The sequence below is a fragment of the Carassius carassius genome, chromosome 8, assembly GCF_963082965.1.
Source record: "Carassius carassius chromosome 8, fCarCar2.1, whole genome shotgun sequence".
NCBI classification, from domain to species: Eukaryota; Metazoa; Chordata; class Actinopteri; order Cypriniformes; family Cyprinidae; genus Carassius; species Carassius carassius.
The window spans coordinates 25,870,001-25,930,948 of record NC_081762.1 but is presented as its reverse complement, the minus strand read 5'-3'; the positions used below and the strand labels follow the sequence as shown (position 1 = coordinate 25,930,948).

General features: G+C 40.4%; 1 protein-coding gene across 2 annotated transcripts; it reads left to right on the top strand.

The window, feature by feature from the left end:
- The first annotated feature begins 2,121 nt into the window (after positions 1 to 2,121).
- On the top strand, positions 2,122 to 50,931 carry LOC132145648 (tripartite motif-containing protein 16-like). 2 transcript variants are annotated; one of them, XM_059556806.1, is made up of 6 exons: positions 2,122 to 2,705; positions 3,144 to 3,239; positions 49,219 to 49,452; positions 49,583 to 49,733; positions 49,819 to 49,878; positions 50,228 to 50,931. In XM_059556806.1, exons 1-6 carry the CDS (start codon positions 2,340 to 2,342, stop codon positions 50,791 to 50,793), a joined length of 1,473 nt encoding a protein of 490 aa, XP_059412789.1. In that variant the 5' UTR covers positions 2,122 to 2,339; the 3' UTR covers positions 50,794 to 50,931. The 2 variants fall into 2 exon arrangements, with proteins under 2 accessions (XP_059412789.1, XP_059412788.1); XM_059556805.1 differs by lacking the exons at positions 2,122 to 2,705; positions 3,144 to 3,239 and adding exons at positions 47,187 to 47,911; positions 48,993 to 49,088.
- Positions 50,932 to 60,948: the final 10,017 nt, after the last annotated feature.

Below are 60,948 nucleotides of genomic sequence, written 5' to 3'. Positions count from 1 at the left end.
GTGTCCCGGGCACCTATCAGCGTCGCCCTGGCAACGAAGGAGATCCACCTGCGCGCAATCACAACGGGCTGATCGGTCCCAGCTGAAGCCGATGAGGAGAGGACTACAAAAGCTGCACCCGAGAATACACGGGTGAGAAAGATCTCCAGACGACAGCCAGTTAATGTTGTGTCTCTTGTCCCTCCAGAAAGCGACTGACCGACCAGCCCGCCACCTGAGCACCAGACACCGAATCCCCTTGCACTCAGCCGGCCGGCGAACAGGATCACGCAGCACCGAGGATGAGCACCTGACACCTCTGGCACCCTCACGGTTAATTCTGTCAATAAACACACCCTCCGGGGCTTTAACTATCACTGCAGCCTGTCGTGAGATTCTTCAGCCCGCCACAGTATATGCAAGTTATTCACAAGTGTGTATGCATACATTGCTAACATTCTATGTATTGGTATAGATTTCATTTTAGTGTTCACGTGTATTTCATATATGTTTTTTTGAACATCCAGTAGTATGCATGTACATGTGAGTAATTTATAGGTGTATATGCACGTGTTTTATGTATGTATTCCTAAGCGAAGTTTGATTTAAATCTTATGTTGCGCCTCATAACGCCTCATAGTTAGTACTCACATGCTGTGACAGCTGCTTTATGTCCATGTACTTTTGATGTGTGCCCTCAGAAAACCATATATCAGAAGTTTAAAAAAATATGGTTTAAAACACATGGTTTCAACATGATAAACATGATAATCACAACCAAGACAAAACATTTTTAAGCAGGTATGAGCTGTAATGGAGTAGCTCTATTCTGGAAAAGGGGGCGGGGAGCAGCAGCTCATTTGCATTTAAAGAGACAGGCATGAAAAAAGTAATGTGCAGTTTGTGAACAAACATGTGAGAACAATGACCAACAAAACACAGCTGAAACACAGGGTTGTATATATACACAAGCTAACCATGGCTAACAATGGACAGGTGAAGATGATTAGTTGTCATGGTGATTAACAAGGGTAGCTATGGAGACAAGGTAACAAGGCAGACCAAAGCCACCAGAAGGCAACCCTCCAAACTTAAGCCAAAAAAGCAAAAGCTACGGCTAAAGTTAACAGTGCGGTGAAGGGAAGGAGACCAGATCCCGTTTTTTTAATGGATGTCAATGGAGGAGAGGCATCACTGGCTGAATAAACAGCTTTTTGGAGGAACTGGCTTATAATTTAATTGAATCGACAACCTATCGGCTAAACTTCAGCATGTTTTATACAACATATATACTGTATATATATATATATATATATATATATATATATATATATATATATATATATACATTTATATTTCAGTTTTTGAAGCAGTACAGCACAAATTTTAAATAAAACACATAACTTTTAAAATATTGTACTGATGAGCATAGAACCTTTTCATCAAAATTTTATAAAATGTTAAATTAAATACTCTCAACTTAAAACTGAAGAAATCCAAAACTCATTCATCTACAAGATTTTCACTGTTTCACTCCACTATTGATTCTAAAACATTTTTTGTTATTCAGATGTAAATTTACTTTATCAAGGGATTCTTCATAAACAGTTCTTCAGAGCCACAAAGTTGAATTTAAAAAAACTAAAAATTGCATTTCTATCTTATTTGTTAGGGTTATGAAAAGGTCATGATTCTACATTTGAAATGGGTGGAGAAAGAAACAATCAGCAAAAGTTTTGCTCTATGAACGCAATAGTGAGTATTTTCAAAAACTGGGTACAATGAGGTGACATTATTTTACTCACCTTCAACCATGGATCATTAAAAGAAAATTTTAAAGTGTAAAAACATTAACAAATTACTTTCAACATACTGTACAATGAATAAAGTGAGATAATACAATGACCTGTGTCAATATATCAAGAAAAAGGGTCCTCATGACATGACCTCTATAACTTATTACTGCCAACTCTGTGCCCTATCTAGTGGATCTTTGTAGTATGAATGATTGGGCAAGTTTAATGCACTTCAAGGGTGGACTCATTTTGCTCACGTCTCTCAAACACAGAATCAGGAAATTACATCAACTCTTCACTTCGAGGAAACAAAACTTCAGCGCCATTTAGCTGTAGTGTGTCTCTGCATGTAGTGAAATGGCTGAAGCCAGGTTTTCTCATGACCAGTTCAGCTGTTCAGTGTGTCTGGATCTACTGAAGGATCCAGTGACTATTCCCTGTGGACACAGTTACTGTATGAGCTGAATAACAGACTGCTGGGATCAAGAGGATCCGAAGAGAGTCTACAGTTGCCCTCAGTGCAGACAGACATTCAGACCAAGACCTGCTTTAAAGAAAAGCACCATGCTGGCTGAAGTGGTGGAGCAACTGAAGAAGACTGAACTCCAAACTGCTGTTCCTGCTGGATCTGGAGATGTGGAGTGTGACGTCTGTACTGGAAGAAAACACAAAGCCATCAAATCCTGTCTGGTGTGTCTGACCTCTTTCTGTCAAAATCACCTTGAACAGCATGAGAATCTCTTCAAAGGAAAAAGACACGATTTAATGGGCGCCACTAGATACATTCAGAAGATGATCTGCAGTAAACATAAAAAACTGCTGGACATTTTCTGCTGCTCTGAGCAGCGTTGTACATGTATGCTCTGCATGGTGGACAAACACAAAAATCATGATACTGTATCAACTGCAGCAGAGAGGAAAGAGAAACAGGTAAAGACTGAAAGACACTGATGTGCTTAATTTAAGCAATTTTGTGAAAACGATTAAAATCCTTAAACAGTAACTTAAACAGCTGTACTGAACTAGCATGATGGTTAATAAAAGCAAGGACGTCTTTGTTGCAGATTGCAACCGTAGCAAAAGCTATGCATTTTAAAATGAAAACGTACTAGTGTAAACTTAACCTCAGTAGCACCTCTTGATATAGCCAAGCATTCACTGCAAAAAAATGTATATATTAAATAAAGGACTTAATACCATTAGCTGAGTAAGTGTTTAACATGTGTAATCAAAGACATTAGCCAGATTAACATGTAATCAAAGTCATTCTGTGAGATGAATAAACAATGGCAGAAGTCCTCAAAACATTTATTACTTTAAACATCACTCATATTTCTGTGATGTAACATTATTTGTTTTGTCCTATAGAAGCATTTGGGTGATACACAGAGAAAATACCAGCAGCAAATTAAGAAGAGAAATAAAAAATGTAGGGAGCTGAAAGAGGCTGTGGAGATTCACAAGGTGAGTTTTGAGAGAAAGAAGAACTGCTGGTTTCAGACTCTTCAGTTGGTTATTGAGGGTAATTTTCAGCCCCACTGATGCACAGTAGACTGTGTGAGCAGCAGTAAGAGCTGATTGTATTGTGTGTCTTACAGCAATCTGCACAGAGAGCAGTGGATGACAGTGAGAGGATCTTTGATAAGCTCATCAGCTCCATTGAGAAAAAACGCTCTGAGGTCACACAGATGATCAGAGATCAAGAAAAGACTGTAGTGAGTCGAGCTGAAGCACTTATGAAGCAACTGGAGAAGGAGATTGACCAAATGAGGTCCATAGATGACGAGCTGGAGCAGCTTTCACAAACACATAATGACATCCATTTCCTTCAGGTTGAACCATGATCTTTAGGCTCTTCTTTATTATTGATTTTATTATTTTTAATGATGCCTGGGTAGTATTTATTTTATTATTTTATTAAAATATTTTTTCTGTCTGTGTAGAGTTACCTGTCTCTCCCTGTTCCTCCTGGTTCTCCGGATGTTCCCAAAATCAATGAGAGGTCTTTTGATAAAGTAGGAAAATCAGTGTCTCAGCTGAGACAGGAATTGGAGGATTTCTGCACAGAGGAGATTGAAAAGCTATCTGGTCGAGGTAAAGTACCAGCAGAGTCCAAAAAAAAATATGCACACTGGTGTGAAAAAGTGTTGGCCCCCTTCCTGATTTCTTAATTATAATTTTTTTGCATGTTTTTCACACTTTAATGTTTTTAGATCAAACAAATTAAAATATTAGTCAAAGATAACACAAGTAAACATAACATGCAGTTTTTAAATGAAGGTTTTTATTATTAAGGGAAAACAAAATCCAAAACTACACGTTCCTGTGTGAAGAGGTGTTTGCCCCCCTGTTAAAACTTGAGTTCAGTTTCTCTAGCCACTCCTAGGCCTGATTACTGCCATAACTGTTCACAATCAAGAAATCTCTTGGACCCACTTTATATTAAGTGGCCTTAACTACTATGTACTTACATTTTAATAAATAATTTAGTACAATGTACTTATTGTGTACATACATGTTTTTACATTGTACTTATATATTTTTTTAAACTACATGTAATTACATCTGTATTTAATTTCTGTAATTACATTTATAATTACACTGTTGACCCATACTTTACACCTTAACCCACCCTTAAACTTACCCATGCCTCCAACCCTCTCCCTAACCTTACCCCTATCCCACCTCAATAGCAGCAAAAGTGTTTTACAATACAATATGAACACAATAAGTACATTGTACTTATTTTTTTATGTAAGTACATAGTAGTTAAGGCCACCTAATATAAAGTGGGACCAATCTCTTAAATAGGACCTGCCTGACAAAGTGAAGTAGACCAAAAGATCCTTAAAAGCTAGACATCATGCTGAGATCCAAAGAAATTCAGAAACAATTGAGAAAGTAATTGAAATATATCAGTCTGGAAAAGGTTATAAAGCCATTTCTAAAGCTTTGGGACTCCAGCGAGCCACAGTGAGAGCCATTATTCACAAATTGCAAAAACATGGAACAGTGGAGAACCTTTCCAATAGTGGCCAGCCGAAAAAAATTAACAGCGACGACTCATCCAAGAGGTCACAAGACACCCCAACAATATCCAAAGAATTGCATGCCTCACTTGCCTCAGTTAAGATCAGTGTTCATGACTCCACCATAAGAAAGAGTCTGAGCAAAATTGGTTCAAAGATGAAAACTGCTGCTGAGCAAAAAGAACATAAAGGCTCATCTCAGTTTTGCCCGAAAACATATTGATGATCCCCAAGACTTTTGGGAAAGTAGTCTGTGGACTGAGGAGACAAAAGTTGAACTTTTTGGAAGCTGTCCAATTACGTCTGTCATAAAAGTAACACCACATTTCAGAAAAAGAACATCATCCCAACAGTAAAATATGGTGGTGGTCAGGCACGTGCACACATAGACATGAAACGGGGCTTGAGCACCTGCCCATTTTATTCCTGGAGAGAAAGTGCCCTTTTTCTGGGATGCTTTTTTTTTATTTTTGACAAATAATATATATTTCTGTTTGCACACAGCTTCCCTGTCAAACAAATATATTTATTGAAATATAGTATCTAAATATCAGGTCAGGAGTTCTGAAGCGCTCCCTCTCCCTCTCCACCGATTGTTAAACCCGATTGTATTGCTTCCGCTAAAGAAAATAGTCCGCTCCGTCTCTACGGTTAGAATCCTGTGAGTCCATAGCAACGCTCTGTTTTTCATGGCAACGGTCTGTTATACTCCGCACAGCGGTCTGTTGATTATTACAGACCGCAATCTACATTGGAATTCAACCAAGCAGACATCCCAACCTGCAAAAAGTCATTTCAGGGAGACTTTTCTGAATGGGAGAACTGAGATATATTGGAGCAGCCTTCCCTGCGCTTAGCCTCCCTAACATGTTGTGGTCCCTAACAGATATAAAAGCATAAAATATCATTTCTATAAGCTATAGGCCTATGTAATTATTCGTTAATTATGTTTAAATATGTAGATTACTTTTACTATTTATATAATCTGCTTATACAATTTATGTAAACTGCTTTTATTTATTTTCCATTGCAACTTTAAACAGGTCTAAGGAGTTTGTTGTTTTCATGTAGCCTTGGCAACTAACCTGAATAATATGCAGATGAAATGAAACCTGTCAACTCACCTCAACATGCCTTTTGCAATCATATAACCCGCCATGGGCAATGCTTGAGCAAGACTGTCATTATGTTTGACACCTATAAGACAGGGGTACACTTTCGTGTAGTCTGCCGTAAAATGTGTCTTGTACTTTTTTTGTTTTGTGGCACTCTCAGATAGATGCTCCTGTTTCTAGATAGACATAACTGATAAATTTTGTTCGGGAGAAGAGATAAAAGCCCGCCCACACTGACAATTGATTGGTTGATTTGCAGAAACAGGCCAATCAGGATGCTCTCTGTCTTATATGCGCTTCGCACACACGCACATTAGCACACACACGCAAGGTCTCTCGCTCGAGTCGCTCCCTCTCCCTCTCCCTCTCTGCCGTGCGTGCGCTACACGGTTTGAAACACAGTATCTGTTTCGCATGCGCGGTTTTGCTCGCTCGGTCTAGATTCCGGGAGATTTTGACTAATTTGCGGGTCTCAGGGAGCCGCTTTCAATAAGCGGGAGACTCCCGGAACTTCCGGGAGACTTGGGATGTCTGACCAAGCCATGTAATAAAATAAGTTAATAAAATAAGCATATATCACCACCAGGTGACATGCTTTAGTTATTTTGTTTATCCTATTTACCTGCATTTCCCTGTCAATTAGATGCAAATGTGCGCATTTTAACTATTTGACGCCTAATTTGCATACAGAACGTCCCCAGTTATTGACTTACATCAAGAGTCTTTCCCCCTGAAATGAAGAAATCTAAATTGGTGAATTTAGAAGAAATCTACAGATGAAAACAGATGGAGGATACACTCTAAAAAATTTAGTAAATCTGAGTAACTGCATCTGGTACATTAATAAATAAAACTGAGTAGAAATAAGTTAACATTAAACTTTAAAAATAACAATATTTATAAATTAACTATTTAAGTAATTTAACTTTTTTTATTTCCTCGAAACCTTTATAAAATAGTATTCCATACCACCACAAATACATACATGACATTGGCTTTTATTGAATTTTTACTCAATTATTTTGGTAAGTTTAATTTTAAAGTGTTATGTATTCTGATAACACCAAAATAATTAAAACGATGTAGTGCCTTGTGCAAAAATAAACAAATTATTAGTAAAACACGCCCCTCTGTTTGATGCAGTTATTTAGGTTATTCTAAATATGAAGAGTTCAGATGAAAAATCCTCTAAGTGCCATCTGAAATTTCCTTCAATAATGATCATTTTTATCAAGCTTGTATGTTTATGTTCACTTATTTCACATTACTGGCAATGAAAATTACCTATTAATTGTCATTTAAGTTAAATTACTGAACTTAAATACGAGCTTGAAAAAAAAAGCTCATAAGAAAATTTCAGATGGCACTTAGAGGCTTTTGCATCTGAACTCTTCATATATACTTGAAACTAGTAGCATAGAAAATGTTTTCAAAACATGCACATTGTGGAATGGTTTCCTTTGCTGCTCTATAAACCTAGTGAATACTAAGGAGACAAAGGTTTCTGTGAACTGATTATTTTGTACACATCTTTTGAAAATGAAACAATTGCGTGAGTTTGAGGAAGATAAAACTAATTAACTTTTTAAATTATTTTTTTTAAAGGAAGTCAGAGTTGCATTAATAAATATATATATATATATATATATATATATATATATATACTTTTTTGTTTAAAAAAAAAAAAAACTAATTATGAGAAGTGCCCTTTATTTCACTTGAGCCCCTGCCCCTCAAAATGTCTGTGCACGTCCCTGGTGGTGGTAGTGTGATGGTCTGCTTCAAGTCCTGAAAGACTTGCTGTGATAAATGGAACCATGAATTCTGCTGTTTACCAAAAAATCCTGAAGGAGAATGTCCGGCCATCGGTTCGTGACTTTAAGCTGAATCAAACTTGGGTTCTGCAGCAGGACAATGATCCAAAACACACCAGCAAGTCCACCTCTGAATGGCTGAAGAAAAACAAAATGAAGACTTTGGAGTGTGCTTGTCAAAGTCCTGACCTGAATCCTATTGAGATGCTGTGGCATGACCTTAAAAAGGCGGTTCATGCTCGAAAACCCTTTAATGTGGCTGAATTACAAAAATTCTGCATAGATGAGTGGACCAAAATTCCTCCACAGCGTTGTAACAGACTCATTGCAAGTTATCGCAAATGCTTGAATGCAGTTGTTGCTGCAATGGGTGGCCCAAATAGTCATTAGGTTTAGGGGGCAAACACTTCTTCAAACAGGGCAGTGTAGTTTTGGATTTTGTTTTCCCTTAATAAAAAGTATCCTTTAAAAACTACATGTTGTGTTCTCTTTTTTACTAATGATCCGAAACATTAAAGTGCAACAAACATGCAAAAAAAAAAGAGAAATCAAGAAGGGGGGCCAACACTTTTTCACACCATATTTAAAAAATATATCTGAATTTATATACATTTATTTATTTTTTTATATTGAAAATGTCTGTTGGTTTCCACAGTGAGATGCATCCAGATAATTCCTCCCCCAGGACATGTGATCAAAAAAAAGCTTTTTTTAGTCACAATAAAACAACAAATCCTTGAGGAAGAACAGTCAAATTTTTAACTGAATAAAAAATTCGCTCTCCTGCCCCTAGCTCTCGTTTTTGTGCAGTGCTTTGAAACCGAACTAAACAAAGCCCCAGTAAAGCCCTGTAAGGGAATTTTTATTATTATTGGTATTAGTATTTGCTTTACTCTACTTGGAGTTTTGTTAAATTGTCTGAATGCTTCATCAATATGCATGAGTTATTTGATGTGGAACCAACAGTAAATGTATGTGTGTGTGTGTGCAAGACGAAAATGTTATTTTGGCTTCTTAGACATATAAGCTTCTTCTATAATTTCCATTAAATACCTAGAAATACATCTAGGGGACATGGTTGGTTACCTGAAATGGAAACATGTTAAATATGCATTATAATTTTTTCTATCAACTTTCAGTCCTGTCTACTATTTTCCTTCTTTTTGTGCACTCTATCCACATGTCCTCAGTTATGGACCAAGCAGTCACAAATAAAACTCTGATGGACACGCTCCAGCAAATTAAAAATGATATGCTGGCCCATTTTGATGCTTAGTGGACCAAGATGTTATTTCTTTTTTATTATTTTTATTATTTATATAATTTGTATAATCCTGTCTGTTGGGTTAGTTTACTCGTTGGTCAATGCTATCCCTGTACTTAATTAATCTCCTTAACTTTGATGTTGCAAGGTTAATTTATGTTGTTAATTTTCTTATTGCTGACTGAGTTCTGTTTTATCTCTGTTGTTGTTTCTCTCCTATGGTTCTGTTTGAAATATTAGTATTGTGTTATGTACGTGTGTGTGTGTGTGTGTGTGTGTGTGTGTGTGTGTGTGTGTGTGGATGTATTTTGTGTTTGTATGTTCTCATGCTGTCTGCCTCTCATCATTCATATTATACTGTATTATACCCTATTTTTTCTAATTCTGCTTCTTTCACTATTTTTCTCTTCTTAAAGGATGGTTAATGGTCTTAAAATAATTAATGTAATTGAGGAGCCTATTGACCGAAACTTGATCAACTAAAAGCATGGCTTGTCTACAATAAACCTAGGGTTATTACAATATCTGAAACCTGGTTATCTTCCACTATTACTGATAATGATATTAGTTTAGATGATTACATGCTGTACAGAACAGATAGAGGCTCCAGAGGAGGTGGAGTAGCCACATGTGTATCATTAAGATTACTGTCACAGGTGATTGTTCCAAAGGAGAATTCAGTACACTTTGAAGGCTTGTTTGTTAAGGTAATTCTTCATTAAAATACTCATTTAATAATTTGAAATATTAACAGATTTCCTAATTCTCCCTCAGAATCTATAAAGAATTTGTTTCCTCCTTAGGCACTAGTGAAATTATTCTGTTAGGTGATTTTAACATTAACTGGCAAGATCCTGCTTCAGCTAATGTGCGCCATCTAATTAATGGTATGAACTTATCTCAACTTATTAATGAGTCCACAAGAGTCAATCTTAATTCAAGAACTCTTTTGGACTGGATCTTAGTTATACATGTGCTTCTCATAAATTAGAATGTCGAGGAAAAGTCCATTTCAGCAATTCAACTCACATTGTGAAACTTGTGTATTAAATTCAGTGCACACAGACTGTCTTTGGTTCTTTTAATTGTGATGTTTTTGGCTCACATTTAACAAAAGCCCACCAATTCACGATCTCAACAAATTAGAATATGGTGACATGCCAATCAGCTAATCAACTCAAAACACCTACAGAGGTTTCCTGAGCTTTCGAAAGGGTAGGCTAGCCAATCATTCACCTTTGGTTAGTGGGGAATTGGTTACTCTCTATAAAACCGAGAGATAGGGCCTGGGAAAGGAACGTCTTACACAAGATATAGCTGACTGGGAGTCTTACAAGCTCCTAAGAAATGCCTGTACTACTCAAACTAGGAACGCTAAATCAAACTACTATAAACATAGTTTATCAAATAATTTTAATAACCCTGACAATTCGGGAAGCAAATGAACAATTTATTAGGTAAGCCTGATGGTGCACCAATTAATATTTCAATCAATTAATCTCCTTAAACGGTGATGCTGCCCTTATGAAAAATAAGTTTATTCAAGTGTGCTAGTAGTATACATTTAAACTAAAAAACAGGAAAGTATACTTTTAGTTTTGCTTTATGTACTCCTCAGAAATATACTTAAAATTACATTTAAGTATCCTTAACTTACACTTACAGAAATTCTAAATATATTTGAGCTATACTTGTGCTCCTTGAATCCCTGTTATTACTATTATACGATAGAGGGCGCTAGTACACATTTTCTGCACAGAATTTCCAAAAATCACAAGTGAAGACGAAAAAGAAACACCAGATACGAACACATGTAACACAATCATCTGACATGAAACAGCATAAAAACTGTAACATTATGGAATTTTGATTATCTTTCTGAATCTAATTCATAGTCTTTTTTCAGCCTTTTGTTCAACATGTTTTTTTCTTTATCTTTTATGAAACACATAAAAGTGTTTATAAAAAATACTGCAAGAAGCTAGAATAAAATGTTTTTGTTTACAAGTGACATGACATACAGCCAAGTATGGTGACCCATACTCAGAATTAGTACTCTGCATTTAAACCATCCTAAGTACACACACACAGTGAACACACACACCATGAACACACACCCGGAGCAGTGGGCAGCCATTTATGCTGCGGCGCCCGAGGAGCAGTTGGGGGATTGGTGCCTTGCTCAAGGGCACCTAAGTCATGGTATTGCTGGCCCGAAACTCGAACCTACGACCCTTGGGTTAGGAGTCAAACTCTCTAACACTAGGCCACAACTTCCCCCAAGCAGATACCCTGTTCTTTCTTTGGATGTTTTGTATGTTTTAATATTCATACAACAAAATACACATTAAAACCTAAATAGGGACATAGTAGTATAATTATGATGTGAAGTTCACTTAAAGAAAACGTATGGGTATACTTGCAGTATAAAACTACTAAACTAGTAGTTTACTGAAACTATACTTCAAAGTGTACAAAGTATTTAATTAGTAAAATATCAGTAAACCTAGAAGTTCACTTTTAGTATAATTGCAGTACAAACTACAAACATAGAGGTAAACTAGTTGTGTACTCAAAGTTTGCTACTGTTATACTTAAAGTATACTTAAAAGTATACTTTTATATACAAGAAGGTGGGCCATTTAGTCCCAGGGAGTATTAAAACAGTACACTTACAAGTATACTACTAGAACACTGATATTTGTATACTTGCTACATAAAGTATACTTAAAAAATATAATTTAACTTTATTTAAGTATACTTAATAAAATAAACTTGAAGTATACTACTTTTTCGAAAGGGTGGTCTAGATGGCATTAAAGCTAAATTCATTAAGATGGCATCCCATGTCCTTTCTTCTCCTCTGTCTTATCTCTTTAACTTACCTTTTACTACTTGTGAGGTGCCTTTTGCCTGGAAATTTGTCAGAGTCATTCCATTGCATAAAGGGGGTGATTCTAACTTAAACAATTATAGACCAATCTCAATTATTCATTCTATATGTAAAGTTTTGGAGAAATTAATTTTTAATCAACTATCCAAATATTTATCCGACAATAATCTCTTATCCCCATGTCAATCAGGTTTCAGAAAATATTTTTCAACAACTTCTGCATTATTAAAATTTACTAATGACATTTTTACTAATAATATGCTTACTGGTGCTATATTTATTGACCTTACTAAAGCTTTTGATATGGTCGACCATTAACTTCTTCTGGACAAATTATTCTCTATTGGTCTTGACAGGCCTCCCTTCTCTGGTTCAACTCCTACCTTCATCACCGTCAACAATTTTCTTTAGAGGCAGTCATTCAGATTCTAGAACTATAGAGAGAGGTGTACCACAAGGTTCTTCTCTTGGGCCTCATTTGTTTTAAATTTTCATTAATGATTAAGTGGTTTATCATTAATTTCATTAATATGGTTCCTCCTTCATGGTAGGAGAGATAGAGAATTATGCTGAAACCATACACCAGGTTCCGGTAGCCACAGAACGTGACCTACCTAAGTCACCAGCATGTCCTGTTGTGGTGGTCTCTACGCTCACAAGCCACACAGACTCAAAGCACAGCACCTTCAGTCTTTGAGATAGACAATGTACCCTGTCCTACCAGTTATGGCTACAGCCACACTGTGTGTTTAGGCCGTACACACCACCATAATTTTCCCAGAGGTTGCAGCTTCCACTGCAGAACTTCCCGAGGTGGTGGCATCCACTCTAGTCCCCGAATCAGTTAGTCCCAGAGTCGACTCCAGCTCACGAGTCCACTCTAGTCTCAGAATCCATTCTCGAGTCTGTTCCTGAATCCACTCCTGAGCTTACTTCAGACCCCAAGTCCGCTCCAGCTTCTGCATAATGGCAACTTTCACTGCAGAAACTCCAGAAGTGGTGGCATTCACTGCAGAACCTCCTGAAGAGGCGGCGCCCGCTTCAGCTCATCTCGAAGTGGTGGCTTGTGCTTGTGCTCTCAGACTGTCCTATCATGGCCAAGGATGCCATGTCTGAACTCTCAGCCTGTCCCGTCACGGCCAAGGAGACCGTCTCTGAACTCTCAGCCTGTCCCGTCACGGCCAAGGAGACCGTCTCTGAACTGTCAGCCTGTCCTGTCACAGACAAGGAGGCCATTTTTGAACTCTCTGCCTGCAACAAAGTTTGTCCATTTTCCTTACTCCCTATGAGCCAGTGCTCACAGACCTGTGATGAAGGAAATACTCTGTCAGCTGAAACAAGCACTGTCAGCTGAAACAAGAAAGATAAACAACACTTTACTGAGATAAAAGAGCAAAAAGGACTGACACATAATTATATAATAAAAACGTGAGCTTTCTTATCAACAGAAACTTTGAGAACCATTATGTTAGGCAGCAGTTCAGAAACTTTTGAAACTGTTTGTGATACAGTACCTTGTACAGTGACAGCTGTGCCATTCACAAGGTACATATGCTCACGGTCTGTAGCAATGCAGTAATACATCCCAGAATCCTTGTAGATGGAAGCCTGACACACTGTGGTTTACACCTGCTCTTTAGTCTGACGAGGGAGGTTTGAGTCCTGTAGAATGTCAGTTGTACTCAAGGGGTGTACTCTGACCCAGGCCACTGTTTGACAGAATGACTGCACCTCACTCAGCTGGCAGTGCATGGTCACTCTTTCACCCGATCTCACCTTCACTGATGGGGGAAACCGATCATCTGTTGCTGACATCACTGCAAATCCTCAAAATGTCAATAATTCACCAGTCTCCTAAATGCTACATTGCTAGTCTTATAAATTACACAATATTTAGGTACAAACTGATATGCATGAATACTGTAAGCTTACCTTTCGCCAAAATTAAATCAAACAAGAGAAAAAAAGGAGGTCATACATGATGTCTGAAGACTTTACAGTTCAAAGAATCTGAGCGAAATTTGCTGAGTATGATAAATAACACACCTTTTCCTGCATATCCATGTTTGTTTCTTCAGCTTGTTATTAAAACAGTTAGATTCTGAACTGAGAAACGTTTGACATATTATATAACTCACCATTACAAAATTTCACATTGAACAAAAAAAATTATTTTACTTCAGTTATTGTTTTTTAGGCAGCACAATAAAACAGAAATTATATATTGATACTGAAATTAATACAGTATAATATTTACAGTAAACAAAATACAGCAAAATATGGTAACAACATTTAAGGTATTTCAGGAATTCACTTAATTTTACAGATGTCATTAATATACCAAATTACTAAAGTATTTTTATTTTTTTTACTTTACAATGTACTGACCTGAAAAACACTGGTAGTAAAGAGAAACTGACTCACACATTTAAGTAATTTTGGTGTGTTGTATTAATTTCAATGTGTTGCAGCTTGTTTATATTGTGTTGTAGAGATTTGTTTGTGTTGTGCACTACTGGGTCACCATACTTTTTCATAAGTTGAGCTAAATATGAATATATAGAAGGTTCAGTGTCATTCACACAAACACACATTACACTAAAATAATGCTAAAACCATTAATTTAACAAAAATAAGATAAAACCTAACCCTAACCTTAAACCCTAATTTAATAACTGAAAACAGTTACCAACTGTATATAATAATACAGTTAAATATGATATTTCAGTAAATTTGGAAAATATAATCTTATTTACAAGAGTGCTGATATACAGTTGAGCAGCACAGTTGAGAATTTATAAACCATTGCTATATAAATGATAACTTTGTCTAGTGCTCTTATGAATGTTGTTAGAATGACTTTGAAAGAATGTAACTACAATACTTAAAACTCAATAAAATAGCACTGACTTCTTCATGGCTTGTGTTTGCGATTTTCTTTTTCATTCTGTAACCTTGTTCTGTCACGATCGGTGTTACAGAGAACACAGGAGAGAGAACCAAGTGCGGGTATGATATTTATTCAAAGGGTAATCCAGAGGGGTAAACAGTCCAGGCAGGGTCAAAACCAGAATATCCAAACATACAAGACACGAAGACAAGGCAAGGCAAGGCAAGGCAAGGTGACGGACATGAAATAACCTCAACATTAAACAAGGACTCCGTGACTAAGACTCAGACAGACCAGATATAAATACACAAAAGGATGATGGGGAAACAGGAGACAGGTGGGGAACAATCAATTAACTAAACAAGGAGGAAGGTGACCAAATAAGGAGACAGGAAGTGATAAATGATAAACACTGTGGGAACTGAGGACACCTAGTGGAAACCCAGGGAACACAACCCAGACACTGTGACAGTACCCCCTTACTAAGGAGCGGCTCCCAGACGCTCCAAGACAGACACAAAACAGAGACCAGGAGGGAGGCGGACAGGTGGAGGCTCAAGGCTCCCCCAGGGCGGAGCGGAAGAACACCACACCCTTGTGGTCAAGGCCAGAGTCCTCCAGGGTGGAGCAGATGACCACCACGCCCCTGTGGTCGATGCCGGAGTCCAACAGGGCGGAGCAGCAGACCACCCAGTGACTTGACTTAACTCTGAAAGTTCAACGGTGACTGGCCCTGACTCTGGAGAGGTCACTGGCACCTGACTCGACTCTGGAGAGTTCACTGGCCCCTGACTCGCCTCTGGAGGGTCAACTGGAACCTGACTCGACTCTGGACTGCCTGTGGAGACTTGAGACGCCTCGGCTTCGGGCACCGCCTCTGGAACGGACTCGGGCACTGCCTCGGGAGCGGCCTCGGGAGCGGCCTCGGACACCGCATCGGGACCCGCCTCGGCCTCCGGAACAGCATCGGGGTACTGTCACAGTGTCTGGGTTGTGTTCCCTGGGTTTCCACAAGGTGTCCTCAGTTCCCACAGTGTTTATCATTTATCACTTCCTGTCTCCTTATTTGGTCACCTTCCTCCTTGTTTAGTTAATTGATTGTTCCCCACCTGTCTCCTGTTTCCCCATCATCCTTTTGTGTATTTATACCTGGTCTGTCTGAGTCTTAGTCACGGAGTCCTTGTTTAGTGTTAAACGTTAATTCATGTCCGTCAATGCCTTGTCTTGCCTTGCCTTGCCTCGTTTATGTTATGTTTGGATTTACCGGTTTTGACCCAGCCTGGACTGTGTATTCTCTTTGGATTACCCCTTATTAAAGACATACTCGCAATTGGTTCTCTCTCCTGTGTTTTCCATAACACCGAACGTGACAGAAGGACTCCGACACTACAAGAGCCAGCGGTATGTCGGCTTATGTCTCCTCCCCAGCCACAGTGCGGGAGAGGAGTGGATTTGAAGGAACTCGCCTGGTGGTTTTCCGGGGGACCAGAGGAGGTCGCCGAGGAGGGAGTGGTCGAGAGGATACTCAGCACCGCTCTCAACCAGGGCCGCCCTTCGACCCGGGGCTCGTGTGGGATGGATTAGAGCCACCGTCTCACCATGGCGGACGGAGAGGAGAGAGGAAGCGCACGTCCGCCACAGTGGCGTCACTGCCCATGATGGCCGCTAGTCCAGCGCCACGAGGCAGGATGGACGCCAACACAGCACCACAACCCAAGGCGATCACGAGTCCAGCGCCACGGTGCAAGATGGCCACCAGCTCAGCGCCAACGCCCAAGAGGGCCGCTGACTCATTCTTGGACTATTTCGCTACGCTGTCCAAGATCCTAGAGATTCCCAAGACGGTTGACGTCATGGCTGCTGAGCCAGCGCCACAGCACAAGATGGCCGCCAGCCCAGAGCCACAGCACAAGATGGCCGCCAGCCCAGAGCCACAGCACAAGATGGCCGCCAGCCCAGAGCCACAGCACAAGATGGCCGCCAGCCCAGCGCCACAGCACAAGATGGCCGCCAGCCCAGCGCCACAGCACAAGATGGCCGCCAGCCCAGCGCCACAGCACAAGATGGCCGCCAGCTTGCAACCACAGCACAAGATGGCCGACTCAACGCCTGAGTCTCCAGACAAGGTGTCACCGACTCGCCAAAATAGAGGGCGGAGGAGGAGGAGACAGGCGTCTACCGTTCCTCAAAGCCCAGAGGACGTTCCCGAGGCGGTGCCCGATGCGGTTACGGAGACCGAGGCGGTGCCCGATGCTGTTCCAGAGATCGAGGCGGTGCCCGATGCTGTTCCGGAGGCCGAGGCGGTGCCCGATGCTGTTCCGGCGGCCGAGGCGGTGCCCGATGCTGTTCCGGAGGCCGAGGCGGTGCCCGATGCTGTTCCGGAGGCCGAGGCGGTGCCCGATGCGGTTCCGGAGGCCGAGGCGGTGCCCGATGCCGAGGCGGTGCCCGATGCTGTTCCGGAGGCCGAGGCGGTGCACGATGCTGTTCCGGAGGCCGAGGCGGTGCACGATGCTGTTCCGGAGGCCGAGGCGGTGCACGATGCTGTTCCGGAGGCCGAGGCGGTGCACGATGCTGTTCCGGAGGCCGGGGCGGTGCACGATGCTGTTCCGGAGGCCGAGGCGGTGCCCGATGCCGAGGCGGTGCCCGATGCTGTTCCGGAGGCCGAGGCGGTGCCCGATGCTGTTCCGGAGGCCGAGGCGGTGCCCGATGTTGTTCCGGAGGCCGAGGCGGTGCCCGATGTTGTTCCGGAGGCCGAGGCGGTGCCCGATGCTGTTCCGGAGGCCGAGGCGGTGCCCGATGATGTTCCGGAGGCCGAGGCGGTGCCCGATGCCGAGGCAACGAGTCACCGTTGAACTTTCAGAGTTAAGTCAAGTCACTGGGTGGTCTTGCTGCTCCGCCCTGTTGGACTCCGGCATCGACCACAGGGGCGTGGTGGTCATCTGCTCCACCCTGGAGGACTCTGGCCTTGACCACAAGGGTGTGGTGGTCTTCCGCTCCGCCCTGGGGGGCTTCCGCTCTGACCACACGGACGTGGTGGTCTTCCGTTCCGCCCTGGGGGGCGTTTGCCCTGACTACACGGTTGTGGTGGTCTTCCGCTCCGCCCTGGAGGACTCTGGCCTTGACCACAAGGGTGTGGTGGTCTTCTGCTCCGCCCTGGGGGGCTTCATGTTGTTGTTTTTTTCTCCTTTTGTTTTTGTGTTAATGTCGGTCCCTGTTCCTTTCTGTTAGTCTGGCCCTCCGTCCCTCCCCCTGAGCCTCCACCTGTCCGCCTCCCTCCTGGTCTCTGTTTTGTGTCTGTCTTGGAGCGTCTGGGAGCCGCTCCTTAGTAAGGGGGTACTGTCACAGTGTCTGGGTTGTGTTCCCTGGGTTTCCACTAGGTGTCCTCAGTTCCCACAGTGTTTATCATTTATCACTTCCTGTCTCCTTATTTGGTCACCTTCCTCCTTGTTTAGTTAATTGATTGTTCCCCACCTGTCTCCTGTTTCCCCATCATCCTTTTGTGTATTTATACCTGGTCTGTCTGAGTCTTAGTCACGGAGTCCTTGTTTAGTGTTAAACGTTAATTCATGTCCGTCAATGCCTTGTCTTGCCTTGCCTTGCCTCGTTTATGTTATGTTTGGATTTACCGGTTTTGACCCAGCCTGGACTGTGTATTCTCTTTGGATTACCCCTTATTAAAGACATACTCGCAATTGGTTCTCTCTCCTGTGTTTTCCATAACACCGAACGTGACATGTTCTACAGATCTCTATTTAATTGTGCGATTATGAGATCTAAGAAAGCTATTTTGTGTAGCTTCGTCCTTCGAAGGCCACATTCAAAGGCTGGTTGCGTCACCACAGCATGACAAAAACGGCCATAATTTGAAAGCGACTTCAAACGATCCCTCCGATTCGAAGGCAATTCACAACTGATGGATCCTTTGCGGTCTAACCTACACCAGAATTCATAGCATGCCAGTCTGAGGTCAGACCTGGTCTGAGGGAAAAGTTGTTGTATGTATTAAATTGAGGACTGAATATCATTATTCCTTTACTGGGGACCAAGACACTGCCAGTGTGGCTTGGAGGTAACGTTAAGGTATTGCCCGTTTGTAATATCCTCACAAAGGACCTAGGTCCTCACAAAACAATTAGCCCTCACCCTTTACAAAGACCACAACAATAAGACTTATAAGAAGTAGATAAGGTTTTAATGTGTATTTCTATTTTTTTATTTATTTGTAGTGCTGTCATACAAGATATGTCCACAAATGTTTTAAGAAAACTTGATGATCCAGAAATATGATTTCTGAAGTATTTTGTATGCATGTACTGCTGTGACACATTTTCTTACCACTGCAGCCCTGTATTCATAATTTTCATAAGTTTTCCCCTTTTGTCTTATTTTAGGACCGTTTTGGAGAAAATGGTGATGCTGGAAATAAATAAAAAAATAAAGTAGTTCCCATACATTATTTTAGTAATTTAAGTTATTCTTAAACAGTCTCGGGCAAGTTACTCTGAAAATCTAATCAAATTACTGATTACCGACTACTTATAAAAGTAATCGCGTTACTGTTTTGATTACTTTATTTCAAAAGTAATTAGTTACATTACTAGTTACATTACTTTTTTTGAAAAATATTTGTTATTAAAGCTTCAACATGCACAGAAAACTGTTATTTTTAACTGAAGCAAGTGGCTGCTGTGTTCATGGTTTGGAGGAATGCTGCATTTATAATCCCTTAAAGACCTCTCAATTCATCGCAATCTCGCAAATCTATGTTGTAACACAATAAATATATGCATAATTAATATTTCATAATGTCTACAATTCGTGTGTTATAATGAGAGGAAACGTGAGCACTGCAAACACGTGTTATAGCTAGGGTTGGGTATCGATAGGGTTTTTTACAATACCGGTGCCATATTGATACTTTTAAAAAGGTACCAGTGCCTGAACGGTGCCTGAACCAATACTTAAAAAAGAGAGCCACTAAAAACTATGGATAACATTAAAGAACATGAAAAATATTTAAAATCAATCCATAGCATTCATAAGCTCCTTGGATGCTCTCATTTCACAAGTTGTGCTTCCCTTACTCTAAGGCTAATAAATGTATTTCATGATCTAGGTCATTGTTCAATACAAAACCACACATAATGTTTCTACTGTATCTCTGTCAATCACTCTGATATTTAGTTAAGATGAGTGCTCTCTGTCACTGTCTTTAATCAGTTCTGTGAATTACTGTATGGTCATTCTTTATAAAGTAGCAACAATGTCGTTTGTAAAGTACAGTCTTAGGCACATTAGTATTTTAAACCCAAAAAAGGGTTTTAAGATTCGATGGAAATGTAAACTGATATTTCCTACTGACATACTACAGCAAAAGATTTAAATAACTGGCTGAACACCATTCTTTGTGGTGAAAATACTAACGTGCCTAAGACTTTTGCATAGAAGTGTATAAAGTACGTATAATTATGTATATTGAAATAAGTGTAATTAAAGTATGTGTTCATATATGTTAAGTGGTTGATTTTCGCTGAAGGATACAGCTGTGGTGTGATGAGTGGTGAACAGTGAAAATTTTACAGTAGATGAGAAACCGATTGCACCCTCGTGACCTTTTGTAAACTATATTTATGACAAAGAACTGCACAGATACAGATATTCTCGTCAAGTCTGTGATTAAGGACAGGAGGCAAATACGAGTACTGGATATTTATTAGGATGAGTAATGGTGAGGAGATGATGGTGGGTGACGCAGGGACCTCGACGGCAGCACAGACAGGTGAGGAGGAGTTTGAGTGTGCTGGTGGAGGTGGTGGTGGTGGTTAATCCGTGATCATGACTGGTAATCCAGGGTTGACCGAACTGGAACAAGACACGATGAAGCGGAACAGGAGGAAGAACAGACATGAAGCATGGAGGACCTCAAACAACGATCTGACAAACAAGAGACGAAAGACAGGGCATTAAGTAGGCTAGGTGGAATGATCAGATGATCAGCGGTAACCAGTGGTGGACAGTAACGAAGTAGCTTTACTTCGTTACTGTACTTAAGTAAATTTTTCAAGTATCTGTACTTTACTGGAGTAGTTTTATTTTGAGTAACTTTTACTTTTACTTCACTACATTCCAAAGCATAAAATCGTACTTTTAACTTCACTACATTTCATAAAACATATCGCTATAATATATCACGTGCTCCGACACGCAGAAGTGGTGTTTGATTCATCATGAACGAACTGAGTCTTTTCAAAATAAACTTAAATCGGATCGCAAATCGCACCAAACGATTCGTTTGCGAATTAGAATGATCCGATTGCAGCGTACTGTCTATGGATTGCAGCTGTTCTGGAGTCGACCACTCACTGATTCAAATGAACCGTTTAGTGCGAGTCTACAAAAGTAAGAACCGGGAGATCTTGTGAGCGCGCGTGCATCTGATGTTGCTAAAAGTTACTAATGTCGAAATTTTGGATTAATTATTGTAACTGAAAATCATATTTAGGTCAAAATTGTCAGCTGTTTGGGAACTAAATCTGCTGTAAAGAGTGATCTATTTAAGCCCACTGAAATGCTCGAGTGCAGACACATAAATTTTAGGAAGAAAAAAAAACAACAAAATAAATAAAAAAACAAACATTAAAATTACACAGATTAAATACAATAACTCGTGCATGTTCAAATTCCCCGCTGCCGTATAATGTTAACAGTTTTATTAAAATGCAGTGTTGTGCCTGAACGCGTTCATTGAACGATAGTTCATGAACTCGTTCATATTTTGGGCGAACGTGAACTGAACGTGCTGTATTAATGCCTGATGAACGTTAATGTGAACTCGTTCATTCTGGTGTCTGTGAACGGCACGCTCTCTCAGGTTAACTTCGTTCAATAGGGTGCCAGATTTCTATAGAGCCCTCCAGGCGAAAATCCGGCTAAAACACACCGTAAACGGGTCTTAATATGTAGCGGAAAAACACCCAATCTGGCAACACCAGCCACCAGTGTCGCACCGCCGTCCGCCGCATGCGTGACGCGTCATCAAAAAAAAAACAGCAAACGACAGCAGCATGTAGCAAGAAGGCGTATGATCATTTAAAAGAATTTTATGATGTTTATGACAATGTCGGTGAGAATGGGAGACAAAGCATTAAAGCAACAATGGGGAAATGCTGTCCCCTCAATGCTAATGTAAACCCTGGTTGGATAAGGATTCAAAATTGGATATGAAGATGAAATCTGACGTATAGCTTCATTGTTAAAACTGATAAAATAATTGCTGTCTGTGATTCTATATGGGCTGTGGCAATAATTTTGAAAAATAATAGCTCGCAGCAACGTATGGAAAAAAGAACTATGAACTAGTTCATTTTTGGAACTGTGAACTTTAGTTCAAAATTTTGTAGTTTGAACTATGAACTGAACTAGTTCATTTTAAAATTTGTGAATTGAACTTTGAACTAGTTCATGTAGAAAGTGAACTTTCCCAACACTGTTAAAATGCTACCATCCATGTCCTATGTGACGTCTGTTTTTATATTGTTTATCAACAGTAACGTTTGGATTAACTAGACGAGTAGACAGACATGAATGTTTATTCATAACCGTACTGAAAATAAGTAAATATTGTTAGCTGATGCTAACTGTCTAGCTAACAAGCTTGCTGGTGCTAAGTTGAGGTAATTTTTATAAATAATGTCCAAATATTTTTATTCAACCACCTATATATATATATATATATATATATATATATATATATATATATATAGATTACATCTGGGGAGAAAAGAAAGGATGTGATGTTCAGAACATGGTAACTACAGTAATTATCAAAGTGGGAAGAGATGCACTCTGTTTGGCCAGGGGTGTTTTTACACCACAGACAAGGTTTGAGAAGGAAAAAATCCAGGGGCGTAGCCATCTTTTCAGAAGTGAGGGGGACAGAAATTATATATTTATATATATATATATATATATATATATATATATATATATAAATATATAGGCTATATATGTAGGCTATATAACATTTCTTTAATCTATATAGCTTGACAATCAACAGTTTTTGAACAGTAATATTTTTTATGTTTTTAAAGAAGTCAAGTCAAGTCACCTTTATTTATATAGCGCTTTAAACAAAATACATTGCATCAAAGCAACTGAACAACATTCATTAGGAAAACAGTGTGTCAATAATGCAAAATGATAGTTAAAGGCAGTTCATCATTGAATTCAGTGGTGTCATCTCTGTTCAGTTAAATAGTGTCTGTGCATTTATTTGCAATCAAGTCAACGATATCGCTGTAGATGAAGTGTCCCCAACTAAGCAAGCCAGAGGCGACAGCAGCAAGGAACCGAAACTCCATCGGTGACAGAATGGAGAAAAAAACATTGGGAGAAACCAGGCTCAGTTGGGGGCCAGTTCTCCTCTGACCAGACGAAACCAGTAGTTCAATTCAACTGCAGCAAGTATCTTCTGCTCACCAAGCCTGCATTTATTTGATCCAAAGTACAGCAAAAAACAGTAATATTGTGAAATATTTTTATATTTAATATAACTTTTTTCCCTATTTGAATGTATTTTAAATTGTAATTTATTCCTGTGATCAAAGCTGTATTTTCAGCATCATTACTCCAGTCTTTAGTGTCACATCCTTCAGAAATCATTCTAATATGCTGATTTGCTGATTATCAATATTTAAAACATGAGTATTTTTTTCAGTATTCTTTGATGAATATAAGGATCCAAAAATTAGCATTTATGTGAAATAAAAAGCTTTTGCAACATTGGACACTATATATCATTCAAAAGCTTACAGTCAATATAATTTTTGTTTTTTGGAAAATAAATTATAGAAATGAGCACTTCTACTTAGCAAGGACTCTTTTGTGGAGTCTCAGGTCGGCAACACCATGACTAAGGTTCTCTTGAGCAAGACACCGAACCCCCAGGCACCGCAGCATAAATGATGCCCACTGCTCCGGGTGTGTTCTCGGTGTGTGTGTGCACTTTGGATGGGGTTAAATACAGAGCACGAATTCTGAGTATGGGTCACCATACTTGGCTGTATGTCACGTCACTTCACTTTAAATTTATTTTAAATTTATTTAAATTCACTTTATAAAACTGGAGCAACGACAGTGAAGGACGAGAGAGGACCAGCCCTGGGCGTTAGCTTATGTTTTGGTTTTATTTTGTGCGCATCAGTCGTCCGTGAGGGGCTGGTGCGCTGTTTTGTGTTTATTTTTGTAATTAAAGTTTCATTTTGATTGTCCTCCGGTTCCCGTCTCCTTCTTGCCGAAGATTATGGAGATTTACTTCATTACAGTGGTGCCGAAGCCCAGGAGAAGGAGGGACGCGCTGCTGAAGATCCCTCGCCGCTGTGGTGAATCCGCGGTGCCATCGAGCTGGCGAGGAGTGTGCCACCATGGACGCTCGAGGCGGTGGACTGGAGCGAGTTGCCGGGGACGGGCGAGCTCGTTGCCGACCGCCCACGATATGGAGGGGCGGCTGCTGTCCGTGAGGGAGCGGAGGAGTCGGCGCCGTTCGCCAGGGGGCCGGAGCCTGCTGCCATCCGCCGGAACGGGGAGGAGGAGGGAACGGGGAACTCCTGCCGGCTGCCCAAAACAGGAGGAGCCGTCACTATCCACTATCCGTCGTGCCGTCCGCCGAGGGCCGTCCAGTGCCACCGCCAGGCACCGCGGAGGAGATCACCCAGCTGGTGGAGGGCCGAGCAGCAGTGCGTCTGGGAACCGTTATTTTTTTATTTATTTTTTTTTCTCTCTCCCCTCTCTCGTCTCTGTCGCTCCTCCTTCCATCTCCTTTTCTCTCGCCTCGTCTGTCCTACCCCCAGGTTCCCGCAGGTCTCTGTGAGCGGCCCCCCCGGAGGGAGGGGGAGGTAGAGCGCAGTCTCAGGAGTACCCCCCGGCCTGCGAGGGACGATGGGGGTATGTGACGAGTGGGGCGGGGCCGAGGGACGTGGGAGCGAGGCCGGTGGAGTGATTGGAGATGAGCTACACCTGTTCGACCCGCCAGTCTCGAGGCCCACGGAGGAGATGGAAGGATATAAAACTGGAGCGACGACAGTGAAGGACGAGAGAGGACCAGGCCTGGGCGTTATTTTATGTTTTGGTTTTATTTTGTGCGCATCAGTCGTCCGTGAGGGGCTGGTGCGCTGTTTTGTGTTTATTTTTGTTATTAAAGTTTCATTTTGATTGTCCACCGGTTCCCGCCTCCTTCTTGCCGAAGATTATGGAGATTTACTTCATTACAATAGGTTATTAAAAAAATAAAATTTCTAACTTTTAATTGGCTTAGAAATCTATAACTGCTGGACAATAACAAATAATAATGATTTGTTTATATACTACAAAATGTTTTTGTCAATTAGCACTGCATTGTTCATACTTTATTTATTACCTGCTGAAGATGACTTGAAAAACCATATATTGTTGCAATTGTATGTTTAATGTCTTCGTGTTTCCAAAAGTTTCTGGCCTTTTTTTCTGTGTAAAAACTGCTTTCATACAGCAATAGCTGGACGCTTTTGCCCATATTAGGAATTTCCTGATATGACTTTCTGCACGAGAAAATATGAAAATATAATTATATTTTCCTTTAAAATGTTCTTCCTAACTTCTGGTCTTATTATCATGTCATATATTGAAGAAGCAAGAGTACTGAATGTGAGATTCATTGAGGAGCTGGACAAGTACCAATGAATCATGATCATGTAACTTAGTAAGGGGTTCAATATGTATCAATATGTGTGACTTATTTGAATTATAATGGCTATGGACTCTTTTGAAGAGCTTGACTGTTTAAACTTAACAACAGGTGAAAATGAGAGTGACAATGATGACAATGAAGATTGGAACTTAAAAACTTTCAAATTCACTGATCATAATCTACATAGTTTTGAACAAGATCTTGACCCAGAAAACAATTTTCTTAACAACATAAACAACAACTGTTGTTATTACTCTGATGATCAATTCAACAAGATTATAAAATCTGATTATGGATTGTCATTTGTTCATTTTAATAGCAGAAGCTTATATGGAAATTTTCTTTACATCAAAGAATACTTAAGTCATTTAAAAAACCCATTCCAGGTGATAGCCATATCTGAGACCTGGCTTAATTCTGAGAAGGGTGTTGATCATGAGTTGGATGGATATGATTTGAATTATGTTAATAGAGAGAATAAAAAAGGAGGTGGAGTAGCATTATATGTAGATAGAAGATTAAAATATAAAATTGTGAAAAATATGTCAACTAACATTGATGATGTGATGGAGATAATAACGGTCGAAATTAATTTGGAAAAAAAGAAAAATGTAATTGTAAGCTGTGTATACAGAGCCCCTGGTTCAAATATCGAAATGTTCATGAACAGTATGGAAAGTCTATTTACTAAGAATGAGCAAAAAACGGTGTTCATTTGTGGGGATTTTAATATAGATCTCTTAAATCCCAGTAAGCATAAACTGACAGATGAATTTATCGATTTAATGTTTAGCATGAGTCTTTTCCCACTTATAACAAAACCAAGCAGAATATCTTCACACTGTGCAACTCTAATAGATAATATATTCACAAACCGAATGGACAATAGTCTAATGAGTGGGTTGTTACTAAATGACATAAGTGATCATTTGCCAGTTTTTGTGATGTGTGTTTGTGATCATGTGAAGTATAAGGAAGTTAAGGTGATTAGTTACAGGAGAATCAGTTGAATCAATAAATACACTCAGAAGAGAATTACTTGCATATAATTGGAAAAAATTGTATGATGAGACTGATACCAATAATGCATACGCAACATTTCTGTCTACTTTTAAATCATTATATGATGAACACTGTCCGATAAATCAATTTACCATAAAGCACAAATTTAAAGAGAGACCATGGATGACAAAGGGATTAAAAAATGCTTGCAAAAAAAAGAACACCTTGTACAAAGAATTTATAAAACACAGAACCAAAGAAGCTGAGTATAAATACAAAAGATATAAAAATAAATTGACCAGTATCATGAGGATAAGTAAGAAAGATTATTATAATAAAATATTAAATGATAATAAAAATGATATCAAGGGTATATGGAAAGTGCTAAATAATATCATAAGGAATGGACCAATGAATAATAAATACCCTCTGTATTTTATAGATAATGAGAGGACTTTAAACAATATGAAAGATGCGGCCAATGGGTTTAACAATTTCTTTGTAAGTGTGGGAGCAAAACTGGCTGATGTAATAAAAAATCCACTGACTGAAGGTGAGGTGAAGGCAGTGGATTATTTAGACAGTAACCCTTACTCTATGTTTTTGAAACCAGCTGAGGAAATTGAGATTATTGATATTGTAAATAATTGTAAGAATAAAAAGTCAACAGACGTGAATGATATTGATATGGTTTTAATTAAGGAAATCATTGGTGCAATTGTTAAACCGTTAACTCATATTTATAATTTGTCTTTCAAAACAGGTGTATTCCCAAGCAAAATGAAAATTGCTAAAATCATTCCACTATATAAATCTGGATTGAAAAATAAATTCACAAATTATAGGCCATTGTCTTTACTCTCTCAGTTCTCCAAAATATTAGAAAAATTGTATGTAATCAGATTGGATAATTTTATTGAGAAGCATGAATTATTGGTTGATAGTCAATATGGATTCAGGTCAAACAGATCTACATCAATGGCAATTATGGAGTTAATTGAAGACATTACCAGTGCTATAGATAACAAACAATATGCAGTGGGAGTATTTATTGATTTAAAAAAAGCTTTCGATACAATTGATCATAGTTTGTTAATCAATAAACTGGAAAAGTATGGTATCAGAGGAATTGCATTAGATTGGATGAAAAGTTACATAAGTAACAGACTACAATTTGTTCAAATGGGGGAGTTCAGATCAGATTGTTTGGGTATCACCTGTGGAGTACCACAGGGGTCAATATTGGGTCCAAAATTATTTATAATGTACATAAATGACATATGTAGTGTGACTAACCGTCTAAAATTTGTGATTTTTGCTGATGATACTAATATTTTCTGTTCAGGGGAAAATCTGAAGCAGCTGTTGGAAGGGGTCACATCAGAAATTAATAAATTAAAAATATGGTTTGACTTAAATAAATTATCGTTAAATCTAGATAAAACCAAATTTATGCTTTTTGGTAATCGTAAAACTGACACGCAAGTAAAAGTTATGATTAATAATGTTAAAATAGAAAGAGTCTATGAAAACAAATTTTTGGGTGTGATTCTTGATCATAAAATTTGTTGGAAACCACACATCAAATACGTTAGAACAAAAGTAGCGCAGAGTATTGGAGTAATGGGGAAAGCAAGGCATGTATTGAGTAAAAAAGCACTTTTTATTTTGTATTGTTCACTTGTGTTGCCTTATTTAAATTATTGTGTTGAAGTATGGGGTAACACCTACAAAACCACCTTACAAACATTAAGTACATTACAAAAAAGAGCTATTAGAATAGTAAACAAGGTAGGTTATCTTGAGCATACTAATTTACTATATTTAAAATTGCACACTTTGAAGTTTAAAGATCTCGTTAAACTTAAGACTGCTCAATTAATCTATAAAGCAATAAATAAACAGTTGCCTAAAAACATACAACAGTTATTTACAGATAGGGTTGGGGGTTATAACTTGAGAGGGGATTTAAATTTAAATTTGAGTCAACATAGGACTCGGACAAAACTCAAAAGTATGTGTGTTTCGATTTGTGGGGTGCTTCTGTGGAATGGTCTGAGCAGTTCAATCAAACAAAGTGTTAATATGTTGCAATTTAGAAAAAGGTACAAAAGTTTTATGCTTGATAAGTATAGAAATGGAGAGGGTGAATGATAATTCATTATGGTGGGAATGCATGCTTGATAATGGTTTTTGTATATGCTTTTTTCTTCATCTTAATATTAAGATAACGCTTTACTTAATTTAGTATTTTTTTTTTGTTGTTGTATTATTTAAAATGTTATGTTAATTTTTCTTGTTAGATTGTGAATTGGTTTGGGTAGTTACTGGGGGTAGTTTTTGATAAGCCTAGGGCTTCTAACTATCCCTTTTCGAACAGGTTGAATATTATATTATTATGTTATACATGTTTGTTTATTTATATGGATATTTCTTATGAATTGCTGTCATTTTTATTTTTAATTTTTTTATGAATTGTTCGAAATAAAGATTAATTCAATTCAATTCAATATATAGGCCTAACTGTGATGTTCTGTAAAACAACAAACTTTAAAATACTTTGTTCTTACTGGTGAAAATCAGATGGTCATCTCTGTTTTCTCTCATGTACATCACAGTGTAAGCTTTCACAGTGAACATCACTCTCATCAGCGTAGTCCATATCAACAACACAAATATATCTTGACTCCATATAGTGGTTATTTTGGAAAAAAATCCCAGGTATTTTGAGCAGTAGGATTATTAAAAATATGTGCGAATATAAAATTTAATTAAGTAGCTTATATATAAAATTTCAGTACTTTTTTACTTAAGTACATATAAAATCGAGTACTTTTGTACTTTCACTTGAGTAAAATTGAAAAAGGAGTACTTTTACTCTTACTGGAGTAATATTTTATTATATGTATCTATACTTTTACTCAAGTACTTGATTTGTGTACTTCGTCCACCACTGGCGGTAACACCCACATGAAACAATCAACATAACGTAACAAGAGACGAGCAGGAGACGGTGCATTCAAGAAATTGACAATTCTAACATTCTATCGATAAACACACACCATGTGTACTCTGTTTTAGTTTTAATCCTCTCGCGCTGCGCCGCAGTCTGCGGATTGAAGAGCGCGCTAAAAGACGAAGAGGAGACAGGTCTGCTGCTGTTTTTATATTAAATTTAAAATTTAATATTCAAAACTCTAATAATAAAATATTCAATTTAATATTCCACTACCTGGTTTTCTTGCCGAGCCCATACATAGCGGGAATACCTTAAATCCTACAAAGGTTTGAAGGCCTACTGTATAACCAGATGGTGTATGGATGAGTGAGGGAGATGCAGTATAAGACTCCAATAAGACTTAATGACTGTAAATTAACAATCATTTATAGATCATTTTAGGCAATATAGACAAGTCCAGACATGGATTAATTTATATTTTTATTGGCAAAGTGCATATAAAAATATACTTTAGTCAAAATCAACTACTGATGGACAATAGTTCACCAGAGCACAACAGACAAGTCCAATCTTATCTATGGTACAATACCCATCACTTTCTTTGCACATCAAGAAATCAATTGGCAATATTCTGCCCAAAATGGTCTATTTCTGGCACACACAACCAATCACATGCTCAACATCAATCCTGACGTGGGCAGTTTTCCTTGTGGTTTCCAAGTCAACAGGAGCTAACTGTGACTTTCCACAAGTGAAGGCTGGAATTTGTACATGAGCCATTCTACAGCCTAAAGTGGCCTGAATATTAAAGCCATGGTCAGCATGAACTACTGTAGATCACCAGGAAGTATGTTGTCCAAAAAGCCACAGTTTTCAGTTATGTATTTGTCACTTACTCTCCCTCCCCATGCATTTAAAATGTAGGAGACTGTGCCCTGGGGTGTAAAACCAATCAAGAATTCAACTGTGCTATAGTGCTTGTAGGACGACCATGTTTCTGCTCTGGCTATAATGTTTGATGGATGTTCTATAAAAACCTTAAAACAGTCAATAATAACAGCACATTTTTCCAAAAATGTTTCCTGAATTGCATTTGCATGGTTTTTTGCAATTTATCTCTATCTGGCCATATGATAAGTGGCTTCATGCGAATAAACATGACATCAGTGACTATCCTTGAAGCAGTGGCTATTGACACGTTGAATGCATATGACAGGAAGGTTGTGGAAACATTAAGCCTAAGACGCATCAATATCAGCATCAACTGCTTAAACTTATTATGTGACTTCCTCACAGGGAGGTGGGGACTAAGAAATGTAAAGAGTACTAACAGTATCTGGTATGTAGGTAGGCCAGTGAAAAATAAAACCTTTTCATACTTATCAACAAAGGCACTTTGGTCATAGGAAGTGGACACATGTGCAACATCAGAGCTCAACTGAATGTTTTCAGCTCTAAGGCTTTAAACTTTAGTGGTCATAGCCTCAATGACATCACTAGTCAATTCAGTTTGAGTCCCTGTGCAGCAAAAATTATTGCTGACATAATAACATGTGGTGGGGCCATCATCAGTCTCGGCAGCAGCAGCTTCAGCCTTCAGTCTCTGCTGGGTTCGGTTCATGCGACGCTTGTAGCGTGAGTTCCCTGTTTCTTTGGTTGACTGAGGTGAACCTCCTTGCTGACCTGTCAGTCCAACAGATGGCACCCAATCTGGGTCATCCTTTTGGTAAAGTTCAGACTTTTCACCTGGAAAATAATGAGAAATACAGCACATTTAAGCTCTACATTTTAAGAACGATAATTATAACATATTAAGTCATTAATGCCACATGCAATAGCTTGATATGAATTATATTAAGTCAATGTCAGCTTTATTTATATAGCAAATTTAAAATAGCCAGTGTCCGACCAAAGTGCTTTAAAGTAAAATAAGCACACAGTAAAAACAATAAAAGCAATAATTGTTTTTACTATTTATGATTAAAAATATTATTATCATTACAATAGAAAATGTGTTATGAGCCGCTGCAGTCAACATTTCCCTCGTAGATCTTGGTTGAGCTTTGCCAACCACAAGCGCCTCCTTTCCTCTGATAATCTCTGGCATTCCTCTCCCTGGTTTTTAATAACTTTTGGAAGTATTTGGCAATATTTAAACCTCATCTTTTTATTAAAAAAGATGAATAACAATTTATTTGTTTTAGATATTTTATGTTTTTATATTTCTATTTTACTGGAGTCCTGTGAATAATATTTTTCTTCTGAATCCGAGTCTCTGCACTCGCCTATCAAGTCTTGTCCTGCCCCACTCTCTGTTGCGTCGGGTCTCGTGGGAGCAGGACTCTAATCCACGGGCACTTAACTTGACGTGTGCTACATCCTTTTTACAATCTCTAGATTATGAAACAGTGCATTCTGTTAGCAATGTAATGTGGCAGTAACGTATAGAGACCTTGGCTTGTAACTGTACTCTTATTAATATATTGAAAATTATAACGTGTTAGATTACCCTAGTTGCTAAAAAAAAAAAATCTAATTATAGTAACGCTTTACTGCCCAACACTGTTCTTAAATAAAGCAAGTTAATATGTGCATTATTTTTTTTTGTATTGTAAATTGAAACTTGTAAATAAAAGACAAGAAGTAGTTCTGGAAATTGTTTGTTTTTGCTAAGCAAAACAAACTCTTCAATACATTTTACTGTGTCTAAATTAACATTTGTAAATTAAAGTAAATTGTTCTATACTAAAAGTACTTTCTGTAACCACCTTGTAATGATCACATTAAACAGCTCGCACGCCTATTGGTCGCTCTCTAGGAATTGCTGTGTAGCCGCACTGGGTTGTACATTATAATTAAATCAAATGATATATAGGGAATTTTAATAATTAATCAGGAATATGATTAATATATATATCTCATATGACAGTTACATTAAGATTATTGAAGATAAAAAAATAGGTCAACTGTATACATCAATAACTCATTACAAGGCACTGTAATTTACTCATTAATATGTCAATATTCCATTCTTCATATCAATTATAGTGATATCTCTTGCTGTGAATTACCGCAAATCAAACAGTGGTTTGTCCAGCAAACGGCCGTAAGATTAACTTATCAACTTTCAATACTTTTCAAGTTATCACTTATAATTCAAGGAAAAATATTTTCTGTCCATGAAAATATTCTCCTATCCTTATGAAATTTCGGTCACTGAAAAGTAACGAGCTTGTAGCTAAGATCAGACATTTCATTGACTCGTGATGTGAGCGTTTTAGACAGAAGCAATCATGAATATATATTGGTTTTTAATAATTGAACTAATAATAACAAATCACACAGAGTAAATACACGTACGAAAATACAGACAGTAAACTTTGTACAAGACATTACGGAATCCAAATGAGGGAGAGAGAGAGAGATAGAATGAGTGTGAGGGGATGAGAGAGAGAGGTGAGAGAATAGGCGCGATCACAGAATTACACGCTCAAACTCACAGACAGTAACCCTTGAAAGACAACAACGAATCAAATCACCTTGAAAAGGTAATAGACAAACTTTAAGCAGCATTTAAATCTCCATAGAGAATGATACTTGCATGTGGTCTCTTTGTGATTGGGTGTGTTCTCTCGTGTCTTCCGGGGCTGCTGCGGAATCTCGCAATATTTGAAAGGTCCAACAAAGTAATGTTTCTGAGTTCGTCTTCCTCGTGTGGAGAGGTGAATAGGAGAATAAACTTAGAAAGGAAAAGAAACGAAACACAACGGAGATGAAAGCTCCCGAAGGAGCCATGCTGAGATCAGAGACGATAGAAGAGGACCAAAAAGCAAGAGGGATCTGACTTCCAGTTCTACTTATGGAGTGACTGGTTCACGCCTCTGTTTGCGCGAACAACCAATGAATGTCCGCGATCTGAAGCGGGAAAATAGTTTCTTTGTCTCTGGGGAAACACCCACTCTAATAAGTTATGGCTTATCAGATTTCAGCAGTGATATACTAGCAAGTTCGTAATTCCAGATTAATACATTTTACATTAATTTCCTTTATATAAGTGAGTCCGTCAAAGCATGAAGATTAAACAGATACCAAAAATAACATGTAAAGCTAGAGGAAACATCAAGTTTCATTCATATGCAGAAATACACACATTTAAAGTTTGATTAACACACGATAAACATTATACTCCAATTTGATTATAGAAAACATCTAATGCACCAAAAAGGCAACACAGTCAATATGTTTAGAAATACGTTTTAAAAAGGTACCAGTGATCTGGCTTTGCTGTTCTGTCAGTTAGGTCATAAAGTTTTACGACCTGGTCAGGGGGGTAGGGTTACAACTCATGATTCTATTTGAGAACATTCAATTAGGAGAAACATTTCCAATTTACAAGTCAGCAATTTATAATCCTCGCATAACAGGATTAACCATTTTATGCAACACACAAACCTATAAAAATACATCTTATTAAGGACTTACATAAAGAGCGTAAAGAAAAGTTTGTGTGTGTGTTTAGGAATGTGGGTGTTTTGTTTCTCCTTTGAGGCTGCTCACGTGACTGTGGAATTTATCATCCAGAGTGTCGTAAATAATTAATATCCAGCCAGGCTGGCGCCAGGCCAGGCATTTAATTTAGAGAGAGTTGGGTTGATATAACTGAATTCAAAATCTACAAGCTTTGGGTTTGCATTGTTTTAGATTCAACGAACCTTGATTCATTAGTTCAAAACCAATGAATCGATGAATGCTCATCCGTTACAGCTGTAACCTATCGAAGGACTGCTCGAAAATGGGCGTGGCTTATGTCTATATAAGCTGGGTCCAGATAGGTTAGTAACCGAGAGCGTTCTCTTACGAGAGTCCTCTCGTGTTGCATAAGCTAGCTTATGATACGGGAACCCAATGTAAAACGTTGTGCGTGCGTAGTAACATCCAAACATATATTCCCCAGGGCATGAGCCTGAGGTATACAAAATAGTGGGTACCTGTATATCCAGACCAACAACGTGGGTCCGAGAATATAATATGACCATCTAAGGGCACATAGCACGGCCACCAAAAGAAACAAAGAGTTGTTCTGCTTGTCTGAAAACAGCAGGTCATTCAACATATATCCTCAGCACCCTGACTGGGTAGAGGAGGTTCGCATCGTCCTCACTATCAGATCTTGGAAGAGCTGACAGTGAAATGACTTTTGCCCTGAACGGAGTGGAAGGCACTTTGGGGACAATTATATTCCTTCTTAGAGAAAACAATTATATTCCTTCTTAGAGAAAAATTGTATATGTGAGGATTTCCAGTCAGGACTTAGACCGTATCATAGTACTGAGACTGCTCTGATTAGAGTTACAAATGATCTGCTCTTATCATCTGATCGTGGGTGTATCTCTCTGTTAGTTTTATTGGATCTTAGTGCTGCATTTGACACAATTGACCACAACATTCTTTTGCATAGACTTGAACACTTTGTTGGCATCAATGGAAGTGCATTAGCATGGTTTAAATCGTACTTATATGACCGCCATCAGTTCGTAGCAGTGAATGAAGATGTATCATATCGATCACAAGTGCAGTATGGAGTACCTCAAGGCTCAGTACTAGGGCCGCTACTCTTCACGCTTTATATATTACCCTTGGGAGATATCATCAGGAAACATGCTGTTAGCTTTCACTGTTATGCTGATGATACTCAGCTCTATATTTCTTCATGGCCCGGTGAAACACACCAATTTGAAAAACTAATGGAATGCATAGTCGATATAAAAAACTGGATGACGAGTAATTTCTTACTGCTAAATTCTGAAAAAAGAGAGGTGTTAATTATAGGACCTAAAAACTCTGCTTGTAATAACCTAGAACACTGTCTAAGACTTGATGGTTGCTCTGTCAATTCTTTGTCATCAATTAGGAACCTAGGTGTGCTATTTGATCGCAATCTTTCCTTAGAAAGCCACGTTTCTAGCATTTGTAAAACTGCATTTTTCCATCTCAAAAATATATCTAAATTACGGTATATGCTCTCAATGTCAAATGCAGAAATGTTAATCCATACATTTATGACCTCAAGGTTAGATTATTGTAATGCTTTATTGGATGGTTGTTCTGCATGCTTAGTAATCAAACTACAGCTAGTCCAAAATGCAGCAGCAAGAGTTCTTACTAGAACCAGGAAGTATGACCATATAAGCCCTGTCCTGTCAACACTGCACTGGCTCCCTATCAAACATCGTATAGATTTTAAAATATTGCTTATTACTTATAAAGCCCTGAATGGTATTGCACCTCAGTATTTGAATGAGCTCCTTTTACATTATAATCCTCTACGTCCGCTACGTTCTCAAAACTCAATTGTTGCAATTTGATAATACCTAGAATATCAAAACCAACTGCGGGTGGCAGATCCTTTTCCTATTTGGCGCCTAAACTCTGGAATAACCTACCTAAGGGCAGACACACTCTTGCAGTTTAAATCTAGATTATAGACCCATCTCTTTAACCTGGCTTACACATAACATACTAATATGCTTTTAATATCCAAATCCGTTAAAGGATTTCTAGGCTGCATTAATTAGGTAAACCGGAACCGGGAACACTTCACATAACACCCTATGTACTTGCTACATCATTAGAAGAATGGCATCTACGCTAATATTTGTCTGTTTCTCTCTTATTCCGAGGTCACCGTTGCCACCAGATCCAGTCTGTATCCAGATCAGAGGGTCACTGCAGTCACCCGGATCCAGTACGTATCCAGACCTGATGGTGGATCAGCACCTAGAAAGGACCTCTACTGCCCTGAAAGACAGCCGAGACCAGGACAACTAGAGCCCCAGATACAGATCCCATGTAAAGACCTTGTCTCAGAGGACCACCAGGACAAGATCACAGGAAACAGATGATTCTTCTGCACAATCTGACTTTGCTGCAGTCTGGAATTGAACTACTGGTTTAGTCTGGTCAGAGGAGAACTGGCCCCCCAACTGAGCCTGGTTTCTCCCAAGGTTTTTGTCTCCATTCTGTCATCAATGGAGTTTCGGTTTCTTGCCGCTGTCGCCTCTGGCTTTCTTAGTTGGGGTCACTTCATCTACAGCGATATCATTGACTTGATTGCAAATAAATGCACATACATTATTTAACTGAACAGAGATGACATCACTGAATTCAATGATGAACTGCCTTTAACTATCATTTTGCATTATTGACACACTGTTTTCCTAATGAATGTTGTTCAGTTGCTTTGACTCAATGTATTTTGTTTAAAGCGCTATATAAATAAAGGTGACTTGACTTGACATAACCGTGTCTCGGTTTGAGAATGACTTTAGAGTCATTAGGTCCAAACTCGATACACGCTGCACTCAGATCCGGATTAAATAAATGGACTACACTAGGCAGGCTGCATTTTTTGGGCCCCCCTCCATCGATGTTATTTATGAATTGAAATCTGAAACTTACCAAAGTTATTAGTAAAAGTTCATTCACATTTTAAATAGCCTAGTCTTTGGTTACAAATTGGTTGTGTTGTATATTAAACAGTCTATCAGACTATTTTTGTTACGGATCACTCAGAGACAGAGGAGTAACAGATGAAAGATGTTATTTATTGAATGGACACAAGCAGAGGAGCGGGAAGTGAGGAGTGGATGGGTGTTGGGATCCGTGCCGGGAAGGAGGGGAACACACACACGCACCGTGGGGTTTTAGGAGGATCTTGGAGGTAATCCTTGGAGAGAAGATGGAAGAAGAGTCTTCGGAGGTTATCCTTGGAGAGAAGGTAAAGAGGAGTTAGTCCTAATAGTTGGCGCAGGAATGATCTTGTCGCGAACGTGACCGGACAATGACTGGGTGCGTGTGTGTGTGGCTTTTGTGGTGCTGTGGTGGATGATAGGTGATGCGGATCAGGTGGTGATGATTAGTATTCAGGTGAGGGTGTGCGCCGTGATTGTGTTGAGGTGGAACCTGGCGTGTTTGTGACAATTTTTTGATATTCATTATTTATACATCATTACACGGCTCTATTAAATGCTATTAAATTATCCTCATCCATTGGGAGTGTCATTGTTAAGGCAGTAGTACCAGTAAATAACCAATAGGTGTCAGTAAACTATGTAAACAGAGCAATAAGTTTATCTTATTTGCTCTGTTTACATTTAATCAACACATTTAATTAAGATTTTCTGAAAAATGCAATAGCTTACAACATTTATAAATGTTGTAATTAAGATTTTCTGCAAAATACAATAGCTTACAACATTTATAAATGTTGTAATTAAGATTTTCTGCAAAATGCAATAGCTTACAACATTTATAAATGTTGTAATTAAGAACAAGAAGGCAAACATGACCCCTTCACATTCATCAAGACCATTTAGAAACTGTCTAACAATAAATAATGATAAATATAAGGATGGAGGATTTAAACTATGGAAAACTAAAGGTATTCAGACTATAAAAGACTTGTATATGGATGGAATACTTCTTACATTTCAAGAATTGTGATAAACACCAGATTCCCTCAAAACATTTTTTTTTTTTATATTCACAGCTTAAAAGTTTTATGTCTTCCAGGTCTACAGATATTATGTACATTCCCAAACTGTCATTAATTGAGGAAATAATAAAAAAAGAGGTGAAAAGGGCAAATTGTCAAAATATTATAATTTAATAATGTCTAACTCTAAAGAGTCTGCTGTAGACAAATTAAACGCATGGAGGAAAGACATTCAAGAAGAAAGGAATGATATGCGCTGAAGAGGAATTTGAATGGACTGAAGCATGTTTAAAGGCGCAAAAACAAATCATAAACACGCGGCTTAAATTATTACAGTATAAATGGTTGACAAGGGTTTATATAACACCTGAAAAACTCAATCATATTTCTAGCAATATTCCTGATATATGTACAAAATGCCAAAATTATAAAGAAACTCTAATTCACTGTCTATTCACTGCCGCATTTCCCGCCGCATCTTCCACCGCGTCTTCGGGCCGTGTCTCCGGGGCTGGCTCGGCCTCTAGCTTTGTTGTCCCGCTCTGACCTCTAACCGCCGCTGACGTCTCCTCGTACTTAACTGGCTGGCGCCTCCATATAAATACAGTCATGCGCTGGCGTTAATGTGACGTAATGTAACAGTCTATGGTTAAGATAAACATTGTCGCTATTTTTAGTTAATTAATAAATATTGAAATAAATTGTAGGTAGGACATTTGTACATTTTATTTTATTTTATTTTAATTTTATTTTTATTATTTATTTATTTTTTTTGTGCCTCCGTCTGGGCCCCATCCTGCCAATCGGGCCCTAGGCACGTGCCTAGTTTGCCTTTGCGTTAATCCGGCTCTGGCTGCACTCACAGAGAGTGCATGCAGGTTGCCCACCCACTTGACCAAGTCTAGAGCCACAAGGAAAGATGTCTTAAATGAAAGATACCACAGATCTACGGACTGCAGCGGTTCGAAAAGGGGTGCCCTTCATAGTGTCCAGGACCATGGAGAGGTCCCAGACTGTAACCAGAGGGGGCCGGGGAGGGTTTAATCTCCTAGCACCTCTCAGGAAACTATTGATGAGATCGTTCCTTCCCAGTGACTGGCCAAGCATAGGTTAGGCAAACGCTGCTATGGCAGCCACGTACACTTTGAGCATGGAAAGGGACCTGCCCTTCTCCAACAGCTCCTGAAGGAAGGAGAGGATCTCCACAACATAAACCAGTCTCTCGGACGAATCTACACGAGAATCTGTCTGGTCGTAAGCATTCTGTCTGGCTTTTTTCACCACCCTTTTTTGGGACGAGGAAATATCTGCTGAAGATACCGGCATCGCTCTGAATCGGCGGAAAGGTTTCTTTTTAGAGCGACCCGTCGTGGAACTAGAACGCCTCAGCAAGAAGTGTCAAATGGCCTGCGAAGTCTTCTGCACCTCTGTGTACCTCTCCGCAAAGCCATTGACCACCGGACCGAAAAGACCGGCAGTAGACACCGGCACGTTGAGGAATGTGGCTCTGTCAGACTGCTTCATGTTGGACAGCGTCAACCACAAATGTTTCTCAGTCACTGTAAGGGACGCCATACTCCTGCCAATAGCCTGAGCGGTGGACTTGGCCTGTAGAGCTAACTCTGTAGTGCTCCTGGGGTCCGTAAAACGTACTCGGTTACTAATGTAACCTCGGTTCTCTCTAGAAGAGGGAACGAGTACTGCATCTTAGCTAAGACACTATGGGAAAAGTCCCCTTTCACGATACACTGAAGCAAAAAATTATCCTTAATTTTGAATTATTGTAAAGCGCATTTGCAGCAGCACACAGCCATAGGCGAGACGGATCGCTCGCTCATTGGCTGCTCTGCGGCAACTGCACAAGCCTATCGAGCGCAGGCTGATGCAACATCAGACCACTTCGCGCCCTCCATGCCACTTCCCGCCGAAACGGGTGTGGCCTAGCCCTATAAAGGGAGCTCGAAAAGGCTGACTCACCTGATTTATTTCATCGCCGAAGCGAACCAGAGTGAATCGTACGCACGGCAGAGAACGCAGTACTCGTTCCCTCTTCTAGAGAGAACAGAGGTTACGTTAGTAACCGAGTACATTCTCTTACGAGAGTTCTCTCATACTGCGTCTTAGCTAAGACGCTACGGGAACCCAATGTAAAGCGCCGTGCGTGCAGAGATCACACACCAATAAACCTGGAAGCGATGCCCAGGATTTACAGTGCACAATCACCAGAGGGACTCACAGAGAGTCCTAGAACAAGAGGGGGGAGACCCTCCATCCCATATCTAGCAGCGTCCGTAGACGCGGCAATATGACATCACATAATCAAGGCAAGGCCTGACCAATGTGGTAATGTGGGTCTTACGCAATACTGCCCATATAACAGTCGGCAGCGCATAGCGCTTGCGATCTCAGAGTTCCAATCAGGACCCTTATTCAACTATACCGACAACAGCTTTGCTTGCAGGGCGGGAACCTCTAGGTTATAGAACCTGATAAATGTAGACGGCGAGGCTCATCCTGCCGCCATACATATATCCTTTAAGGAAATCCCACTAGACCACACCCACGACGAGGCGACGCCTCTTGTGGAGTGTGCTCTGACGCCCAGTGGGCACTGAAGGCCCCTGGAAGCGTAAGCTAACGCTATAGCGTCAACAATCCATCTGGATAGGCTCTGTCTCGAAACAGCCATTCCCTTGGAACGTCCACTGAACGAGACAAATAGCTGCTCAGTCTGTCTGAAGACAGCAGAGCGAGACACATAAGTTCTTAAAACCCTAACGGGGCAAAGAAGACTCGAGTCTCCATCCTCTTCTGACACCGACAGGGCAGACAGGGAAATAACCTGAGCCCGAAACGGTGCGTTGAGGGATTTCGGCACATAACCGTGCCTAGGTTTGAGTATGACCCTTGAGTCATTAGGCCCAAACTCCAAGCACGTCGGGCTCACTGAGAGCGCGTGCAGGTCACCCACACGCTTCACTGAAGCGAGAGCCAACAAGAACACTGTCTTGAATGACAGATGTTTGAGGCTAATCGTTTGGATAGGCTCGAAAGGGGAACCTTTCATGGCCTCCAAAACCGTTGAGAGGTCCCATACAGGGACTGACGGAGGTCTGGGAGGATTCAGCCTCCTAGCTCCTCTAAGGAAGCGAATGACCAAATCGTTCCTTCCTATTGACTGACCGAGCGTTGTCTCAGAAACGCTGCGATAGCCGCCACGTAAACTTTGAGCATGGAGGGGGCTCTGCCCTTATCCAACAGCTCCTGTAGAAGGGGAGAGAACCTCCGTAACCTCACAACTAAGGGGTGAACGTCCCAGAGCTGTGCACCAGCTGGAGAATACTGACCACTTCGAGGCATATAGCCGTCGAGTCGACGGAGCTCTAGCCTGAGTGATAGTATTTAGCACTCCCACTGAGAGATCAGCGGGTAACCGTTGAGCGCCCACACATGGAGGGACCACAACTCCGGTTGAGGGTGCCAAATCGAGCCCTTGGCCTGCGAGAGGAGGTCCCTCCTCAACGGCACTGGCCACGGGGCAGTGTCTGCTAACTGCATCAAATCTGGAAACCATGGTTGGTTCCTCCAATGTGGTGCTACAAGCAGTACTGAGCATCTTGTTTCCCTCACCCGTTCTATCACCTGCGGAAGGAGGGAGACGGGGGGAAAAGCATAAAGCGGGCAGCACGGCCACCTTTGTGACAGAGCGCTTTCGTTCTTGGAAAAGAACGCGGGGCAGTGAGCGTTTTCGTGGGACGCGAAGAGGTCCACTTCCGCCCTGCCAAATCTCTCCCACAGCAGCTGGACTGTCTGTGGGTGTAGGGACCATTCGCCCGTGGGAATGTTGTTTCTGGACAGTCTGTCTGGACCCAGATTCTGTAGCCCAGGCACATTAACTGCTCTCAATGAGCGCAAGTTGCGCTGAGCCCAAACCAGGAGGCGTTCTGCCAACCTGTACAGGTTTCGGGACCTGAGACCGCCCTGGCGATTTATGTAGGACACCACAGACATGTTGTCCAAACGGACTAAGACGTGGTGGCCCTTGATTCGGGGACAAAAGCGCGTCAGCGCGTTCTCTACTGCCAGCATTTCCAGACAGTTGATATGTTGGAGCTTTTCCCGTTCTGACCACAGGCCAAAGAACGGTCTGCCCTCGAGCAGCGCTCCCCATCCCGAAGTGGAGGCGTCCGTCGACACCATTTTCACTTTCGAGGAAGTCCCCAGGCTTACACCTGATTGGTCCCAGTCGTTCGCTGTCCAGGGTTTCAAGACTGTAACACAGCTCTGATTGACCTTGAGTCGCAACTGACCGGATATCCACGCTCTGCGCGGTACTCGCGCTTTCAGCCAGAACTGCAAGGGGCGCATGCGGAGCAGGCCCAACTGAAGAACTGGTGATGCTGAGGCCATGAGACCTAGCATCTTCTGAAATTCTCTGAGCGAGAAGCGGAGCGGAGAGAGCTCGCTGCGCGCAGAATGCCCAACGCGCGCTGTGGCGACAGCCGCGCCCTCATGGAGCATGAGTCCAGAGCTATACCCAAAAACAGTATCGTCTGACTGGGGTTCAGCGAACTCCTCGTCCAGTTGACACTGAGACCGAGTTTCTCGAGGTGATCGAGTAAAATGGCCCTGTGTTCCACGAGCTCTGATCGTGATTGAGCCAGAATCAGCCAGTCGTCCAAATAGTTCAGCACTCGCATGCCTCTGAGTCTGAGAGGAGCGAGCGCTGCGTCCATGCACCTCGTAAATGTATGAGGAGCCATGGACAAGCCGAACGGCAGGACTGTATACTGGTATGTCTGGCCCTCAAAGGTGAATCTCAAGTATTGCCTGTGACGTGACGCTATCTGTATTTGAAAATACGCGTCCTTCAGATCTATCGACATGAACCAGTCTCCTCTGCGAATATGCGCGAGGAGTCTCCTGGTTGTAAGCATTTTGAAACTGCGTTTCGCCAATGCATGTTCAGCTGTCTTAGATCCAGTATGGGTCTGAGACCCCCGTCTTTCTTGGGCACTAGAAAGTATCTGCTGTACAGCCCCCCTTCGCTTTGAGCTTGAGATACAGGCTCCACAGCCCCTTTGCTCAACAGTTTTGATATTTTGGCTCGAAGTAGGTGTGCTACTTCTGTTTTGACTGTAGTATCGACGCGCGCTAAAAAGCGCGGAGGGCGTCGAAAAAACTGTAGCGAGTAGCCTCTCTTTATAATGTCTAGCACCCAATCCGAAACCCCTGGAAGCGCTGACCATGCGTCTGCATGAATGGCTAAGGGTTGGATGCGAAGCGTGCTCTGTTGGCTGGGCAACGGCAGCGCTTCGATGTGCTGTAACATGGGCGTTATGCCTGTGACATTTGAGGCAGGGAGCGCGCTGATCACAGCGGGCAGATCGCTCGTCCTCGACACCGCCACGGTGCTTAACCGAGTGAGGGAGGGCTGAGCGGGTCCCGTGGGACTCGTGCTGTCTGTGAGTAATTGTGGGCTGTAAGCGTGCACATTTACTGCTTTTGACTCGCTGTCTGCCTGGGCAGAACGAATGTGCACGGGCTTCGTTTTTACAGAAACCACATGACGTGTGTGACATAGTGTTTGTGGGCACTGAGGAGTGGGCACGTTTACTATGTAGTGCGCGCGATCGACCTGAGTCGCTTTTATGGGCGCGAGCCCTGTGTGAAGGGCTGTGCTTATATGTGGAGATGGGCACTGAGCAGTGGGCATCGTCACTACATTTATTGCACTATCGGCCGTGGCCGATGTATGGAGCGTTCCAAGCTTTCGCCACCTCTTCATGAAGCTCAGGAAGAAACGGGGCGGGCTTTGAGCTAGGAGAAGTACGCTCATCCGGAAGAAAGCTACCATCCAGCCGGGAACGAGAGGGGGGCGCTGGTGCAGACCACTCGAGGCCGAGGCTCGTCGCGGCCAGCGGGAGCACTTGCATCAACTCCTTCTCGATATCAGCCCGTCTGCTGGGCTTCTGAGCAGAAGGCGCGAGATCCCCGGAGCTCGCCCAACCTTCACTGCCCTAAGCTAGCAGAGAGCACGTGTCCTCTTCCCCCGACGCGGCCCTGAGTTCCACTTCCTCGGAAGACGCGGCAGCAGACAGCGGTCGCTGACCATCGGGAAGCGATGCAGGGGAGGCCGGTGAAGCAGGGCGAACCGGCGAGCTCGGTTGAGCTGGAGACGGTTCCGGAATCCGCTGGGAGCGGCGCTTTTTACGGCGCTGCAGCGCAGCGGGAAATGCAGGCTCAGAGAAAAATGCCAAGCGAGTCCTCAGAGTCACCATTGGCAACAGCTCGCAGTGAGGGCATCCGCCGTCAGCGAGCGCGAGCGCTGCATGATCTTCACCCAGGCAGGAGACACAGATAACGTGACTGTCTCCCTCGCTGAGTGGGGCTCTGCATGAGCCGCAAGAAGGCATCTTAAAAAAGACGCAAGCTCTTTTACGAGTGTGTGTCGCAGGGCGAACACACACACACGCATAAAGAACAGTTGGATATAATAGAATTGAAAAGGATATGGGCGCCGGAACGCGCAGCAGGAACGGCAGTGGAGGGCGGCGTTGGCCAGCGGCTTCAGAAATAGCTCGTCCCGCTGAGATGCTATCTGACGACGCTTGCTTCTTCTCGTGATCCAACGGTGCGTGAGCTTCGCTGAAGAGATGAAAAATCAGGTGAGTCAGCCTTTTCTAGCTCCCTTTACAGGGCTAGGCCACACCCGTTTTGGCGGGAAGTGGCATGGAGGGCGCGTAGCAGGAATGGAGAGGTAGCCTTTCTCTTTCGTGCCGTACACGTGGGAGAGCATCAAAGAGACAGTAGGGCGCAGCCTAGCAGAAAATGGCGCCTTCCAGCTTTTAGTCAGCTCCTCATGGAGTTCCAGCAGAAAGGAAGCGGGCCTCATATGAGGCATCGAGCGTCGCCCGGGCAGGAAACAGCCATCCAGCCTTCTGGGCATGGGTTCCTCAGGCAGAGACCAATCGAGGCCGAGAAAGGATATAGGTGCCAGATAGCGCAGCAGGAACGGCGGCTGAAACGGCGAGGAGAAGGCCGGCTTCTGTCAGATGGCTCGTCCCGCTGAGGAGGCTTTTCCGATGGCACAGACTTCTCCAGAGAACAGCGATGTGAAGTGAACACCGCTGAATAGATGAAAAATCTCTATCTAGTAACCATTGGTGCCTATGTCATGAGCAGTCCTTCGATAGGTTACAGTAGTTGCTGCAGAGCGACCAATAGGCGCGCGAGCTGTCTCGCCTAGGTCTGCTTGAGCAGCAATGCACTTTAAATTAATGCAAAATTAAGGATAATTTTTTGGCTTCAGTATTCTCTGAAAAATTTAATTTCCCCGATGCGTAAACTAGCTTAGGCAACACAAGAGGACTCTCGTAAGAGAACTCTATTATAAATAAAATCATTGCAATAAATAGAGCGGTAAATCATGTCTCTTTTGTGACAGTGTCACAACCTTATTGTTGATTGTAGTGTTACTAAGAAATTTTGGAGCACTTCATGCTTCCTTCTGCTGACCAGCTTTTTGAAGATGCTGATTTCATTTTCCAGCAGGATTTTGCACCTGCCCACACTGCCAAAGGACCAAAAATGTGTTAAATTACCATGGTGTTGGTGTGCTTGACTGGCCAGCAAACTCACCAAACCTGAACCCCAGAGAGAATCTATGGGCTATTGTCAAGAGGCAAATGAGAAACAAGAGACCAAACAAAGCAGATGAGCTGAAGGCCACTGTAAAAGAAACCTGGGCTTCCAGACCACCTCAGCAGTGCCACAAACTGATCACCTCCATGCCACACCGAATTGAGGCAGTAATTAAAGCAAAAGGAGCCTCTACCAAGTACTGAGTACATGTACAGTAAATAAACATACTTTCCAGAAGGACAACAATTCACAAAAAAATATAAATTTATTATTATGAAGTATTTTAATTTGTTGAGAATTGATGGGTTTTTGTTAAATGTGAGTCAAAATCATCACAATTAAAAGAACCGAAGACTTAAAATACTTCAGTCTGTGTGCATTGAATTTATTTAACCCTTTAACTGTCACCCCGTCCTGTATACGGGACGCCTTCCTTTACTTCACTATATTACAATGAAATCTAATCTAAACTTGACAAACTATATGTCGTTGGAAAGGTCTAAGACTCCCAAATATATATTTTACCAATGTTTTTTGTTACAAATTTTGTAGGAAAAGTAATAGATTAATTTATGACAAAAGTGCACCCTCAAAAATCTAAATTATAACAGGAGTTTTGACCTTTGTTAAAAAAAAAGCATTTTTCATTGCCTTTTTCTCTATCACATTTTAGAAATCATCAGAAGTTATATATCGACTGAAAACTTAAAATTTCAAAATTCATCCTTTAAAACCCATTTTAAAATCAGACATTGCATTACCATGTAAATGGCACATCAATATCATGTTACAAAATATTTTCATTCATGAATTATAAAAATTTAAGTTTGGAACGTGCACTATAAAGTCTATGTTCAAAACTGTGAGTGATAGTTAAGGGGTTTTACTACATGAGTTACACAATTTGAGTTGAATTACTGAAATAAATTATCTTTTCCACCACATTCCAATTTATTGAGATGCACCTGCACACAAAGAACAAGTCAGGATATGAAACTCACAGTTTAAACATACATCACACGAACATACATGAAACAATTTGCATTGAATCATACCACAATAGCTGGTTATCAGACTTGCCGTACAAAAAGCTAATCTCCCTCTAATCTGCCCAGATATACCTAGGCAGATAACCCCGCCCCCATGACCTACTTTCTTACATGCTTCACAAGTGCAAGCACAAAAGTTTACAAACACAAATACAGATTATCCAAGCCAAAAGCCAAGCTGCAATCCACATAGGGGAATCAGGAACATAAGCCACTCAGAGTAAGCCAGCTAGAGCATCAACTGGGAAAACGCATACAGGAAACAACGAACGGAACACAATAAATCAAGCACAGACATTGTAAACACACAGACTTTAACAAGCTAATGGTACGCAGGCAGAAGTGATCACAGAAAAATGACTCTGGGCAAAGGTTAATGGCAAATGTAGTTTTTGTTGAAATGGTAAAGATGTAGTAAGGAGTGCCCCTGGGGGAGCTTATGGGCACTCTGGCTGGTGATTGTAAGACTTTATTTGTGTCTGTACTGTATGTAACTGAAATATGTTAGATGGTTGCATTATCAGTGATTAAGCCTTTTGTAAACAAGCCTTTTGCATGTCACAGGCATACCGGATTTGCCACGTCTCTCACACAGAGAACCAGGAAATGATTCTAGTTCTCTCCAGTGAGGGGGAAAATCACTTGCTGTTTAGCTGTGTAGTGTCTCTGTCTGTGAGTGCATGTAGTTAAATGGCTGAAGCAAGTGTTTCAGCAGAGCAGTTCAGCTGTTCAGTGTGTCTGGATCTACTGAAGGATCCAGTAGCCATTCCCTGTGGACACAGTTACTGTATGAGCTGCATTACAGGCCACTGGAATCAAGAGGATGAGAAGAGAGTCTACAGCTGCCCTCAGTGCAGACAGACCTTCAGACCAAGACCTACTTTAGGTAAAAACACCATGCTGGCTGAAGTAGTGGAGAAACTAAAGAAAACTGAACTCCAAACTGTCCCTGCTGGGCCTGGAGATGTGGAGTGTGACGTCTGCATCGGAAGAAAACTCAAAGCTGTAAAGTCCTGTATGGTGTGTCTGAACTCTTATTGTCAAAACCACCTTGAACAACATGAGAATCTCTTCAGAGGAAAGAAACATAATCTCATGGACGCCACTGGACGACTGCAGAAGATGATCTGCCAGAAACATGAAAAACTCCTGGACATTTACTGCCGTACTGACAAGTGTTGCATTTGTGTGCTTTGTGTGGTGGATGAACACAAAAACCACAAAACTGTCTCAAGTGCGGTGGAGAGGACCGAGAAACAGGTACGGCATTGTATTCTGATTCTGTCTGTTGTGACCAGTGTTAGGCAAGTTACACTAAAAATGTAATCAAATGATTGATTACTGATTACTCCTTTTAAAAGTAATCACGTAAATAAAGCAAGCTGCTGCTGCGTGCATTGGTTTGGCAAAGAGCGCTGCATTTATATTCTCTAAAAGACATCTCTGTTCATCGTAATCTCACAAATCTATGTTATAACTCAAGAGATATATGCATAATAAATCTTTATCTACAATTTGTGCATTTTAATGAGAGGATTTGTTTGCATGCAAATTTCAACACTGCATTGCTCAATGCTACAAGCACTTGTTATAGCCTAAATAGAAACTACGCATACAATTGCACCTGTTAATCGTTTATATTTTATATTAGTTCATGGTGCTTTTGTGCAATAACAATTTATGTGTTTTAGATATTTTATGTTTAGATATTTCTATTTTGCGTAAAAAAAAGCGTACCACTTCCCGCACACACGGGTCTTGTCCGACGCGGTGTACTCTGTTGTGTCGGGTCTCGCGGGACAAGGTCTCTGATCCACTGGCACTTGACTCGTCAGTGCGTGTGCTACATCCTTTTTACAATCTCTAGATTATAAAACACTGCATTCTGTCAGCAATGTAACATGGCAGCAACGTATAGAGACCTCGGCTTGTAACTATACTCTAAATACTATTTTGAAAACTATAATGCGTTAAATTACTCCGTTACTAAAAAAAGTAATCAAATTACAGTAACTCGTTACTAAGTAATGTGTTACTGCCCAACACCGGTTGCAACAACAACACATCACATTTCACATGATCTGAAAATTGTATCATTAACAGCGGTAATATATTTACATTTTTAAAAGACGACGATAGACAAATAAGAGTGACATTAGAGAAAAAAAGTCAGCTAGACTTCCAGACTATAGCAGGAAGTCATTCATTTATGAGCTTTCTCATGGTTGAGAATGTCATTCATCCAGTTCTGTGAGATAAAAACAAAAAAGTGGTACAAAAACAATTTGAACTTTTGTTTTCAGTCAGTATATTTCTGTGACTTGCTGCTTTTGTCCTACAGAAACACTTGGTTCAGACACAGAGAAAATTCCAGCAGCAAATCCTGGAGCGAGAGAAGAAGCTTCAGGAGCTGAAAGAGGCTGTGAAGACTCATAAGGTGAGTCTTTTGAGGGAAAAGCAGCAGCGCTGGTTTAGTTAAGACTCTTCTTCAGATGGTTTCAGTCCCACTGATGCACAGCAGACTGTGTGAGCAGCAGTAAGAGCTGATTGTAATGTGTGTCTTACAGCGCTCTGCACAGAGAGCAGTGGAGGACAGTGAGAGGATCTTTACTGAACTCATCCTCTCCATTGAGAGAAGACGCTATGAGGTCACACAGAAGATCAGAGATCGAGAAAAGATTGTAGTGAGTCGAGCTGAAGCACTTATAGAGCGAATAAAGCAGGAAATTGCTCAACTACGGAGAAGAGATGCTGAACTACAACAGCTTTCACAGACACATAATCACACCTATTTCCTCCAGGTAACACATTGACCCTCAGTCTTTTCATTACTGTGAGCTTTTACAGATTTTATTGACACTTGAGGGCGATTTACTCTCTATGAAATATGTCTGTCTTAAATATATTCTCTGGTTGTTTGTGTCTGTGTAGAGTATCCCGTCTCTCCCTGTTCCTCCTGGATCTCCAGATGTTCCCAGCATCACTGACAGTACTTTGGATGTTGTAGGAAAATCAGTCTCTAAAATGAGACAGAAACTGGAGGATTTCTGCAGAGAAGAGACTGAAAAACTCTCTGGAAGAGGTAAAATATGGGAGAATCATTATTCTATTAATCTATCTAGTTCCTTTACACTAAAACTGTATTTCATGTGGGTTGTTTTCTACAGTGACATGCATTCAGATCATTCCCACCCCAGAATATGAGAGCAGGAAAGACTTCCTGCAATGTAAGTTACTAGGAAAATATGAAAATAGGATTGTTGTCATTAAAAAATTCTATAACATTAGAATATACTGTATAACATTATTGTATTTTTTTAATGAATTTTTCAGATATATAGGGAAACATGAAGATAGGACATGCACATTTGGCAAAACCTTTTATCAGAATGCACTACATCAATGTTTTAAAATAAAAGTAAAATATATGAAAGTTGTAGTTATCAGAATTCATATCAACATGCATATCATCCATAACAACATCCATCACATTTATGAAAACTAACAGATGCATTTAATGTTTTAATAATTGAAACTACAGATTTTGGTGCACATCATGTTTTTTGTCTCCATCAGATTTCTGTAGATTTTCTCTGGATCCAAACACCGTGCATAAACACCTCCATCTGCAGGAGGGGAACAGAGTTGTGACTTACACTGGAACACACCAAGAGTGTCCCGATCACCCAGACAGATTTAGTTTTTGGCATCAGGTGTTGTGTATTGAGAGAGTGCGTGAACGCTGCTATTGGGAGGTTGAATGGAGTGGGGATTATTGTGTGTGTGTATCAGTGTCTTATCAGAGTATAAGCAGAAAGGCATGGGGTGATAAGAGCCAATTTGGAAGTAATGATCAGTCCTGGAGTTTAATCTGCTCTCCTTCCAGTTACACATTCTGTGAAAATAACAAACAGACTGAACTCCCTGCAGTGTCCAACTCCAATAGGAGTAAAATAGGAGTGTATGTGGATCCCAATATTGGAATTCTGTCCTTCTACAGCATCTCTGACACAATGACCCTCATCCACAGAGTTCAGACCGCATTCACTCAGCCGCTCTATCCTGGGTTTAGGTTTATTTTTCCATTTATGTACAGATTATTTGGGTCACTGAATATCCAACAGCGAAACTGTGTGACATAAAATAGATGGTCCATGGATTCTGCACATGCTGATTTGCCTAAAATAGTTAATGGGATTTGACAGATGTTGCTGCTTAGTAACAATACACACTGTAACAGATTTGATTAGATATAAAGCAGATAAGAGTAAAGAGCTTCAGATTTTATGCCTGTACACGTGTTTAAATTTCTGAAATATAATTTCTGTTGTATTACATGGTTGATGTTATTTGGGATGTCTATGGAAGTAACGTATAGTATCTCATTTTGAAGAAAGTACCCAGCAATATTTACTTCTCCATACTTGTTCAGTCGTTATACAAGTGGGATGACTGTAGTATTTGTCTTCCTCCATTAATTGGACGACATAAAAGTGACAATGATGAGCGCTACGATTTGCCAAAAGTTGAACAGTTTTCAACTCTCAGCTAAAAAAAAAAACAATGGCAACAAACTTGTGAAATATTATGGTAGTGCATCAAAATGCAGTATCATCAGTTTGCCAATAAATATTATATGTTATGCTATTTTTGTCTTCATTTCTATATATTTGTATTTATCAGTATATATTGCCATATATGGTCAATGCACATGCTAAAGTATATATAAAAATATCAGCACTAGTTTCCCTTATATGGAAATGTATTATATAATATATACTGTAGCCAGTGTTGGGTAGTAACTAGTTACATGTTACATAATAACATAATTTAATTATGAAATTAAAGTAATTGCAATCAGCAACAGTTACTGAGAAAAAAAATGTGTAATAAAATTACAGCTACTTATGCAAATGTTAAGGATTACAAAGGGGGTTACATATGCTTTATTTCACACACACTCCCACATACAGGTTTAAACATTTGAACATTTTCAATTGATTTATTTCATAAATTGCTGGGACTGCTCAAAAATATGAAGCACCAATGTTTCAGGAGTTTAGAACATGCTTATTCGATAACTCTTTTATTTCTTATACGGGTTTATGTATGCTTCTTTTTTAAAAGATTAATAGTCCCTCCCCCCCAAGGCATTGTCATAGCTATGTAAAGATTTGATTTAAAAAACGGTATCACAGCTAATAAAATATTTCTTGTTATGATTTTAAATATGGATTTAATCTTAGAAAGATCTAAAAGCAAGTCTGATTTTGTGGTGGCTGTACTTCAAAGGGGACATTGATCTTCCGTAAGTTGGTATGATTCTTAAAGGTCTTCATGAACGTTCTGCAACATACTTTGGTTAAAATTCCTCAGTGGTTGTGTAAAACAACCAAGCGGCCACCTTCTGGTCTCTCTCGTGAAAACAACACGGAAATTATTAAAACTGCAATTCATCGACTGGCTCCAAAAGGGAGTCAATACCATAGACTCCCCATGTTAAAATGCCCAATTTTACAGCAAAAAACAAAATAAACAAAAAACATTTACAGCCTGGTACAAAAAGTGGTTTTGGTCTATATAGCAAATTTTAGCCTTCATGACAACTGTGAGGGGGGTGAATTTATTTTATAACTTATCCATTTAAATTATATTAAAGCATAAAGTTCTGCATAATTCAGGGCGCGGCAGCTTGAGTGACTGTCATCGCCATCGAGCTGGGTGAGCAAGGTTTCAGCAACCAGCTTCCACCTCTTTGCCCATATTCAATTATCCAGTAGTGACGCGTGCTGACGTCCATGTTTTTATACAGTCTATAAAAACAACACCCTTTTTACCTGCCACTGTTCACAGCGAATGGTTTTTTTTTTTTATCGTCTTTTTAAATGCTAATGAGCTCTGCTCACCTGCCCCTTTCTTCCATGGAAGTGCAAAGGGAATTTGCAAACAATCACAAAAAATATAAAGTGCCTCAGTGGCTCTAATGTTAGGAGAAATTTAAGATTGTTATGTTCTTCTACATCACAAAACTGCAATACACTTTGCTTACACATTGCTTACAAGACATTGTCACTACAGCTGCTGGAGTGTGGAGAAAATGATGGATTTAGTAAAACTGGATGAGGGCAAAAATATGCTAATATTGCACAGTACTTCTTCAGTTGTGGATGGGGCCTGAACAATATGACATCATACTGCTCAGAAAATCAAAACGGCTTGATAATTGAGGCTGTTTAGGATTTTCGGGGATCAAAAATGGAGTGAATGGATTTTTATCATTGTAGGTTGGTTTTGTCCACACACCGCTAAGATGCATTTATATGCAAACACCATGTAAAGGTGAATTTTGCATCCAATGTCTACTTTAAAACTGAAATATAATCTTAATTCAAGTGAAGGATTTCGAAAGCCTGACCAGTAATGAGTTTTGAGCACTACTATAAGGTTTACCTTGTCTCGTTTACATGTTTGAAAATGATAAACAGTAACAAACATTAGAAATTTTGAAAAGTAATCAAAAAGTAATCAAATGTAATCAGTTAACTTTAATAAAGTAATTGAAAAGTTATACTACTTATTGAATTATAAGTAGGGTAACTTGTAATCTGTAACATACTACATTTCCAAAGTAACATTTCCAACACTATATATAGCATTATATTTTGAAGTTCCATATATTTTTGTTTCATAAGGGGATAATATATGTTAAAGGGACAGTTCACCCAAATACTGTACCAAAATTCTGCCATTATTTACTCACCCTCAAGTTGTTCCAAACTAGAAATTAATTTCTGACTTCTGCTGAACACAAAAGAAGACATCTTGAAGAATGTTGCCAACCAAACACTTTAGTATTATTTTTTCCATACATACATACTCTTTTTCTATACTACATGATGGAATGTGCTGAGACCATCACAATGTTAAAGAAACATCTAAAGGTACACCTTTGCTTTAAGCACTTAACTAATCCACAGCCATATACAAAGGGATTCACTAAACTTTTCTTGTTCTAACTCTGTTCTTTTCTGCATTCCCTGTTCTATCTTGGATACCAATGTATCTTATGTATCAATGTTATAAACAGTGCCTAGATATTGTTCTTATGATTAATTTCTTGTGATAAATATTTGTGACTTGCTTTGGATAAAAGCATTAGTTAAATGAATAAATAAATACGTATAAAATAGAGGACAAGAATATTGATGAGAATAAACATACTCGGTACTAACATAACCTTGGTTCCCTGAGATACTTCACTCGTGCTGCGTCTGCTAAGACACTTTGGGGAACCAGTACAATCCCGCCGTGCTATGTTAGAGGAACACCTAATACTTGAACTTGCATTAAAGAAACACTATGTACATTTTGGTGCTCTAGGGGTTAATAAACAGAACTGCATGCATCCCACGGAAGAACATTCTAACTGGAATTTCTTCTCCAATTGATGTCTATGGCAATTCATGCAGGTGTGTGTTACTCCACAGCAGTGACAAACCAAACAGGCTACAATATCCCAAATATAATCACTTATAAATGTACCATAGTGATTTGGGTTAAGACAAAATGGTGGTTTGGTAGATTAATTTACGAAAGTGAAAGTGACATGACCTTCAGCCAAGTATGGTGACCCATACTCAGAATTCATGCTCAGCATTTAACCCATCCGAAGTGCACACACACAGAGCAGTGAACACACACACACTGTGAACACATACCCAGAGCAGTGGGCAGCCATTTATGCTGCGGCGCCCAGGGAGCAGTTGGGGGTTCGGTGCCTTGCTCAAGGGCACCTAAGTCGTGGTATTGAAGGTGGAGAGAGAACTGTACATGCACTCCCCCCACCCACAATTCCTGCCAGCCCGAGACTCGAACTCACAACCCTTTGATTGGGAGTCCGACTCTCTAACCATTAGGCCACGACTTCCCACAAAATACATTTATGATGTACTCACTCATTATATACATATTTCAAACTTTAAACACAGAAAAAGTTACATAGTGTTGCTTTAAGCAGCCAAGGGGACCCACAGGGACCAAGTATTTTGCAGGGACACCCCACAGGAGGCAATAGGGCCAAACTCACAAGTCGGCCCAGCCTTAAATAATCATTCCAAGATAATTTAATACTGCCTCGGAACTCAGTGAAGGCCAAGAGCATACAGGAAGAAGGCAAATGCCTGAACAGTGGTTTGTGGGCCCATTCATGCAGACAGGACCCATGCCTGTAAACCCGAGATGTACAGATTACAGAACCTGGTAAATGTTGATGGCGAGGCCAAGCCAACTGCCACACAAATCACTGCGATGGACACACTGCTAGACCAAGCCCAGGAAGAGGCGATCCCTCTAGTTGAGTGGGCTTTTACACCCATGGGGCATTGTAGGCCCAAAGAAGAGTATGCTAGTGCAATGGCATCAACTATCCTTTTGGAAAGTCTCTGCTTTGTGACCGGAAGCCCTTCGGTGCGGCTGCCGAAGCATTTTAAGAGCTGATCCGACTGCCTGAACAGGGAAAAGCGTTCAACACAAACACTCAACACCCTAATGGGGCAGACTAAATACAACTCTTGGTCTTGCTCTGAAGGAGGAGGTGCTGATAGAGTTATTATATGTGCTATGAACAGAGTAGAGAGCACTTTAGGTACATAACCATGCCTTGGCTTCGGGACGGTGATGGGGCGAGCTGGGTTGAGCCTCCTAGACCCCTTTAAAAAACTAACAACGAGGTTGTTCCTGCCCACCGATTGGCCAGCTATAGGAGCTTGAAAGGCTGTTATGACTACTACATAGACCTTGAGCATGGAAGGGGAAAGACTCTTATCCAACAGCTCTTTAAGGAAGGACAATATCAGAGATAAGTTTCAGTAAATAGGAATAGGTCACAGGAAAGGCAAGCGGTATGTGTGTCTGTGTTAAATCACCCAAGGCTGATCCCTCAAACTGTGAATTTGCCATTTCTTCCTCCGAGGAATCTAGGAGGGGTGAAACATAAGTGCAGCAGGGGACCAGCGAGCGAAACAGGAACATACTGGGGCTTTCAAATGAACGCAGAGCTGCTCGATGTAACTGGAGGTGCTGATCCTCACATGTAAAACACACTGGAATTATCAAAGTGCAGTGGGGAGAGCAGGGAAACCTGATTGCTTAGCTCTGTGGCTTTATTGTTTCTATCTCCAAGATTTAATGTGAGAGGAGAAACAAGAGAACAGGGCTGCCTTCATTGAGAAGTCTCTGCAAGGAGGCTACCCAGACAGGCAATGCACTCACTACTCCTCTGCATGAGCCACACTCACAGCATGACATTTGCAACAATGTCACTACAAAATTTGCTCTTTAAGAACTTCCCTCTTAAGGCCAATTTATACTTCTGCGTCGGGTGCGCGTAGTAGGTACGGCGTAGCATACGCATTGACGTGTACCATACATCGTACCCTTCGCCGTACCCTGACGCGCACCTCCTCAAAAATGTAACTACGTGTCGCGACGATGCGGACTGCAAGATCTGTGATTGGTCGGCTTGGTAGTATCACATTTTCTCCTACGCATTTCCGGAATGATCTTCTGCACTCTGGACCGCCCGCCATTTTTAAATTCCGAAATTCAGTGCCAGACTGCCAGACTGCCAGATGGCAGCGAATTCGTGGAGGGAAATTTCCTCCAACGTCAGTTTAGATGTAGCGGAGTGCATGAAGAGATGGAAGAACTCTCGAGACAAGTACGTTCGTCTCCATAAAAAACTCGCCACAAGGAGCGGGGATCCAGGAGGAAAAAAAAACCCAGCGTTTTATTTATTCCTATCTTGGCTGGCAGCTCATGTCAAACATCGGCTTACAGAGTCAAACTTTGACGATAAGGTAAATAATGCACGTCCTTTTATGTACCTCTATTGTGTTTCGGTTAGCTAACTTAACTAGCAATGCTACCACATGGGGTATTGATTTTTTGCAAAAATAATATACCTGTGAGTCAAAAAGCATGTGTAATAGGTTGTAATTATATGTAATGGGTTGTATTTATATAATATAATAGATTGTAATTTTATTTGGCTTACAGAAAATACAAATGCAACAATTTAGCATTTGCAATGTATGAATATGCAGTTATTATAGCTCTATCTATCTGTGAATTAACAATGAATGCATCATCTTTTATATATAACTTATACTATTTGCTATTTCTTTCATAATCACAGGATGGGACTGATACCAGCTCAAACTCCACTGGTTTATTGGATGTGAGACCTCCAGCCAACAGCGATGATGACCAATTACCAAGTGGTAGCCCCCATCACCAGCCATCTCTTCCGTCCCCGCAGCCATCTCTTCCGTCCCCGCAGTCATCTTTCCATCCCCCAGTCCAAGAATGGCACAAAAAAGGAAGAGAAAAGAAAAAAAAACTGGGTCCAAGTGCAGGTTGCTCGGTTGGAGGCTCAGTTGGAGGAACGGCGGGTGGAACTGCAACAGAGACTGTGTAAAGGCAATGATGAGAGCGACCGGTTTGGACAAACAGTTGCAGATATGCTGCGGAGGGTGCCGGAGGACCACAGAGCGCAGGCAATGTTCGACGTGTCGAAGATACTTTTTGAGTGGCAGCAAAAAAAATAAACAATTGTGCCTACTTTGACAACGTTCAACCTTTTAATTCTGCGCATATAGAAATGCACTGTATCTGCAGTTTGCACTTTTGCTTTTTTTAGTTTTTTTTTGTATATAGTTTGCACTTTTGCATCCATTAATATTTATCTTGTTTTACTATTTGTGGAGGGTATAAAGTTTGCACATTTTTGTATATAGTATGCACTTTAGCTTTTTTATTTATTGTCTGTACACACCAATTCATGCAGGTTATACGGTAGTTTGCATCATTTGTGAAGTTTCTCTTTTGCATCTATTTTTGATAATAATTGTAGATCATTGCACATTAATACATTGCACTGTCATGCCAATATTTGTATATAGTTTGCACTTTTTATTTTAAAAAAATACTGCTGTTTCCAAAAATGTGTGAAGGTTATTACAAATAAACATTAACATATAGTTGCACATGTGTCTGTGTTTGCTCCTTTGCATCTATTTTTAATATACAACTAAAGACCATTGCACCTGTTTTTTATTATCTTTTACATTAAACAATTTGTGTATATAGTTTGAACCAATTATGTTGGTTCCTGCTGTATGCATATTTTATGGTTCAGGTTACAGTAAATTAAGATCTTACAGTTAATTTATTTGTATAGTTTGCTCTTTTGCATCTATTTAATGTAAACAATTATAGACCATTGCACCTTTACATGATGCATTATCTTATACATAGTTCGACCATTTTGTTGTATAGTACAAACTTAAAAAAAAAAAGTCTATCCCTGCTGTTTGCAGATTGTATTGTGCAGGTTAATGTAAATAAAGGAACAATGACATGACTTTAAAACTGGACTTTATTTAAATGGTTTCATGTCATTTATTGGTGCATTATATTTTACACCAATACAATTTACACACCAAGTTGACCACGACACACAATGATGTTTTGCCATGGCACAATTCCGTGGGGTGACTGAAAGAAGGCAGTCAGGTCATTCCAGACACCAACTGCAGCTCTGGTGGAGCGGGCTCTTAAAAAGTGACGGGGTTCGAGTGGTTCTAAAAGATTTGTGTCCCCTGACACCACTCTGCGCCACTCCACCAGGTGAGGTGTGTGTTGAGTATATATGTGTGTATTCAGGTTGACTGACAAGTTCTCAATGCAAAAATTATCCCACTCAACCTGAATTCACCCCATATACACAAATAACGATTATATTAAATAAATACATTATGTCTGTGACATACCTGGTTCACGGGTCGCACGTACCATCTCCTCCGACGCCTTCTCTCGTTTCTACCTTTTAGTTTTAGTAATTTAACTAAAATTAACAGTTTTTGGACCTCGATAAGCTCCAGCTCCAACATGATGCGCTCTCTTTCAGTCACCATTGTTCGTAGAAGCCCGCGAGGATCGAGGGATGTAAACACAGTGGAACCCGCTCGCGTCAACTAGCGTTTCGGCGGTGTAACTGCAGAGCAAAACAGACATACGCAGGGCTGCCAACTTTTGAGTTCAGCTAAGAGTGAGATTCTGGGGGCGTGGCTTTGTTATGGGGAGGGGCTTACATAGGTGCGTGGCTTGGTATGGAAAAAAATACAAACACAAAATCCTTGCATTAGCATAAGTGTGGACGGCTGATACAAGCATTCTTTTCTTGCCTGTCCCTGACACTTTAGATAACATCCTATAACAGAAAATTAAAATTTATCCATACTGACACCGCCAAATATCAAATATATGACTTGACATTCTGTTTAGAAAACAATAATTAACATTTACTACTAGGCATTAGGGCTGTCAAAATGGCGGAAAAACTAAATTCGAATTTTTTACTTGTATATTATCAAAATTCGAATTATATTTGAATTTAAAATGCATAATTTCAGTTAGGGTGAAGAGAAGCTTTTTGCTTCTATCCTGATGCCACAAGAGGGCGCATCGAGCAAAATATTACTAATGCACGTTTAATAAATGCATTAGAATAAATGAGTGTTAAGTGAATAATATTTAAAAAATGTTTATACACCAATTATAATTAAGTTGCTTAACTATAAGCAAAACAGCATCATGTATACATGCATAGTTTAATACAGAGCACGGAAAGCCAATCACAGAGTCCATTTTACATGTAAAAACATGCAGTGGGATGGAAAAAAACCCACCATAAATTCTCGAGATACGTTTTTTAAAAATTACATTTTAATTTTACATGGCTTTCTAAACATCCGGCTCTCTTGTGAGAGACGCGAGTGTGCGAAATGTATTCTATGTGAACAGCTTGATTTAGGTTTTGATGTAAACAACGTCTTCTCCACATTGTTGTTCTTTTTTTCCGCAATATTTTGAAAGAACATCGCTGCAGCACTGCATCTAGTGGCTTTAACTTGAAAGGCTAACAAGAAAATTATAATGCAATGAAACTTACATTGTCATCGCATCTCGAGCTGCACTGATAAAGGCCAAAATATACTTGGGCCGTCCGCATTCACGCACCGTCTGCAATATGTCATTTTCATCATCAAGAGGGCTCGCGGACAGCTGCACCCCCCGCCCGCGTGCAGGCAATTTATGAGACGTACAACAGAGCACGCACGAGGTGAATGATGAGACAGAAGTGGTACTGCGTGTCGAGCTCATCCGCCTTTGGAAAGTTTGGAATGTGAAGTATACCCGGGCAGGGCCTTAAAGCAGCCTCCTCTTTTATTTAAAATTCGACGAATATTCGAAAATCTTTTTTTTTTTTTTTAACAGCCCTAACGTTACTAGGTATGTCCAGATACTGTTTTTTATTATAAAGTTATGTAAAATAACTGCTCAGTGTTGCTGCAACAAACAACTCTACTAATGCTAACTTAATTCTATATAAACTACAGTATACAACCGCATAGGCTTATTAGTTACTAGCCTAAACTGGATGGAGACAAGATGTGCCCTGTAACTCACTGACCTGTCTGCGTTCACAATTCACACGGTTCAGATGTGAGGGAGGAGGGATAGGAGGGAGAACGGCTGACTTCACAGTTTATGGGAATAAATTGTGTATCTCCCTCACAATTGTCACAAAAAAACTAACTAAACTGTCTGTCTGGTCTCTCTGCGAGTTGCTTTGCGAGATCATGCGGCGCAATTTTTTCCTCACTGCTGCACTACTGCGTGAGAATATGGGGGTGTGGCATTAGAGCGTGATAATTGGGTCAATTGCGTGAGTCTCATGCTGAATGTGTGAGAGTTGGCAGCCTTGCATACGCAGAAGTATAAATGCTCATGACGGCATCGCCTAGTGTAGCCTACGACGTACACTACGGCGTACACTCGACGCAGAAGGAGGTCCCTTTGAGTCTCGTAGACCAGTAGAGAGTCCTATGGCGGAATGCCCTATTATATAGACAGAAGGCCCCAAACATTCTGGCAGGTCTTGAAGTCAGTGGCATGCGGTCTTAGAGAATTAAAAAAAAGTGTATTATAAAACGGATCGTTCCGGTCCTTGATTCTGATTGGTTGAGCCACGTTTGAAGCTGTTGTAAATTACACTACAAGCATTCACCTTTGTTTACTTCTGTGTGTTGCTCAGCAACCACTTTTGTGTAAGCACAAGTACTATAGGTGTTTCTCAATGTCAAGGAAGGATCCTCGGAAGCCAGTATTTCGAGGATGCTACGTCATCGACATCCGTCGAAGGACTGTTCCAATGTCGAGGATCCTCGGAATTT

What these genes read in the sequence shown, in the direction of transcription:
- LOC132145648 (XM_059556805.1), top strand. Translation starts at nt 47,342, where the DNA reads ATGGCTGAAGCAAGTGTTTCAGCAGAGCAGTTCAGCTGTTCAGTGTGT. An exon ending in TGGAGAGGACCGAGAAACAG is followed by an intron (nt 47,912 to 48,992) that starts GTACGGCATTGT and finishes TTTGTCCTACAG; the next exon opens with AAACACTTGGTTCAGACACA. An exon ending in CAGGAAAGACTTCCTGCAAT is followed by an intron (nt 49,879 to 50,227) that starts GTAAGTTACTAG and finishes TGTCTCCATCAG; the next exon opens with ATTTCTGTAGATTTTCTCTG.